Source organism: Euphorbia lathyris, chromosome 2 (assembly GCF_963576675.1).
Source record: "Euphorbia lathyris chromosome 2, ddEupLath1.1, whole genome shotgun sequence".
Lineage (NCBI taxonomy): Eukaryota > Viridiplantae > Streptophyta > Magnoliopsida > Malpighiales > Euphorbiaceae > Euphorbia > Euphorbia lathyris.
The window spans coordinates 31,513,857-31,585,945 of NC_088911.1; the positions used below are offsets into that span (position 1 = coordinate 31,513,857).

Below are 72,089 nucleotides of genomic sequence, written 5' to 3' on the forward strand. Positions count from 1 at the left end.
TGTTCATTGACGTAATAAGTTGGAGCTGGATCAAAAAGAATTAATGCGGTGCAATAGTTGTTGGACATCCTCTGGATGCAATAGCTATTTATGCTGATTAATAATGGGGTGCAATAGTTGTTGGACATACTCTGGATACAATAGCTATTTATGCTGCGAAATTTAAAATTTGACGATTTAAACTTTTATTAATAGGCAATGGAACTATGTGTTCTTAATTACGTCTTATTATTTACGAATTACAAGTCACATATGCTGCTTGGCATGATTCTTTAGTTTTCACTATTATCAGTCATGGTTGCATGTGCTATAATTTTCAACATGAATTTGGGCACATTTATTTGCTTAATTTGGACTGAGATGTTGTAGCAGCTCCCTTCAATCCAAAAATCCATATAAAAGTTTTTACATTATACATACCTTTATTATATCTAGACCTGTCTACAGATCCGGATACCCGCCCGGTCCGTCCAGACCCGTGTCTCTTGGACCAGATAGAAGAATGAAAATTGATCTTCGGCCCAGCCCAGTCCAGGCCCGTTAAAGCCGTCTATTTTTTGAACGGACTTGAAATTAATAAAAAAAATAATATAAAGAGACGAGTTATTTATTTTATTAGCGGTAAAATTAGCTTTATTGGTATATCATATTTTACAGTCTTTGGCAAATAACAATTTGCAAACCCTAATTTTTATACGCAATTTATTGCCAAATCTACAAACTTGTTTATACCTTTTAATGATGTATCCAAACTAATGCCTGAATCAAGAAGTTCATGAAGGTTGTATAAATTTTTTATTCTATTCATTGCAATTTTAACCTTTATTACAATGTATGTCGTTGAGGCTACCATTTGCAACAATTTATATATATCAACATTTGTTCACCTCTTCAGTCCGCTCCAGCTCACATTGCTGAGTTACGAGCAGTTGCTTTTGCTGTGGACATAGCTTGGGAAAGGGGCTGACTCAACATCTGGATCGAGTCTGATTCCAAATACGTGATTCAATTGTTGCAGGAAAAGTCAGATGCTGTCCCATGGCGCTGATGCGCCTCCGTAAAGAAGGCTCACTAAGGGATAAGTGTACCCCGTCGTTATCAAGTAATAAAATCTGGAAAGTCCAGGTATCGAATCCACAGGATTTATTCCTGCTCGAGCTACTTGGTCTCAGGTGTTATTTAGGCTTTGGGGGGTTTGAGTTTGTTTTGATTAAGTTAATCTACTCCCAGTTGAATTATTCTACTCCTAGCTAAGTTATACTAATTCGAACTAAGTTATTCTACTCTTAATTAAGTTATTCTACTCCTAATTAAGTTAAACTACTCCTAGGTGATCTTTCACTAATGCAATTCCCCGAAGGAACATGGTATGAACGATAATAATGAAGTTAGGTTATTAGGTCAATAGATTAAAAACCTAATCTAAGTCACTTATATTCAAGGCGATTAACCCTACTTACCCTCCTGAAGTCCCTAGTGCGTGATTCCCTTGTAAGGCCGAAACTAGGTCTAAGGCTCAGCAATTTGGGCTTAATCAACTAAGAGGTCGTCAATCTCCTAGGCTCTGACTAAGTCAGATTCAGCTCACAATATGTGCCTACTAGATTTTGGGGCTTTTGAATGAGTTAAACCAATTGAATAAAGCGTAAGACAAAGATTAAATAAATAAATCATAGAACAAAATAAGAGCTAAAATATTATTAAAGACGAAGAACATTGTCACGGGATACAATTAGCCTAGGATTCATAGACTGTATCAAAGGGTACAAACATAGTAAGATAAAAGGTGATAAGAAAATCCCTTTCAGGGAGCTGTCTACCCTGCAGCCGGCTTCCTAGGTTTTAAGGACGGACCTTGAATAATCCTCGGTGGATGGAGCTTCGGAAGTTCTTCAATGGAGGTTGAAGGAGATGGAGGAGGTGGAGAGGATTTTTCAAGGGGGAAAGCTAAGAAAATTACAATAATGAAAGATGTTTGATTTACAATTGGAAATTCCTATTTATAGACGTGGTTCGGACCCTCTTTCTGACCTAATTCGTATCCTTTTGCAGGTGGGAAGTCGTGGGGTCAATCGTATCATGTCTGTGTCTAAAATTATTCGATATAAATTGAGTATTAATTAATTACGATTTTAAATATACTATTATATTCAATTTAAGTTTTTAATGTTTTTAGGTGTAAATTAAAAATTTTGGTTAAGTTTTATAAAAAGATATAAATCAAAAGATCTTACTTAATATTGTGCAATTAATATATTAATCTTTGAATCATCATCACATGTAGTTAATCTTCCATTAACTATAAATATATTAATTTATTAATTTACGATTATGATAAAAAAAAATATAATAAACATAAAATAAATAAATAAATAATAATTAATAATAGAAAACATATTAGTGTGACACATCATTTACTACATGTCAAGACTTTAAGTTGTCGAAAATACATATGTCAATAATTTGCCTATCTAAATATTATTTGTCATTCATTCAAATTCATATATATATAATTATATATATACAATTTTAAAAGAAGAAAAAGAAGGATAGAAATTCATATAAGATACAAAAAGAGGGAGAGGTTTTGGGAGAAAACATTTACTTGGCTATCAACGGATCACACCGATTAACTTTCGGTGATCGTGAAGTTAATCAGCGACGACGTTTGTGATCAGCTGTTAGCGGATCACATCGAATGAATTTTCGGTGACCGACGATAACAATTCGGTAACCGTATTTTAGACTGAAATTAATTTATAATGTTTTAAGTATGATTTTGAGTAAGCTTGGTTACGGTAGTTTCGATAAATTTTAAAGATTTAGATTACAATTAATAATTTATCGTCTATGATAATCCATATAAATTTTAAATTAGTTATCCTTTAGATTTGTTAAGGCGAAATTCGATATTAATGGATTTATAGGAGCGTAACGAGTTTAAAGGTATAATCGGTCTAAATTAACTACGTCGGTCTAAAATAACTATACCGGTTTGAGTTGCACAATACTATTCCGGTGATAGCCGAAATTAATCCAATAAGAATATTTTGATTATTTTAAATTCTATCAATAAAATATTCTAAGCAACTTTAATAGCTAGAATTAAAATACGTTGAAATAGAAGGAACTAATACTGATATTTACCAAGAAGAGTCGAATATAAAATTTGTATCAAAATTTGAATATAAAATTAGTCCAAGTAATTTATCCTAATATAACGAGTCTAACTGAACATTCGGTCGGAATTAACGATGTTAGTTTAAATGGTCAAAATTCGAATATTTGTAGATTCAGAGAATTACAACCAAATCGAAGATAAAAATTAGTACGATAGACTTATGACAACAGAATGAGTCTAACGGTATATTCGGTCGAAAATAATGATACTAAGTTAGCGTTACGCGTTACAATTTCGGTAACAAACATAAATAGTCTGATATAAATGGTCTGATAAAATGTTTAATTTAAATTATTTATATAATATTTGAGTTATTTTGAATACTTTTGATTAAATTGTTTGAAATATATCGTTTATATACTTTTGATTTTGATTGTAGAATAATTATTTATGATTGTGATATTTTGAAAATTAGAAAATGAATTTGACAATCTTATCCGAACTATTTTTGGATTGAGAAAGCTGATTTGGTTGCTGTTGATATTACTGTGATATGGATCGAAATCCAGATATGATTTTTGATGTTTTAATGTTTTGAACGATAGACAAAAATGGTTTTGTCCATCTAGGATTGCCCGGGGTAGGAGTTGTAAGTTGTAAGACCATATCTAAGGGCGGTATGGCCAGAGTGCACGGCTGGTAGTCCTAACGTTAGGCAAGGCGAGATATGAATGAGATATCTCGATTATTGATATGATTGATGTTATGATAAGCTACACGGGTGGAATTCGAGGATGGACACGCAAATTTTGTATTACGTTTTCAATGCTTGATGATTTGAAATACAATGTTTTATGTTTGCTTGATTACGAGTTGGTTTACAAATTGGTTTGTTAAAGAAATTTATTTGACTATGAGTTGGTTTGATAAAAATGTTTATTTGATTACGAAATGGTTTGATAAAACGTTTATTTGTTCATGAGCTAGTTATTCGATTTGATTCGTTTTGATAAAACGTTTATTTGATTTGATTCGTTTTGATAAAATGAGTTATATATATAAAATTATGTAGTAATAAAGTGAAGCATACAGTTAAATCATTAATATGTCAATAAGTTAAATCGAGTTAATAAGTTAAGAGAACTACCTAAAATAGGTAGAACTACGTGGCTTTGATTCCCGATTTAAAGATTAAAAGCCGTTCGGGATACGTAGGAAGCTTGATAGAATTATCAAGTCCAAGCCAAATAATTAAATAAACTTTAGGTTGTCCAAATAATATTTTTATCTATTAGAAAATAAGTTTGACTTTTAGACTGCTAGAAGTTCGTTATCCTATTTTCCGTTCATACTCGATGCCGTTTTGGGTTGGGTGTGACAAATCGTGTCTGGCCCCTTAAAGGCCTGCTCGACGGGCTGGCAGTGCCAGCTCGCCGATCCGGCCCCAAAAAGGCCATTTCGACGAGCGGGATTGTCCAGAACGCCTTGTGCGACTGCTGGATGTCCTGAAATGCAACTTTCACCCGAACTCGTTCCTGTTTTAGCCTGCACATGCACGAAAACTCCAGATAACATTAGTCCTGAGGCCAAATTGACCCACCAATCGCTTATTTTGAGTAAACATTCCGTTTGGTGCGACTTTTGGCGGATCAATTAGCTATAAAAGATAATGGAAATTTAACGTACATGCCAATTTGGCCATAATTGCCTAAAATATCCAGAAAACGAGCCTAAACAACGAAAAGTAAATAGAACATCTCCAATTTCTAACTAACTCACACAAAAGCATATAAATGCGAGAATTGCTCGCTTATTCATGAAATAACGCTAAAACCCGTCCTAAAACCGTACCCAAAGATAGGGGTTTTTGACCCCTATCAAACCTCCTCGCACTTAAAACTTTACTTGTAAACATTGATTGAGGAAGATGAAATTATGATCGAGATGGACACATCGAACAAGGATAGGAGTTAGGGTGTTCCTTCGTCAAATGGTATAAGGACTACTCTCATCATTCAAAGAAAAATGTTTACTCTATAAGTATTGAGAGTTTATCAAGATCAACAACTACAGATGAGATTTCAGTGGCATATATTTGTTCATGACATGTGCAAAAATTCAAGTAACATACCTAAAGAAGATAAATCAAGCTAGACGATGGAATGAGTCCGTCTTAAAAAGGACATACAAAAGGAAAAAATGATTGGAAAGAAAGTGAAAATAAGAAAAAATTTGGCCTGTTAGGTTGAAAGCCGCAAGGGCGGCCTAACTAGAAAATAAATGGCAATAAGATAAAAGCCCGCTGAGTGAGAAAATTACAAAGGACAACTCAGGCAAAAATTAGGGCATGCTAAGTCGAAAACCCGTAAAGGGCGATTTAGGCAAAATTTAGAGCACACTCCACTTTGGGGGCATCAAAGTAAGACGACATTTGATTCTGATGAAAAAATCGGTTATTCGACGACAATGTGGGGGCACTCGAAGTGATATAGCCAATGAAGATTCAAGATTTGGGACAATGACATCATGTAAGAATGTGTGAAACAATGAAATCTTCCTTGTTTCATGATCATTAAAAAAAATCAAATAACTTTATGGTCAAAATCCCTTTTTGATAAGACCTTTTGAGCCACATCTCACAACGAAAAATCCCACATCACCGAGGCATGACATTCATTTTTCAACAACACACAATTTTTGTGCTTATACTTTACTCCATTCCTTACCAAATCTTTGCCCTGAAAATGGTCTTGTGCATTCATTAAATAATTATGATTCTGAGAACATTTGAAATGAATATTTCCAATTCTAGTTTCATGTTTGCTTTGAACAGCGAGTTATCGAGATAGTGCTCAAATTTTTGTGGTTCATACATTCATACACGTCATAATTACCAATGGGCTATGAAAAAGGACAATTCTCCGGAAACTTAAGCATGCACAACTGATGGATATTTTGGGGGGCAATGTAGGTGATCATTTTAGCAAAATTGCACTCCTTTTGAGTCAAGAAGCCAATAGAGGAAAAATCGGGGGCAAGTTACCTTTCGATGAACGTGAAGAATGAGAATAGTTTGAAAAATTTCATATCATAAAGGACTGTAATCTTCAATAACACAGAGATTGAGGGATTTCAAGATTAGAAGAGCTGATTATTCTTTATGGAAATGAGTTTTACTGATTCAACACGACTATCAGACAAGGTCATTGATCACATACGAAATTTTGGAAAAAAAATCTTCTTAAACCTCTTCAAGAAAAAATTTTGCATATTGAAAGCATGTTTATCGAATTCGAAGAAACAATTGTCTACTACAAGTGGAGGCACGAGCACATGAATTTTGGCCAGATAAAGCTGAGATCCCGAGAAAACAATCTAGATATTTCTTGGGTTTTATTGATATGAATGAGTCAAATGAATAATTACGTAAATATAAATTTAATATTAACCCTTTTTTTTATCTCATTATGAATATTTCGAAAAAAGAAAAAAAAACATCAAATTGCATAAAAGTATATTCTTCTCGAAGATTCCTCTAGTGACATTTTCATAAAACGTCGGCTCACAAAAGAAAGGAGAGAAAATTTCCAAGATATAATCTATCTGTCAAAAGAATCACCCCTATCTCTTAAAGGGACTAGAGCTCACTCATCAACTCGAACTCAGAGGGGCGGGCTAACTATCACGAAGAGTACAAGAAGCTGGCATTAGTTCCTTCACTCGAGACAGTTGAGTTCGTTTATGAAATTAGGAAAGTCAGGGTCCGAAGGAGAGGGCGAGCGCTTCAATCAAGAATCCATGTATTGTATTTTCAATCTTTTTTTTAATGTTCCTTCTTCTCCTCTGCTCTTGCCCTGGCCTAGGAGTAGGAGCTCGGGTCGGGCATGCCCTTGATTCTTGCCGCTCATGCCTTTTGCTTGCTTAGTTTAGCTAATCCGCTAATCGTGAATCCCTTGCTGGCTTTGTTCCAGTTCTTCTTTATTTTTTGTTGTTAAGCGAGGTAAATCCATAGGTTAATTAATCGCTTTCTATATTTTTGTAAATAAGAAATATGCGCCCCTCCTCTCTTCTCTGTTGAGTTAATCTCGTAGAGGGGGGATATAGTTCAATAGTATGGGCATTTCTCCTTAGTTGAGGGAGGGCGTGTTAAAGCCATCGCATAGGGGAGCTCCCACAAGGATTGATAAGTTGCATCAATCCGGCCTTCTGCTAATCTTCATTATTTATATTTAGAACAGAAACTTGTTTTTCTTTTGGATCCGATGAGGTCGGACCTCATAGGGCATTTCTATTCATGATATAAATTTTTGTTGCACTTTGAGTTATGTCTATTCAAGATATAGATTTTTGTTGCTTTTTGAGTCATTTCTACTCAAGATATAGATTTTTGTTGCTTTTTGAGTCCATTGAGATCAAGTCTCACGATTCATTTCTACTCAAGATATAGATTTTTGTTGCTTTTTGAGTCCATTGAGACCAAGTCTCACGATTCATTTTTATTTAATATATAGATTTTTCTTGCTTTTTGAGTCCATTGAGACCAAGTCTCACGATTCATTTTATTCAAGATAACAATAATAATAAAAAACCCTCTTTTGGATTTGATGAGGTCAAATCTCACGATTCATTTCTATCCAATGTATAAATTTGTGTTGCTCTTCGAGTCATCTCTATTCAAGATATAGATTTTAGATGCTTTTTTGAGTTCCTCGAGATCAAGTCTCGATATTCACTCCTATTAAAATATCCTCGTTTGAATTCATTAAGATCAAATATCAGGATTCACTTCTATTCAAGGTAAAATTTATCCTTTGTGAATTCCTCAGGACCAAGTCTCGGGATTCACTCTTATTCAAAGTAGAAAACTATTTTCAAACGTCATATTTGATAAGATCATGCATCTTTTGGGTTGGAGCCTATTCAATATAGGAATTTGTTTCTCATTCTAAAAATCTATTGAAATCATGTGTATTGTGGGATCAAATTCTATTCAAGATAGTAATCATTGTTGTTTGTGTTAATCATTTAAGATCTGATCTCACGATTAGTTTCTATTCAACATAATTGTTTGTTTCTCCAATCCTTCGAGATCAAGTCTCAAAAATTCACTTTTACTCATGATAGAGTTTACCCATTTGAATTCCATGATATCAGGTCTTTAGGATCATTCTCATTTGATGACCAATTCTTTCGAAGATTTTTTTTGTTGTGTTGAAATCTCATATTCATATCTCCTTTGAAATGAATGTTTCTTTTATAAAGACATCTATCAACGCTTGCGGGGAGCCGCTCTAAAAGCTCGTGGGGAGCCGTTAAATCTCATCTTAACTTGCGGGGAGCCGCTATAAAAGCTCGTGGGGAGCCGTTAAATCTCATCTTAACTTGCGGGGAGCCGCTCTAAAAGCTCGCGGGGAGCCGCTCTAAAAGCTCGCGGAGAGCCGTTAAATCTCATCTTAACTTGCGGAGAGCCGCTCTAAAAGCTCGCGTGGAGCCGTTAAATCTCATCAACACTTGCGGGGAGCCGCTATAAAAGCTCGTTTCTAAAAAAAGAAAAAACGGAGGATGCCCGTCACAGCTTTCAAAACGGAGGATGCCCGTCGCAGTCATTCAACAAAAAAAGAAAAACAACGGAGGATGCCCGTCACAGCATCCAAAACAACGGAGGATGCCCGTCACAGTCATTCAAAACGGAGGATGCCCATCACAGTCATTCAACAAAAAAAAAGAAAAAAAAACGGAGGATACCCGTCATAGTCATTCAAAACAACGGAGGATGCTCGTCACAGTCATTCAAAACAACGGAGGATGCCCGTCACTGTCATTCAACAAAAAAAAAACAAAAAACGGAGGATGCCCGTCATAGTCATTCAAAACAACGGAGGATGCCCGTCACAGTCATTCAAACCAACGGAGGATGCCCGTCACAGTCATTCAACAAAAAAAAAGAAAAAAACGGAGGATGCCCATCACAGTCATTCACAACAACAGAGGATGCCCGTCATAGTCATTCAAAACAACGGAGGATGCCCGTCATAGTCATTCAAAACAACGTAGGATGTCCGTCACTGTCATTCAATAAAAAAAACAAAAAACGGAGGATGCCCGTCATAGTCATTCAAAACAACGGAGGATGTCCGTCACAGTCATTCAAACCAACGGAGGATGCCCGTCACAGTCATTCAAAACAATGGAGGATGCCCGTCACTGTCATTCAACAAAAAAAAAACAAAAAATGGAGGATGTCCGTCATAGTCATTCAAAACAACGGAGGATACCCGTCACAGTCATTCAACAAAAAAAAAAGAAAAAAACGGAGGATGCCCGTCACAGTCATTCACAACAACGGAGGATGCCCGTCATAGTCATTCAAAACAACGGAGGATGCCCGTCACAGTCATTCAACAAAAAAAAAGAAAAAAACGGAGGATGCCCGTCACAGTCATTCACAACAACAGAGGATGCCCGTCATAGTCATTCAAAACAACGGAGGATGCCCGTCACAGTCATTCAAAACAACGTAGGATGCCCGTCACTGTCATTCAACAAAAAAAAAACAAAAAACGGAGGATGCCCGTCATAGTCATTCAAAACAACGGAGGATGTCCGTCACAGTCATTCAAACCAACGGAGGATGCCCGTCACAGTCATTCAAAACAATGGAGGATGCCCGTCACTGTCATTCAACAAAAAAAAACAAAAAATGGAGGATGTCCGTCATAGTCATTCAAAACAACGGAGGATGCCCGTCACAGTCATTCACAACAACGGAGGATGCCCGTCACAGTCATTCAAAACAACGGAGGATGCCCGTCACAGTCATTCAAACCAACAGAGGATGCCCGTCACAGTCATTCAACAAAAAAAAAAGAAAAAACGGAGGATGCCCGTCACAATCATTCACAACAACGGAGGATGCCCATCACAGTCATTCAACAAAAAATGGAGGATGCTCGTCATAGTCATTCAAAACAACGGAGGATGCCCGTCACAGTCATTCAAACCAACGAAGAGTGCCCGTCACAGTCATTCAAAACAACGGAGGATGCCCGTTAGAGTCATTCAACAAAAAAGAAAAAGAAAAACGGAGGATGTCCGTCATAGCCATTCAAAACAAAGGGGGATGCTCGTCACTGTCATCCAAACCATACTTTAGAATCATTCAATCAATACCCACGAAGTACCCTGAATTCTTTTTTAAATAAGAAGACAAAATGGATATCTAGGGCTACTTTGTATATTTTTATCTACATAAAACTATACAAAGGGGGGCAACTATAGATACCCATTTTGTCCGGGGTAAACTTTCATTTTTTAATAATTTTACCATTTTAACCAATTTATTTCATAAATATTGACATTGCATATATTTACTAGATATATCAATATTTTGCTATATTTAGTACTTATATTTTGTTATAGACTGTTCTTAATTACAGTTTTCAGAAAAAGAAAAAAATATATTAGTATAATTTGTAAAAATAGTTAGATATTTATAACATAAATTCAACCAATTGATTAGATATTAGTTATTAATTTAAAAGAATGTTATGTAGGAAATGATATTAATGTACAAATTAATGTTTACATTTAAACAAATAATTACAAATAATAATAACATTGTTAATTAGTAATGTTTGTGATAAGCATTTAATTAGTTTAATTTAAGTTATTAAGATAAACAAAAACTAGACAAGAAAACGAAAACAAAAAATGATTTTTTTTTATTAATAAATTAAAGATATACAAAAGGTTCAGGTGGTTTGGAATTCCAGCAAGCCCACCGAAGACCAAAATACAGGGATACAACAAACATAATGTAAAATACAAAAAAAATATAAAGAAGCAATTTCATGGTGGCCAAGGCAGTGGCCACATCGCACTGCTTGGCCACCAAGTAGTAGCTTTGTTGGCTCTCTATTGGAGAGCCACCGCAATTACCACCAGGTCTGTTGGCTCTCTATTTAGAGAGCCCAAAAAGCAGACAACAGGGGGATTTTTTTGGTTTTGACACTTCTCCAATGTAGACATCCCTCTCACTTCTGAATCTTTACCTCTTCACTTCTTCTTAAACTGCATAGGGGATTTTTTTTGGACACTTCACCGATGTAGACCCTCTTACTTTTCTTCACCCTCTTCACTTCTTCAAAAATAGAAAACATGAGCCAGCGGAAAAAAAAACAGTCCTATCTCCTTTTTCCTTCAGCTTTCCTATCATTGATTGATTCTTCATCTATGACTTCTTCATGCCATGTTATGGTTTTGAGGAGGTTTTGGTCTTTTGTTCTTCAGGCCATGTTATGGTTTTGAGGAGGAGAGACACAAGATTACCCAGTCATACATGAAGTTGGAACACCTTTCTTCTTCCCTCTTCTTAAATTTCCTTTCATCAAAGTTGTTACTTCTGTAAACTTCAAAACCCTGTCAAACAAAGGCATTTTCAACGTCAATAAGCAAGGCCAGTAATAACGAAGGAGAGAGTTCAACCAGATTTATCAAATAGAAACCAATATCAACAATAACCAGGCAGGGAATCCAACCGGATTCATCAAACAGAAAAAACATAGAAAGAAGAAAGAAGGGAACACAAGTGGTCCTTGAGTAAAAAAGGGTCACAGACAAAAGAAACAAGGAAGAGACTTCGTTTGTTCTCTTGTCTTCAGGTAAAATTTCTTCTTTTATATACAAATCTAAGTCTATGTAACATTAGTTCATCACCTATCACTAAGAAAACACATGGTAGAGGAGCTTTGGGGAGTGCCTATGCTATAGGGACAAACCGACTTTTCTATCATTTGTATTGTCGTCGTCAAATGAGAATTTTTGGGGAGTGCCTATGCTATAGGGACAAACCGACTTTTCTCACAAGGTCCTTAAATACTCTTGTATTATTGTTAAGAAACACGTTAATGAGAATTTTTGTGGAGTTCCTATGCTATAAGGACAAACTGACTTTTCTCAGAAGGTCTTTAAACGGGTGGAAGGATATGCTATATTCTTCCACCTCACTTAAAGACCCTCAACTTTGCATTCATAACACCAACAATACATTTTACAGATTCATGTCTTATCTAATATGAAATGAAAACTTTTTAGCTACTGATGTAATACCTATTTTACACTTAGACTCAAGTCAGATACGAGCCACAGAAAATTAGCATATTAATTAATAACTTCCATTTCAATAATATCATTCCACAAAAGCATACAGAAGTGTGCAAGCAATCTTCCACAGTCAAATTTCCAAGCCTAAAACTATCACAATGGTAAACACAAAGTTCTATTTGAACATCATCTTGCTGTCAATTTGCTTTCACAGACAAAACAAGGACTTAAATTTCCCAAATTTTATATACCTTAAAATAGACCAAGCGGAACTTCACCAAACTGAGGGTAGCACTAGAAATCGGTAGGCTATCCAGAGAACAGTACCAGCCCATTCAAAATCGCAATCGCAACCCCAATCCACCCCCTTTGGCTTTTTCTTTTCAAATCCACGATCCATTAGTTCTAACATTAACAAAAAGATTAAAAGAAACAAAATCAGGTAAAATACAAATGGAAATTAACAATGAAAAATCACTAATAATAAAACTGAATCTGAAAATATAACAAAATTTAAACAACATAGCTTGAATCGTATTTTAGAAAAAGAAAAAAGAGAAATCAGAAAAGACAAGAGGAAATAAAGAACAGGGATATAAAAATCGGACAGATAGGAACTTATACCTCTAGGAACCACGGTTGATTTTCGAGGAGTCTGCATGTTCAGATCGCGAGAGTACTAGGCACCGGTTTAAACGAGAGAGAGTAGAACGGCGACGACTAGGAAGGGTAGGCGTCGTTAGAATCACCATCGCCGTTCAAGAGGAACCCACTGTTAATCCGCGCCGTCGCCGTCCAAAGAGCAGATGCCATGGTAGGAGCTCTAGGTTTTTCGGCCCTGGATGAAGAAGAAAAGTGGCTGGAAAATAAGAAGCAGAGTTATAATTTGGGGGTTAGGCAGGTGGGCTTTGGATTGAATTAAACTTAGTCCACGAATTCGTTTTTTTTTTTTTTTTTTTTTGACAGAAGTCCACGAATTCGTTTAAGTTTATTACTTCATCCTTTTTTTTTAAATAATTTGTTTGGGGAAAACTAATAAAGGTTACAGCAGAAAATGAAATCTTTCTAATATAGCTCATTTAATGGTTAAATAAAAACTATACAAATGATAAAAAAGCTAAAAAAACAAATCAAATAAAGGTTTTAAATTTTAGAAACATATAAGGAATAATGTAAACTATTTAATTTATATGTTTATATTATATAAAATAATAAAGACGGGCTAGATAAATTAAAACGAAACGGTCCATTTCATACGTCTATGTCATAGGGGTATGGAATCGGTAAAAATGTAATTAATTTAAGTAAAATGGACCAATTCATACGTCTATGCTATAGGGGTATGAAAGCGGTCAATATCAAATTAATTGAAATGAAACGACTCAATTCATACGTCCATGCTATAGGGGTATGAAAGCGGTCAAAATCAAATTAATCGAAAGAAAACGACTCAATTCATACGTCTATGTTATAGGGGCATGAAAGCGATCAAAATCAAATTAATCGAAAGAAAACGGCTCAACCCATGCGTCTATGTTATAGAGATATGGAATCGATCAAAATAAAATTAATTTAAATAAAACGATCCAATTTATACGCCTATGCCATAGGGATATCAATTCGGTTAAATTAAATGGTTCAAACCTATACGCCTTTATTATAAAAAAATATATAAAATAAAGAGAAATGAATCAGATAAATCAAGTAAGTTTAATATAAAAATCACATCTTTTAGTACCAATTTTGAGCGGGGTAGGGTGATTACTTGAAGTTTTCTTCCCTACACGTAACCGACAAACGAACTTAAAATCTCTATTTCGCATACCTTCTTATCCATTAAAATTTACCCAATTTCGGTGTCCAATCACACCTTAATTTTGATTGGTGGCGACTCTAAAAAATAGTTTAAAAACGTAAAAAACTAATTAATTAACTCGATATTTAACGCCCGACGTCCGCGTCCGGAAAAATACCGGTTGCGACATTAATGATTGTTTTTTGCTGTGCAGATAACAAGACATTTGGGGGTTTCTTTTTTAGAGAATGAAGATTAACCTTATGTAATTCACATCGAATATGTTACTTTATTTATTTATTTTTGACTAGTTTTAGAAATTGAGTTAAACTCATATATACATATTATGATCAATAGTTTGCCTGTAATTAATTTCAAATCTTTGATATATAAAATTTGATGGTCATTGAGTATGTCTATTTCACTATTCAGGTAAAAACATGAATTGACTTCTAAGTCAATCTTAATATTACCCAGAAATTTCATTGAAATACCAAGCACAGAAGAAAACAAGTCACATTGAATTAAAAAATATCATATAAATAACAATAGGAAGATAAATAATGAATAAAGTGTTATCTGGAAAAAACATCCATTGACATAATTGATTAAGATATATGTTATCTAAAACACGTTACAACGACAGAAATCAATATGCAAACTATCATAACTATAACAAAGACGCCAATTTCCCATAATTTTTTTTTTTTTGATATTTTTGTTTAGTAGGCTGTCATTCAAGGGTCATATAGGTGATAAGAATGATAAATAACGTCATCGGAATATACGTAAGATCACAGCGTAACAATAGACTGATGTCATCTAAGGTTATTTCAAATGACAGAAGACAACCGTCATCTAAAGGAGCATCAGACGCTAGAGAGTCTCATGACAATTTTATATTCATCGGGATGACGGTTTTGAATCATCATGGAGGTTTATATGGATGACATGATCGTCAAAAGTCGCACAAAGGAGGAGTATGCCAATGACCTTAACACGGGTTTTTTTAGACCCTTAAATCTTATAACCTAAAATTCAGTCTTGAGAAATGCACATTCCATCTCTCAGAGGAGAATAGAGATTAACCTAGAAAAATAAGAATCAAACTAACATTTTTAAAATTTTGATAATGTAGGGTGAAAATTGATTTTTTTTTTAAATATTAAAATTAAATTTGGCTCATTTAATACGTTTTAGGCTAGATATGCACTTTAGGGCTGCACAAAACTAACCGGAAAACCGATTTCCGAAACTGAAACCAAACCGAAAAATAGGTTAATCGTACTAGTTTACGGTTTTATTTTAAGAGTAAACTTGTATTGTACCGTAGTTGTCCTAAAAGCTAAGATATGTTCGGTTAAAAATCTAAAAAAATAGATAAAAGGACTACAAGGTTAATATTAGCAAAAGATAGGGATCATAAGATGTGTTTTTCAAAATAAGGGGAATAAACAGTGTGTTAGGTAGAAACTAGGGGACTAATAAATTATTTACCCTTATTTTAAAAACCGATGGTTAACCAAAACCGAAAAGTAAACCGATTATGTATTAATACACATAAAACTAGTATAAATATATGTAGAAATTTAATTATCAATCTATAAATATATATATTTGTATTTAAGTTAAAAATATCAAAATAACTTAAAACTTATTTGTTTTGGTAATTTTGTTAATTAAATTTGAAGTTACATATTTTTATTTAATATTTAAATAATTATATATTTATTTTAAAGTGAATAATTATAGATGTAAAGTGATATTTGCTACGAAAAATCACTAATAATTAACCGACCAAAATATAGATTAACCAACCGGAATTTATATTAACCAAAATATGATTAACCGAATTAAATGGATTGGTTAACAGTTATGTGCACCCGTAATGCACTTTGCACTTTACCTAAAACGTTACTGCTAAATTTGTTTGTTATCCTTTAACCAAACAAGTCGGTTGTACTGAAACCCTCGAGGCTACTGTTATCAAAACGGTGTCGTACAACCTAATTGCATCGCGGAGAAGACACGCAGTCGTCTCATTACTCATAGTTTTCCTGGACTGGAACAAAAATAAACCTCAAAAGCAAAGGAATTGCATAGTTTCTATTTGGGTGCGGCGCTGTTATCGTGAATGTAGAATCGATGGCTGGCGGCAAGTTTAAGAAAGAGAAGCCAAAATCGGCGCGAGCACCGTCGAACCACTACCAAGGAGGAGTATCCTTTCACAAATCGAAGGGGCAACACATTCTGAAGAATCCTTTGCTGGTCGACGCCATAGTCCAGAAATCAGGAATCAAGAGCACTGATGTTATTCTCGAAATCGGTCCCGGTACCGGAAATCTCACCAAGAAGCTACTAGAAGCTGGCAAAATGGTTATTGCTGTTGAGCTTGACCCCCGCATGGTTCTCGAGCTTCAGCGCCGTTTTCAGGGCACCCCTCTATCCAGTCGGTTAAAGGTTTGATTTACTTTTAGGGTTCTTTATATTTCTGGTTAACTTTTCTCCATTTTTGTTTGTATTTATTACTTGTCCAGAAAGTGAACAATGCACTTTGTCTTTTGTTGTTTCCATATTATGGTTTCTTTTCTTTTTTGGTCTTCAATGCAATATAGAATTTGTTTCACCGTTCACTCAGCCTCCGTACATTCAATTTTCTCTGTGATTATTAGAAAAGCATTTCTTTTTCATGTTTCTTTATAATGGTGCTGTGTGTGATGTGTTTGTTTTCAATGTTTTTTAAGAGGCTAGGTTACGAACTCTAATTGCAAATATCTCCATGGCAAATAATTATGGAAAAATGCATACGAGGCCTATGATCATTTTGATTTTAGTGGATTGAACTCTTGATATCTATTATTTCATTTCAACATTTTTTTGATGTTCTATTTTTGGTCATTAAGCCCTATAGACAAAAACTTTGGCTAACAGAACATTTCATCTGCCTTTGAAATTTGCATTTTTAACAGTTCAGTGTTGTCAGTTTTGTTATAGTCGTGATGTGGCTATACAGAAATTGTAAAAATCTTATTTTGAACCATAAAAAGTAGAATTTTATACACAAATGAAATGAGTAAAGCTATTTTAATTGAATTAGATGTTGACAACTATCTAATTTGGCAAGCAGCAGCTTAATGTAACAAAAAAAAATTGATTAGGGGCCTAATATATTGAAATAAAAGATTAGAGGTTCAATTCATTAAAATCGGAATAATCAAGGGATTCGCGATGCTTTTCCAATGTTTGATCAGTTCATGTTTCTGTCATAGTGCAGATGATGCATCTGTATATTTGCACAAGGAAGTAAAGCTGATTTAGTATGTATAATGTTTGCTTTGACAGGTGATTCAAGGGGATGTGCTCAAGACTGATCTTCCCTACTTTGATATTTGTGTGGCAAACATTCCATATCAAATTTCCTCCCCCCTCACATTCAAATTACTGAATCATCAACCTGCATTTCGATGTGCGATCATAATGTTTCAGAAGGAATTCGCAATGAGGCTTGTTGCTCAACCGGGAGATACCTTGTATTGCCGTCTATCTGTGAATACACAGCTCTATGCCAGAGTCTTCCACCTTCTTAAAGTTGGGAAAAACAATTTCAGGCCTCCACCTAAAGTGGATTCCTCAGTAGTTCGAATCGAGCCCAGGAGACCACGTCCGCAAGTGAATCTTAAGGAATGGGATGGATTTATACGAATTTGTTTTATTCGAAAGAACAAGACTCTTGGCTCAATTTTCAGGATGAAAAATGTCTTATCGATGCTGGAAAAGAACTACAAGATGCTGCAAGCGCTTCAGGCTTCTCAAAAAGGTTCCTTAGCAGGCGTTGATAATGAAATGGACATTTCAGGATTGGGAGATGATAAAGACGACCAGAGCATGGATTTGGATGATAGAACAGATGATGAAATGGATATGGAAGATGTTGGTGCAGATTCTGAGGTATCCGAATTTAAACAAAAAGTTTTAGATGTCTTAAAAGAAAGGAGTTTTTGTGAGAAGAGATCCTCTAAACTGTCGCAAGAGGAGTTCTTATACCTTCTTTCTCGGTTCAACATGGCTGGCATACATTTCTCTTGATAGTCGAGTCTTATAGATGTTCACTTTATTAGTATTTAAAAAAAAAAATTATTATGGTGCTTGTTGTGTACCAAGTTTTTGCAGTTATGTTTTACCTGCGTTGTTGTGATTTTATGATAACATAATTGTGTTTGAACGTTTTTGGGGATGAAATAGATCTTAGACATGCTCCTGATTATTGTGATTACCATTTTTCTGCCGCAGTTACTTATATGATTCATTTTAATTCAGACAAAGAAAGCCTATACGAATAGGAGGATTATAACCAATATACAATTGTTTCAGATTACAGGTTAATTCTGTTTCAGATGATGCATAATAAGAAATTTGTGCAAGTAAATAGTAAATGTCACAGGCTGTCGATTTATGCCACGAGAACACGATATATAGAGACATCCCGCTTAACACTATTTATTGGTTACAGAAAATTGTGCAAGTAAATAGTAAATGTCACAGGCTGTTGACTTATGCCACGAGAACACGATATATAGAGACATCTTGCTGAACACTCTATCTATTGGATACGATTATAACAGAGTATGATACAATAACCTGAACCGTTGCATTGCAGATATATGATAAAGTTGCATTGCACCGTTGCATTGGAGATATATGATAAAGTTGCATTGCAGGTATATAATTAAACATGTTACTAGTGTAGGGGTTTTTCATTATTTATGGCAGTTCTTCGTATTTAACAACATATTTTATTTGATTTTGCAATTTAGAAATAAAGAGACTGTTGATTTCTGTTTATGGAAGTAATCACAGCTTTCTTTTACTGTGTTTTTAAGTATATACTGATGAAATTTCTCTCAAAAGATAATAAAATTGAGCAAGAGAATTTCATAAGAATATAGACTATTTTTGTAAAAAAAAGAAAGAGATAAAATTGATTTTTTTCTCAATAATTTTAGAAGCAGAATTGACTTTTGTTCCAATAGAAAAAAAAAATACATGTTGAATGTTCTTGTAATTTTGATCTTGGTGTCTTGGTTTGCTAATTTTTTTTATTTCAACTTACTAATCTTCTCATTTTTTTTATTCACATTAATTTTCTGATAAATAAAGTATTATCTTTTAATACAAAGCATTATCCATTTCATTTGCGTTTAAAATTTGCATTTTAACGGTTTGAAAGTAATTTTTTAATATGTATAATGTGTTTATAAAAAACTGTAAAAAATTTATTTCGAACTATAAAACATATAATTTCAGACATAAATAAAATAATAATATTCTAAATTTTATATTCACTGCTAACTAATTTGATAAACTATGATTTAATATGATAAAAAAACAAAAATTCTATACACCTTCGGTGGAGAACTTTTTTACTAGGAGATGCCATGATTAGACATGACAATTATCGTGATTGAGTCGTGTTCGTGTTGTGTCATTTCGGCTTCGTGTTAAAAAGAGTAAATCTAAACTCAATCCAAAAACTTTCGTGTCACAATCGTATTAACTTGTTCGGGTTAATGTCGATTTTATGTCGTGTTTTCGGGTTACACGTAATTATGTTATACATATATATTAATGATAATTTCTGAAAATATAAGACAATATACTATTTTTAAATACTTTATGCCATATTTGGGTGCTCCTTTTCGTGCTCATATTTGGCTTTTTAGTTCGAAATTGAGAGTTTTAGGTGTTTGGTTAGTGACATTCTTGTTTGCCTTTTACACTTGAAAAGCAGTATTAAGTGTTTGGTTAGTGACCTCCTGTTTGTTTTTTACACCTAAAAGCAGTCTTTATCTCTGCTTTTTGGAAAAGCAGCTTTTTCCAACAGCAAACCGTAACAGCAAACAGCAACTAGCAACTAGCAACAGCAAGCAGCAAACAACAAACATCGGTAAAACAAACGGACCCATAATGTGTTTATAACAATTAAAGAAGTTCAAATTATATTTGCAAGTAATAATTAAAATTTTATTATATTTATTAATAAAGTGACATATAAAAACATGAGAGAATATAACAATAATTTTAAATATTTGTATCATTTCGTGTCGTTTTAGTATATCAACCCTAACCCAACCTAAAAATTTGTATGTCAGTTTCATATCAACCAAAAAATGACACATTACCTAGTCGGCTAAACCCAAATAATAAATTGTGTCATGTGTGTACTTTTGACACCTCTACTTATGATGGAATTAAAAAAAAGAAAAAAACAAAAAACAAAAAAGTAGAAACTTAGATGGAAAAAAAGTAATTCTTTGACTTTGAGAGTGCAATTTTGTTAATTTTAGAAAAATACGGGATCATAAGATAACTTGGAAAAACAAACCCATCATTCATCTTCTTCTGAGTCGCCGTTGTGCTGCTCCTAGTCCTCTGCGCCCTTGTTCGTCTCTGTATTTGGTCAGTTTCTCTTTACTCTTAATATTAAGATTTTCCCTTTGTTAATTGCGACTTCAATTCTTTTCCTTTCCCTTTTTCTCTTCGATTAATGGTAGTACGTTAGATTTGAAGGTAATTATGACCATAACTCCACAACCTTTTAGCTTTATTTATGTTAAATACACAAGTTTATGTGGATCTCATGTTTGATAGATTGTTTGTCTGTTTATTTACTGAAAGACAGACAATGGGGCATTTAAGTATCCTCTCTCAATTTTAAGTTCACTTATTACCTATGTTGCACGGAAACTCTTCTTAGTTAGTCAGTAGCAATTCGGCTTTGATGTGGGTTTTTCAGTTTTCTTTCCATTTCTATTTCCTTCTCCGGCAATGTTTTGAAGACTATGTTTTAGAAATAAGGTTTCCTTTCCTTTTTTATAAGTTTGTGTTATTCCACATGTTCTTTGTGAATATCTTGTTTTTTTATCATTTCATAGAGAAGACTCAGTTATTTCATTTGCTCACTGTTGCAAATTACAATTTCATGATATTTACATGGCTGAACAAGAATGCATTTGAAAGGAAGGTAAACTAATTAACAACTTCTCTTTGAAATGCTTCAAGTGTTCAGCTTTCCTTGGTGGAGATGGAGGCTGAAGCTCCTGATGCAATTATAAAAGGGTCCCGTGTTAAAGCCACAATCAAACTCGGGTCAGAGACGTATTCCCTCGAAGCAAGCAAGGGCAGTACCATCTCCGAGGAATTGGTCTCTATGAAACAGAAAAGTATGGCTGTGCTGAAGGAGTTCATCACCAAACATAATGTTCCAAATGATGTCCCTGATGAACTCGTCGAACCCTCTTCCGAAGATGACGAAGAAGTTCCTGAGAATCCTATTGTTAAATCCAAGAAAACTAAACTTACTTGAGTTTCCTGTGTCTCAGATCTAGGAAACTGAAGCTTTAGGTACTTTATGATACATGGATTGCTACATATCAATTCTTGCTTTTTAAGTGTAGTTTTTTCTCCACTCCAATGTGTGATTATAGTTCAGCTATTTAGCTGCTGCAATTCCAAATTTGTTGTAGGTGCTTTTAGTTTGGACAAACTATGTATTTTATGAACAAGATATGTTATTGCTCAAGTCTCAACTTCTTTAACAGATGAATGCATCAAATTTTATCGCCATTAATGAGCAGTTTTAAGTTCAATTAAGCAAAAGAGACCGATAATTAAGGAAAACGAGGCTGGAGCCTGGAGTAATATGTTAATTAACAAAGGAAAATATACAACAGAAAAAGTCATAGCAACTAGAACAAATTACAGTAGGCACTCAAAGAAAATAACCAGTGCAATATACAACAAAACACACACATTCCATAGGAATAAACATTTGTGTCGAACTGTCATCGAAATCATCTAACGAAGCTCCTGTTGCTACTCAGCTCCGGTTGATACTCAGCTATTAAAAAGCTAAATCTCTTCTCTTAAACCTTCTCTTCATCATCTCAGCCCAACCAGCAAGAACATTGGAGGCTTCGTTCTTGCCAGAAAACTTTAACTTTTTGGCTAATTCCTCGAGTATAAAAGGCTTCCCCAATCTGGAGAAATCAGCTACAAATTTGCTATAATCAAGCTCAGGCGCTTTCATTCCTTTCTCTAGCATCTCCTCCAAGTATTTACAAGCTTCAGCTGACCTTCCCTGACTTATAAGCCCGTTGATGAAAACAGTGTAGGAGTTACCGTCAGGGCAAAAGCCCTTCCTGCTCATTTCGTCCCACACTGCTCGACCCATTTCGAAGTTCCTTATCTGAAAGTATGATTTCATGATCATGTTATAAGTGTGAATTGTAGGTTCAATTCCACTCTGAACCATCTTCATGTATATTTTCTCAGCATCATCTGGCCTATTCCGACTTGTCAGCAGCTTGATAAGGGCATTGTAGGTCCGCCCATCAGGAGGGCAACCCTCGTCTTTCATCTCCTTCAACAAGTTCGAAACCATGTCCATTCGCCTTTGATTACCAAACCCTGTAATCAAACATGTGTAAATTGCAGCGTCTGGCCTGCACCCTGAATCAACCATCTCATCAAAATATTCAACTGCCTCATTCATCTTTGATTGCTTGCACAGAGCCCGAATCAATTTTGTATAGCTCCAAACATCAGGTGACGGACCCTTGGACTTCATCACCATCAACAACTTGATTGCCTCAGACATCTTCTTACTCTTCAATAACCCTTCAAGCATAACATTATGTGCAACAACATCAGGCTTAAAACCCTTATCAATCATCTCATTCCAAATCCTTCCCGCCTCCATTAAATTCTTCACCCTGCACCAACCATTAAGCAAAACGGTATACGTCTGCATATTAGGCGTAAATCTATCTTCTAGCTTGTCAAAAAGGGCTTGTGCTTCCTTTCCAAGCTTGGCTCGTCCAAGACTGTCGAGTAAAGAATTGATAGTTTCAACCCCCACTTTATACTTGTGCTTCTTCATCAACTCAAATATCCCAACAGCCTTTTTCCTCTCCTTGGCAGCAGCAAAAGCTCTCATTGCAATTGAAAATGTATCCATTGTCAAAAGCCCTTTCTCTCCCATTTCTTCAAGCATTGAAACCATGGTCTCAAATTGTCTACTCTTTCCAAGTATACTCATCATCGAGTTGTATGTCCTTGAATCATGGACGAAACCCTGCTTTTGACCAGCCCAACAGAAGAACCGAAATGCTGGTTTTCGAGCATGACAAAATCTCTCCAAAACGTCTATGACCAGATCATGCGATAAATTGATCTCACATTCATCAAGAACAGCCTCCATGTTTCGATCCAGCGCGAACAATTCATCGATCACCTTGCATACCCTATCTACCTCCAAAGGATCCGCATTCGACCTAATTCTCGCACCTTCACTATCATTTTCACAGTCTACATTCTCAAAATTGTCATCGTTTTCAAAATCGGAATCTATTCCAGCTCCAGTGAAGCTTGAAAAACCCCTAAGACTAGGCAATGGAGAAGTCATAGAATTGTTAATGCTTCTTGAGTTCATACCTAGTGACAATTTTTCTTGTAGATGATAGAGTGGAGAGGAGTGTGGCAAAAAAAATGGAACTTGAAAATGAGAATTATAGAGACTACAATCATGAGAATGATAAAACAAACGAGACAAGGGCAAAGGGCTACCACTAGGAAAGCACATTTGCTCTCTTCGAGGTCGTTCTCCGCCCTCTCTTTGTCTCTCGCAGAGAGGGAAAAGCTTCTCGGTACAGTAGATTTGTCCATAGCCACTTGAATGCAGCTGCGATATTGTGCAGCGGCAGAAAAGGATGGAAACTTTGGCGGGATGTTTTCGAGGGAGAAACATTAGCCAGCCATTAAAGAAGATAGAAACAGAGGAAACGCAGTTCAATTGTAAAAGGAGAGATTGATTCGAGATCGGAGCGGCTGGTGTCTTGTGGTGACTGCTGTATTTCGATGTTTGGTACGCCAGCAGTGGATGTGCCCAGGCAACAAACGGGAAGGCTGTTGCAGTAGTTTGGGCCCTTGTGGTCGGCCCATTGGATTTTAGGGCCCCATAAAAAAGAGAAATTTACACCGAAATACAGATTTGAAAAATTATTTACAACTATATTAAATACTAATTTAAATAATATAAAAATCATCGTTTTTATGAATTAGAAGTTTAAAATATATTTTGTTTTTCTTTTCCTTTTTTAACAAAAAAAAAAGTTTAAAATATATTTTTTAGGATTTAAAATTTATAAATTGAGGTTTAAAATAATGACATATTTAAAATTAAGTTTTATAATATTATTATATGTAATTTTATAAATAATATGATTTTCATTAAATAGTCCAGGTTAAAATTGCTTTTTAAAAGCAATTTTTTTTTCCGAATTAGCTATGATAGAGTGCAAATTTAATCTATATCTGCTGGGAAATAATAGATTTAAAAAGAAATCATTCACTTATAAAATAATATAATTTTAAATTTAACATTTATGACACATTATAAATGATATTCCCGAATCATTTCGGGACTAAAACTTTATTGTTGTTGAAGATTATAAATGATATATTTAAGAGCCTATTGTCGAATAAGTTGTGTCAATTTAGACAACATGAATAAAATCACTTTTTCAATTATAAATCTTGTTATCTTCATTGCACATGCACTTCATTTTATCAGTAATAAATAAAAATATGTGTATATACGTAAAAACAATAAAAAAATATTTTGTACTATGTACATTAGAAAAAAAAAACTTAAAGATTTTCATCTAGTTTATATATTGTTGATTTCTAAATTTGTATATTTTGAAATTTCAAAATATACGAATTCATTTTTTATAAACTAATTTATACGTAACCGGAACACAATAAAAACAAAATAGTTTTATTTATTCTAATGATGTTTAAAATTTGTTCAACTTATAAATATTACACCTCAATTATATTATTCATAAAATTAGATATAAATGATTGATGGGTTATGTTATGCTTACTTTGTTTTTGACAAAGTAAGCCTTAATTTGTTTTTTCCACCATTGAATGATGATGAACTTTGACAAAGTAAGCTTATTCAATAGTAGAAAAAACAAAATAAAGCTTACTTTGTAAAAAACAAATAAGCATAGAAAACACCAATGATTGATTAGTTATATATTAGTTATAAATCATATTATTTTATTTTTAAAAAACAGGTCACTCTCTCTTTATATATTTTAACATATAATTTTGAAATATTATGATTTATATTGAGTTATCTTTTTCCATTTGATAATTGGGTCAATTTATTTAAGAAATATAAATTTAGTATTTTAAACAATAAAACTTTTTTATGGTATGCTTAATTTGATTATTTTTTTATATTAATTTTCTTATACTAATATGTTGTGAGGAAACATAATATATTTATTCTGTACGTACAAAATTTTAATTGGAAAATAATTTGTTTAACAAGACTCGAATCCAGCTTATCAAAAAAACAAGACTCGAATCCAAAATCAAAGAAAACATAACTAGTTATATATAACATATTCTGTAAAAAAAAAAAATTAAATAAAAAACGCACGATCTGATAGCCCCAAGTTCCCGCCAAAGACTGCCGATGTAATACTTCCCGGGAATTACTGCAAAATTCCCGCCATTTCTGATGTTATAGTTGAAGGGTAAATTGTGCCTTGCTCCACTTTCGCTGCTTCAGGTCTTCATTCTCCCTTGAGTCATTTTCTATCTCTTTTCACTTTTCGCTATCTTCACTCACTCCTCTCTTCTCGGCCAACTTCATCTTGCAGTAAGGAAGCTAAAGAGATGGCTCCGCCGCGTAAACAGAACGGAAGATCACCTATCGTCAATCCACAACGCCAAATCACCTGTTTCTTCACTAAAGCAAACTCTTCTTCACCATCCCCTGCTTCGACACTCTCCAAAGGTAAAACCCTCAAATCTAACCCTAACCCTAAATCTCTAAGCCCTAGCCCGCCTACTCCTCCTCTGGAATCCAAGGTCAGAAAACCGCTCCTAGTCATTGGCCAAACTCCATCGCCTTCTCCATCCCCATCAACACCTGCAACTACTGCGTCGTCGTATGGCAGAGAGGTGGTGGAGAAGCGGATTAGAGTTTACTGGCCGTTGGATAAGAGCTGGTACGACGGTTGCGTTAAATCTTTCAATGAGGATTCTGGAAAGCATTTGGTTCAGTATGATGATTTTGAAGAGGAGGTCTTGGATTTGGGAAAGGAGAAGATTGAGTGGGTTGAGGAAAGTGTGAAGAAATTTAAGCGTTTGCGTAGGGGTTCTTTAGCTTTCAAGAAGACTGTGATTGAGGATGAAGAGATGAAGGATGTTGCTTGTACTGAAGAGGACAGTGGTGGCGATGATGACGATTCTAGTGATAACGATTGGGAGAAGAATGTTCAAAAGGACATTAGTGAGGAGGAGGAGGAGGATATAGATTTGGTCGATGAGAAGGATGAGGATAATCCTGAGTGTGAGGAGAAAGAAAAGCAGTGTGGGAAGAAAAAATTGAGGAAAAGAAAGGCCTGTGAAGCTGGAAAGCTAGGTTCAGGGAAGAAGAGCAAGAGTTGTGGAGATGTGAATGAAGGACTGTCCAATATTCCTGTTTTAGAACCAAAAAAGAATGAAAGAAGTAAGTTTTCCATCTTTAACTGTTATTTTATTTTTGTCGGTTTTGAGCTGCTGAAAAGCATTCTATTTATACAAGTGAAGTTTATGGCAAGATATGTGTTTAATAGAATGACTGCAGTAATGAAACAGATTCTGTTGTATGGCATATTTTTCACTTCTTGCATTAGCATCTAAATTTAATGAACTAATTTCTCTTTCTATTTTCCTTTCTCTTTTATTTTCTTTCCTTTTCATTCTTTTAATTTTTTTTTAGTCCTTATTAATAAGGTAGTTTATGTTTGTCAATGGCTACTATCTAAACATAAATACAATTTGCATTGTTCTATCATATGTTTGTGTTGATAAAACTATCAAATTAAGAATTGTGAATGATATTGTTATGTATAATTCATGTTGAGTTGGTGCATGATTTACTGCAGATGAGTTGACTAATGGCCTTGGTACTGCCTTAATGGGTGATTGTTCAGAAAGGTTCTGTGCACGCACAGCCGAGAAGCTGTGGTTTCTTGGAGAGTGAGTTCTTTTTCACAACTCAACTTAATAGTCTTTCTTTTTTTAGGAGGTAGCTGGATCTTGTTTCTAGTAGCCATTCTGTTGATAGTATAGTATGCACATTGTGAAGAAGCTAAATATATGTATATGCATTTTAAAAAATCTATGTAGCATTACATAAACTCACTTAGGCCCTGAAACAGAGAACAGAGGGATGCAAAAAGGAGACGCCCTGGAGATGAGGGTTATGATTCAAGAACTCTATACCTGCCTTCAGATTTTGTAAAGAGTTTATCAGGTGGCCAGGTAAGACACTCATGCAATGATTGGTTAGAAGCATCTTTCTTCTTATGTTTAAACTCTTATTGCTTCTCGTCCGGTGCAGAGGCAATGGTGGGAGTTCAAATCAAAGCATATGGATAAGGTTTTGTTTTTCAAGGTGTGCAACCTAAGCCAAATGAAACTATTTGATATGTTGCTTAGTGCCTTAAATCATGTATTATTTCAACTCTGCGGTGCAGATGGGAAAGTTTTATGAGCTTTTTGAAATGGATGCTCATGTGGGAGCCAAGGAATTAGATTTGCAATATATGAAGGTAAGAATTGAAGTATGATGAATATAGATACGTGAATCCTGTAGCTGCTAGTCCTAATTTTTTCCTGACTTCGTCAAGAGAGAAGGAAAACTCAACGAAGTCACTTTTCTCTTGCTTCTGGCTACATAGCTTGGACATCTTGGTGGATATGAAGTTCCATTTTTTTTTTTGCCCACAAGGCAGTATTTGATCTCTCTTTTGATATTTTAGGGAGAGCAACCTCATTGTGGTTTTCCAGAGAAGAACTTTTCAATGAATGTGGAGAAACTTGCTAGAAAGGTTGGGGAATATATGATTTTTGTCTTAATTTACTTGCATTCAATAGTTCATTGTTCTTATTTTTCTTTCATATGCACATATAGTGAGTCCTTTAATGGAATTTCCATGAAAATTTTATTGACAGAACAGGGTTATCGAGTTCTCGTTATAGAGCAGACAGAAACTCCTGAACAATTGGAGCTTCGTAATCGTCACAAAAAAAGTAGTGATAAAGACAAGGTGAGTTGATGTTTCATGAGAACTCTAAAATGACTTTCCCTTTTTTCATCAGTATTGTTCTTCAGAAATGGCAACTGAAGTGATGCTAATTGTCTCTCTGAATATAATGAGACAAATCTTAAGTTAATATTAGATTTAAAGAGGTGACAAGATGCTGATCTTCTGCTATCTCTATATATAATTCTGATGAGTTAGCGAGACTTTTACATCTGGAAATTTGACAACCTTTTCTGTGTCTAGGTTGTGAAACGTGAAATATGTGCAGTGGTTACAAAAGGAACCCTAACTGAGGGAGAATTACTCACAGCAAATCCCGATGCTTCTTATCTAATGTCGTTGACTGAAAACTGTCAAAATTCTGGCCGAAGTTTTGGTATCTGTGTAGTTGATGCTGCAACCAGTCGAATCATTCTTGGGCAGGTGATTCAGTTTTTCCAATTAATAAATGAGTAATCACATATTGCATAAGCATGAGCATGAGATTGACTTATTATTCTTGCATCGTTAATACCATTTTATTTTATCATGTTCACTCTTTGCCAGTTTGCGGACGATGCAGAGTGTAGCTCTTTGTGTTCTCTATTGTCTGAGATGAGGCCCGTAGAAATTATAAAACCTGCAAACACTCTCAGCTCTGAAGCTGAGAGAGTATTGCTGAGGCATACTAGGAGTCCTTTAGTCAATGAGTTACTTCCCCTCTCAGAATTTTGGGATGCCGAGAAAACTGTTTGTGAACTCAAGACTTCCTACAAGCATATGAATAATCAATCAACTTCTGGATCTTCAAACAAGATGGACGCTTATGGGACAAATTCTCATGTTGAAGAAGGTTCAAGCTGCATGCCAGAAATTTTGTCAGAGCTTGTAAATAAGGGTGAAAATGGTAGCCTAGCACTTTCAGCTCTTGGAGGTGCTCTCTATTATCTGAAACAGGCTTTTCTGGATGAGACAATACTTAGAGTTGCCCAGTTTGAATCACTTCCGTGCTCTAATTTCTTTGATTTTGAGCAAAAACCATATATGATTCTCGATGCCTCTGCCATGGAAAATCTTGAGATCTTTGAGAATAGCAGAAACGGTGGTTCATCAGGGTAACAATTTTTTTAAGCTTGTAATTTTGTTAGTTGCAATTTTTCCTGTTTCTGGTCCAAGATATGATATATATTTTTTTTTTTTGGGTTATAAAGGACTCTATATGCACAGTTGAATCATTGTGTGACCTCATTTGGGAAGAGGTTACTGAAAACATGGCTAGCACGGCCTTTATACCATCTGAAATCTATTAAGGACCGCCAGGATGCTGTGGCAGGTTTACGAGTAAGTTTCTCTTATATTTTTGTTTTTCTAGTTCCTAAAGTGCTTTCAAAGGTCTTCTTTTTTATTTATTGTATGCTACATTTCGCTCTGAATTTTGCAGAGAAATTTGGATTTTGTATTTTTGTGTAACCACTCAGATTGCTTTCAAAATCAATACTTTTCTATATAAATTTTTTGTAATGATTAGTTCTATGAGAATGAATTCTTTGTGAATGAGTTCAGAATATCTACAGAAAATGGTGAATTCCAAATACACTTGCTTAGATTTGTTTGAACCAATTATTTTTTCCTCCTAAACAAGTCTTCATTATCATTAATAGAATTTGTACTGAAAACTGAACTCGAATTGTAGCTTACTTTCAATTTTTATTCTTACATGTAGAGTTTGACTGAAAATCATTAGCTGTGGTGATGGGTGCTTCAGCAAGAAGTTTAGCTTATGATTTATGATATTTCTTTTCAGTAAAGTGCCTATCATCAGTCTTATGTCTCTTTTTGTTCATTTACAAAATCAATGGGCTGCAAAGGGATGCAATGGTGAGGGGTAGGGGAAGACCTAAGCAAACTTGGAAGAGGGTGATTGAGAGCGATATGAGTTTATTAGGGATTGAGGAAAATATGGTAGTAGAGGGAGAGAATTTATGTCGCTGACACGGCTTGATTTCACGGTTTCGTATGATGGTTCATGTTAGCCGACCCCGAATCATTTCGGGACTAAGGCTTTGTTGTTGTTGTTTACAAAATCAATGGGCTATATTTATTGGGATCCATAGTTGGTTGAGTCAAACATCTCCAAATATTAAAAGAAATGCATGCAGTTATCTTTCTCCTATCTAGAAAGGTATGTACTTGTTCATATTGCACTTGGTGTGCAATTAGAGGTGGGTGCATGGCATGAAATTACATCTATTATGTGTTTCTCTCTCCTATCTGCATTGTTCTTGTTCATTCATATTGACACAGTTTTTGCTCTAGGGGATAAATCAACATATAGCACTGGAATTTCGAAAAACACTGTCTAGGCTTCCCGACATGGAGCGGTTGCTTGCACGCATATTTGCAATCAGGTATATCTTTTAAAGGAATAAGAGAAAATACTGTATTGATTGCCATATGACATTTTTATATATATTTAGCTTTGTTTTTGTTGAGTGCAGTGAAGCTAATGGAAGAAATTCAAATAAAGTGATTTTATACGAGGATGCAGCAAAGAAGCAGCTCCAGGAATTTATATCAGCTCTACGTGGCTGTGAAGTAATGGTCCAAGCATGTTCCTCACTTGCAGTCGTTTTGGAAAACGTCGAGTCTCAACAACTACATCATTTGTTAACACCTGGTATTACTTGTCTTACGTTCTTTACTAATTTGCAAAATGTTGTTTGGTATCTCAATTTCATTTCTATGTACAGGTGAAAGCCTACCAGACATCCATTCAATTCTTAAACATTTTAAGGATGCTTTTGACTGGGTGGAAGCCAATAGTTCTGGACGTGTAATACCTCATGAAGGAGTTGATATGGATTATGACTCTGCCTGTAAAAAGGTTAAGGAGATTGAGTCCAATTTGACAAAACACTTGAAGGAACAACGGAAGTTACTTGGAGACACATCGGTACAAAGTGTTAAGCATTTATGTTTACTTTGTTCAGTAGGCTTCACTTTAGTAAATAACCATATGCTCTTTCATCTGTTTCAGTTAAGTTATGTGACAGTTGGAAAAGATGCATATCTGTTGGAAGTTCCAGAAGATTTGCAAGGTAGCATTACCCGTGATTATGAATTGCGTTCATCGAAAAAGGTAACTAAGAAATATATGATGCATGGCTGGGCATACTTATTTTCTTATGCTAATAAAAAGGCCGAGTGTGCCACCATGCCGGCTCGACTTATCGCACTAATTTTATATTCTTATTTCTAGTAATGATTGTTCTGTTTACTTTTTTTCCTAATACGTGATGATATACATATGAAGATGTAGCTTTAAATAGAGTTGAGTTTGGAAAATGATCCAGGTAGCTGATATCAACTGGCTTGAATTTGTGCTTTTGTTAAGTTGACCATGTTATAAAATCACTATGTGCATTTAAACTTCCTTGGAAATTTAGTGAATAGGTCTGTATCATGTCTTAAGTGAATAGGTCTGGTATCATGTCTTTCTATTTCTGGTTTATTAGTGAATTAGTGAACAAGGAGATGATCATTGAATATCAATGCGTGAATGCATGTTGAAATAGGCCATGGACTGTGAGCATTTGTTTATGAGCAACAGCATGGCATTGTTTCTTGTTTAGGGTTCTTAACATTTGGTAGTAAACTGGTATATGGAAAAAGCAACTTGTGAATAGGTCTGTATCATGTCTTAAGTGAATAGGTCTGGTATCATGTCTTTCTATTTCTGGTTTATTAGTGAATTAGTGAACAAGGAGATGATCATTGAATATCAATGCGTGAATGCATGTTGAAATAGGCCATGGACTGCGAGCATTTGTTTATGAGCAACAGCATGGCATTGTTTCTTGTTTAGGGTTCTTAACATTTGGTAGTAAACTGGTATATGGAAAAAGCAACTTGGGCTTTATGATACATCTGTGTGTATGTTTCTATCCATGATCCTTAAAGTTCCATTAAAAAGAAAGTATTGCAGATATAATGAGTGATTTACTGAAAATTGCTTCTGCATGGCTCTGTCACTGAATTGGTGCGCATTTTACATTTCTACCTTCTTCCTGGCGTGTTCAGGGGTATAAAAGGTATTGGACTCCAAGTATCAAGAAGTTCTTGGGCGAGCTCTCTCAAGCTGAATCTGAGAAGGAATCAGCGTTGAAGAGCATTTTGCAGACATTGATTGTTAGTTTCTGCAATCATAATGATAAGTGGAGAAAACTGGTCTCAGCAACTGCAGGTTTAGACATTTACTTCATCTGTGTCCAATAGTTCTCTCTGTTGCACACTCTCACATGCATGCATGCGAACATAATACTTCAATATGAAGTAGAATAAAATAATTATTTTATTTAACTTTTATAGAATCATGCTACTTTGATGTAATATTATGTAACTTTTTTTTTGGGTTGGCTTTTATGTTGTAGAACTGGATGTTTTGATCAGTCTGGCTATAGCTAGTGAGTTTTATGAAGGAAGATCATGCGGTCCAGCCATTCAAGGATTGTCTTCAACTCAAGTGCCATACTTATCTGCTAAAAATTTAGGCCACCCTGTTCTTAGTAGCGATTCATTAGGCAAGGGTGCATTTGTTCCCAATGACATTAATATTGGCGGTAGTAGTGGTTCCAGCTTTCTCCTTCTCACTGGTCCTAACATGGGTGGGAAGTCTACTCTTCTCCGGCAAGTTTGTTTAGCTGTAATTCTGGCCCAGGTAAATCTTGCTTAGGATAGAATATACTGCCTTGTTTTTCCACACTTTAACATAAGTTCTTCTGCAGATAGGGGCTGATGTGCCTGCGGAGAGCTTTGAATTGTCACCTGTTGACCGGATCTTTGTCCGAATGGGTGCTAGAGATCATATAATGGCAGGACAAAGTACTTTTCTAACAGAGCTTTCAGAAACTGCATTGATGCTGGTGAGATCTTAATTTAATTTTTGCTTAATTTCTTGTGAAAAATGATGCATCTGGGCATATTGTTCTGCTTCATTGACAATTTTACATTAGCATAGTTGATGTTTCACGGTGTATCTCTGATGCTGCTTTTACTCTTATGGGCATTGAAAAATTTATGGCACCTTTCTTCATAGAGTACATGATCCTTTGTTGAGTCTTATTGCAAGGGTAAGCCAACAAGTGTAGTTCTGGTTTTCTGGCAATTTATGTATCGGTTTTTGGATTTTGACAGTCATCTGCCACTCGCAATTCATTGGTAGCACTGGATGAACTGGGACGAGGCACCTCAACATCTGATGGACAGGCTATAGCGTATGTGCTAGTAACTCCGTATAATATTGTATTTGCCTCTTTTTGAGTTGTTAGCTTCCATCTTCTCTATATACTTATGTGGCTTTAGCTAATATCTTCTCCTTTATGGCATAATTTTTCAGGGAATCAGTCCTTGAACATTTTGTCCACAAGGTGCAGTGTAGGGGAATGTTTTCAACCCACTATCATCGATTAGCAATAGACTATAACCAGGATCCCAAAGTATGTTTTTTCTCTTTTCCAATTATATCTACTTCAACCAAAAGCTAATGCTTTCTGAACATGGACTATATGCATAAATAACATATTTGGTTTTTGTGACCAGAATTATGATAAACAAGTGAATGAGTTCACAGATATATGGATTTGACTGTCTTGTTTTACAATTTTCCCTTCCCACAATGAATGTTGGAGGTTTCTCTTCTATCATTATTCTCAGAGTTCTTAAACATGTTGACTTTACAGGTGTCTCTGTGCCATATGGCATGTCAAGTAGGAAGTAGGGTTGGAGAAGTGGAAGAAGTCACATTTCTTTATAGGTTGACACCTGGTGCATGCCCGAAAAGCTATGGTGTCAATGTAGCAAGACTGGCTGGTAATGTTCTTTTCATTCTTCATTGCATCTTATATATAGGAAGTAATTGACAAGTAATTTATAGCAGCCTAAAAGTTTACCTGTTAGATTTGGATACATTAGCTCCCAATTCTTTTCTTTTCAAATTTGCACCTTTCATTCTTCAATAGTGTATTATCCAAGTAAGCATGCTAAATGAGTTTAGGTTGAAAATATAGCCAGACATAATTTTGCTGTTATTGATGGAGAATGGTTGTGTGAATTATTCTCAATTTTTTTATAGATGCATATTCATATTAAGCACTTGCACATAATACATATTAACCTTTTTGGTGAATTCTATCCTTGTTTTGTTTTTCTCTTACTTTGTGTTAATCACCATTGGATCATTTATCACATATGTTATCTAATAGTGATAACACAGTAATGGGGATATTTGTTGTAAAAGAAAAGGAATTACCTAATTTAATTATTTTTGCTCCATCTGTAAATTTATGCAACTGGAAACTATTAAGTGCTCTTACAAGGGTAAATTATTACAGGGCTTCCTGAATCCATACTTCAGAAAGCTGCAGCGAAGTCCAGAGAATTTGAATCTATATATGGTAAAAAAAGAAAATCTAAAGGAAAAAGTAGGGGTAATGAGATGGCAGCATTCATAAAAAATATGATTGTTGTCGCAAGAAGTTCGAGTGGTTATGGATCCGTGGATAGCAGTATCAGTTCACTGACTAAACTTCAGCAAAGAGCAAGCTTACTTCTGCAGCAGACTTGAGTAATCTCATCTTCTGCTTCCTATTGACACCGGCATTTCTGACATCCACGGCCCTTTTTGTAAGTAGCTGACTTCGAAACTCGCCTTTTAAGCGTTGCAGCATCGCTGATTTTTTTCATCTCCGAGCATTGGTTTAAAACCATAATTATATGTAGCTACCAGTAGCAATGCGATTGGTTTGGACTTCACAATTAACCTTAGGATTGACAAGGAAAATTACTGAAAAAAGTTGTCTAGTAGGAATTTTATACATTTGCGAGAGGAAATAGTGCAAGGTGTAGTTTTGTCTCAATCAGAAGAGAGTGAGATATGGTGGTCATGTCATCATGTATTGTTGAAATGTCAAAGAGGTGGGTTTAACCGACATGGACATATAGTGAAAAGGTTGTTGGCACCCATTTTAATTATGTAATTTTTCTGATCTTAATTCGATAGTGATTTCGTATTAGTTTGTGGGGTGGTTCATCGTACGAATCAGTGTTTGAAACTTTTTAGTTTTAGTTATTGGGTAGCTAGCTAGTGGGGTTTTCTTAATTTCTGAAGTATTAAATTATTGATGTGATAGATTTCTTAAAGTTAGGTAAAAGAATCTTTCTTTTCTCAAATTTTGCCCATACAAATGGGAAGAATAATATTAACAGGGTAAGCATTAAAAGAATGCTCGGATACAAATTCAAATAATAGAGAGTTTGAATTCAATTTTTATATTAAATGCTGCTGATTCTCTGCCTCCAAGTTTGACGTGTCATCTTCATCCCCTTCATACATATCCTGAAATATATCACAATAAACAAAATTATTAGTGCATAGATAATTTAGAGTAGATATTACTATTAGTCTTAGAGTTTAACTTGAGAGGATACAAATTCGGCAAAAAAAAAAAAAAATATGAAACAATGCTGACCTGATAATGTCTGCGAATGCTTTTCCGAATGGCTGAAATAGTCCCAACCACTACAAACATAGGAAGAAGAATCCCACTGGCCCTTAAGACAAGTATCTGAAGGCCACACAAAAAAAACAAGATGTATAAGATTGTGACACAAAATCTAATTGAGTTTATAATAGAAAATTGGTGGTTGAAGAACACCACCAAACAGCTAGTTTGAAAGTGCTTACAGTTAGAAGCGTAAAAGGGTAATCTTCTGTTCCACCGGTGATTGTAGCCAACGTATGTTTCAAAAGCAATACAACTGTTAACTGCCAAATAGAATATTAAACATTTAATTAACAATACCATCATTAAAAAAGTTATCAGTTTCCACCAACTAAAATGTTTATTGAGTAGTATTTTTTTACATCATTGTTGACGATTATAATTTATACTATATTATCTTTTTTTTGTAAAAAAATATATAAAGTAATGAATGCGTAACACAATTAAAAACTTAGCCATTTTCGCCCCCACATAACTAGTGCTAAGTTTCAAATTGTCCACTAGTAGGACGGTTCCAACGGTTTAATCCAATTAGAGCTTTAATAATGTTATTTAAAAGAAAATTCCCATATTGGTTGGTCCACCAAAGTAGACTTACCCATCTTGATCCGAAAGAATACAGTAAACAGTTGCCTCCCCTATTAAATTAAAAACAAAGCTCTAGCTATGTTTGTCCTATTCAAATTAAACTTCATTTCTAAGCATATAAATAATAAATAAACCCACATTTCACGAATTGTCCTTCTCTGATGGTGTAATGCAAATTGAAATTTTAAAATAAGTAAAACTCACAGTTAAAGCCAGTGATCGGAAGTACGTGGCACTCCTCTCGGCAGTTGTTGAACACTCGGCATGTACTTCAACTCCGGCCACCATGTCTTCCGTTTCAAGATCATGTTCTCTTCTCGGAATTTCCAAGCTTTCTCTGTCAAAATCATCCATAATCCATCTCAAAATAAAATATTGTAGAAGCAAAATGAGTTGTAAAGCACATATTAATAGTTTTAATTGGGGAATAATTAAAAAGTGGCAAATATTCTAAAACAGCTGGTGGATAATTCCACGTGTCATTATTACCCAGGATTGGCATATGTACCTGATTGTCATTACATCAATTAACTCCGACTTTTTTGAAGTTGCCGTATATCCTGGTTCATAATTCTGCAAATAACAACACAATACAAATTAATACTACTAATATATCTTCCCCATGAATTTATTACTGGAGTATTTGAAATTGTTAATACTACTAAATTAAAAGACGTATATAGCTCATTCAGAACACATCACTTATTGAAAATCAATCTTTTCGAACAACTACTATTTCCTCCATCTTGTCATAATATTCAACTTGATTATATATAAATTACATTAAAATAACAATTGTGTTAAAAGGGTAAAATCAAACGGGTTCTTTCGTGTTGTCGTGTCAAAATGACTACTGAACTGAATTTTTGTTTTTGCTTTTAGGGAAAACGGAATATCTCATATCAGAGATTACGGAAACAGAGACGCCAAAATTGAAACTCCGTACAAATTAAAAAAAAAAAAGAAAGATGGAAATATGAAAGAGACAAAGGGAAATATGAATTTGATGTTTCAGAATTTGAAAATATCCAGGGATGAGAAGAAACTGAATTGAAAGAATTGGGTGAAAAAATTAAAAAGCAAATTCAATTGAATACCTTGAGACAAATTTCACAAGTCGTGTTTCCTTTTTCGTTGCACCATCTCTGTATACAATCTCTGTGCGCAAACTGAGGGATGAAGAAAACTCCATAAGAAATTTGATTTTAGAAAAAGAAAAAGAAAAAACAGAGGATGAAGGATGAAAAATACCTTGACAGTTCCAGAACAAGCACAAGGAGATTCTAAGGGCTTGCAGGTTTCGAATTCAGCTTCATGGCAGATTCTACAGTGAGATACTGCGCAATTTGATTGCAATTCATCTACATAAAGAACTACGTCTCCCATTTTGTCTTTCTATTTTGGGGCTTCTTTTCTTTTTTAAATTTGAAAATTCTCTCTGTTTTTTTTATTATTCCCAATACAGTTTATGTCTTCTATCTCTGTTTTCTCCTCTCCACTTTAAAGAAGGCCAATTGTCGATGAAATTCCCAATTTACCCTTTTATAATTGAACTGGATAGATAAGATACAGCTTAATTTTGGTAAAACCACCTTCAGATCCTTGATTATTCCATTTTTAGTGGGTTTAGTATCTGATCTTTTATATAAATATATTAGATTCTTAATCTAATTCCGTTAAAACAAATCTGCAGTAAAACTACACATAAAAAAAAAAAACTGTTTTTCGAATTATTAAAAACGTAACTTTTTAACTGAAATTATATTAATGTTTTGAAATAAAAAAAAAAATGGAGATACTTTTTGCTGTTAATTAATCATGTGTCTAAATCCATTAATTAGCAGGTAGTTAACGGATTACATCAGATTGTAATTAGCAATTAGGTTTAGGTCTTGTTTCTCAATTTAACAAAATTCTTAGGAGTCTATTTGTAAGAGCTGTTGTCCTTAAAAAATGTTATTGTCATTTCGATAATTGACTCAACATTGTTATGAAAACAAAAACGTTACAGCTTAAAAAAAATAAAATAAAATTGAATACATTTTAAAAATAAGATTAACATTTTTTGTTATGAAAAAAGAAAAAGTATTAATTCAGTTAGAATTGTGTCATGAGAAAAGAAAAGAAATATCCTTCTTTTTTAAGGAAAATTCTAGAAATGAGAATGATCCTTATTTTTGGAGGGACATTTGACTAAATCAAGAGACACGGTTTTATTTATTTATTAAAAGATAAAAAGGATATGGAATCTGAAAAATGAAGTGTTTGACCTGCAAAATGTGGAAGGATGACTTGCAATTCAGCGTTAAGCAAGCTGTAATATACATACACAATTATTGATTCCATTTTTTGTTATTCGTTGCTTCGTATCCTTTTTTATTTATATTTTATCCTACACTTTTCGTTATTTAAGTTCTCAAAATCATCTAATTAGATTACAATCCAATATTTATATTTAATATATTTTTTTATATAAAAATGCATACATTTTATAGATAAAAAAACATAAATACAACAATAAGATCTTACATAAATACAGACTATGTCTTATACAAAATCTATAAAGGTAAAAAAACGACTATAAAGAGCAAATAAAACAAACAATAGATGAAATATATACTTCTCCAAACTCCAAATTTGCAGAAAAACACATGTAATCTCATCTTCAACATTTAAACTTTTGTGAATCTTCAGATCAAAGTATTTTCTTTTGCAATCACGTAGATGTAGTGATTTACGTATAAGATCTACCATTTATGTTCTTGCTAAAACAGAAAAATTTACAAAAATAATAATAATAAACAACAGATACAATTCAAGCGGAATAAAAGATTTGGTGAAATATATGCAATCCAACTATAATTTATTGAATAAATAAAAATAAAAATAAAACAATAAAACGGCGCAAGGAGGAAACTTCCTCCTCAAATAGAAGACTGCAATTCGAAAAAGAAAAAAAATCCAATTAACAGAAAAATCAACTAATGAAATTGGTGAAAAATCGATGAAAATTATATTTGTATTTAATATTAATTAATCTTCAAAACAGGTAATCCACTGGCGGCTTTTTCTTTATTATTTGCTTTTTCCTACAGTTTGTTTGGTTCCATGTTTATAATTATGTCAGTTTGTTTATTGTTTTTTTTAACTCAATTGTTTATTATAAATAGTTTATTAATTTTGAGTTTGTAAATAGTTTATGAATCAGTCTATTTTTAAAATAAAAATATATTATTAAGTCTGTAAGTTTTGATTTATATAAAATAACAAGTTATTTTTTTATCACTAATTATTTTTTATATATGTTTAAATAAGTTTTACATAATTATTTTATTTTTTTTTGCATGAAAGATTGGGACGCGATTAAGTGGCTAGACATCCCAATTAGGTTGGCACCCCTAACACACCAAATCAACCCGAAATATTATTAATAAAAAAAGAAAAATTACAAAGGGAGGAAAAGAAAAATAAAACAGGTTCAAAACAGAAAAATTAAGGAAAACGAACATGCGCAACATTACAAAGGTCGTCAAAAACAGACGATTGACAAAAATGAGGAGCCGAGTGCCACCAGGTAAGAGCATAAGCTGTTTTGCCAAAATGAGCAAGTTGATCCGCCGCCTGATTGCTTTCTCGATAGATATGAGTGATTCTGCAATTCATATTCGAAAATCTAGATAAACACTGAAGCCAGTCTTGTCTAATTATCCAGAGAGCCATGGTAGACTTTCTGTTTAGCAAATCAACCGCATATGCAGAATTCGATTCAATCCAAAGATTGTGCCACCCCCGTTCCCAGACAGATTCTACTACGAAAATAATGACAGTCATCTCGGCAATGTGTATAGGAACTAGAGAGGTTAATACCATAGCAGCCAACAACAAAACCTCGTGAATTTTTTAAAATCCCACCAGCTCCGGCGATACCAGGCGTACTGTCCGCCGCGCCATCGGTATTAACCTTTATCCAACCCGACGGCGGCGAACACCAACGAACAATGATAGGATCCGGCGGAGGCCTAGCACGGCTCGGCAAATTGACAAACCATTTTGGTTCCTGAATGAGTGAAGCCGATTCTGAAGGAATTGGATTGAAGGGAGACCATTTTAAAAAATAGTCATATTTCTGATGTACCAAATATACCAAACAGCAGTTATAGAAGCCAAATTTCACCATTTTCTCATAGAAATATACAAATGGACAACTCTAAAACATAATTATTTTATTATATTAATACAAACATAAAAAAATATTAATAATAAAAGTATATTATTATTTAGTTATTTTTTAATTAAAAATAGATAATCAACTTATGATAACTTTAGTATTTCAATTTTAAATAATAAATATATTTCATATAAAATTATTTTACACGGTATTTATAATTTATGTATATTCTTTTCAATTTATAATTAATGATCGATTAAATGAAATATAAATTAAATAATCATGAATCAAATTTGTAAAACTAAAATTTATGAAATAATTCATACTTAATTTTGATACATATTATTTTTTAGTAAAAAATAGTGAAATGTTAATTTTTTTTAATGTAACATGTAAAATTAGTTCTTTTAATATATTAATTTATCAAACATCATGAAACACTGATCTAATTTATCTTAGATAGATAAACTTATCATTTTATATATAATTATTTATTATAAGTATTTTAAAAAAAGAATAAGTATTTTTAATATATTATTGATTATATATAAATAAATTTATTAATACATAATTACAAAAACCATATAAAATATTATATGAAAGATAGTTCATTATTATTCAAATTAAAATATTAAATAATAATATAATTTTATTACTAATATTACTTTTCATATTTATATTAATATAATAAAATAATTATATAAAATGTAGTTAAAGTATTCTTAAAAAAAGTTAAAGAATTAATGATTGAATGGTAAACTTGTTATTTATATAAAATTTGTGGATGAAGTAATTAGTTTTGTTCCAACTTAAGGAGTTTGTAGTGTGTATTTTAAAGTAGAGTGACTAACTGACTAGTGTAATATGTATAAATTTAGAGACTAATAAGGGACCGTTTGTTTTTGGGATTCCAGGAAAGGGTAGGGGAATGAAGTTTCATTCCTTTTGTTGGTGTTTGTTTTATCAATTCAATCATTCCTTTTACCCTCTTTTAGTTTTGGGTTTACCCCTAATTCCTCTAATCTCATTTTTCTAGCATTTAACATATATAACTATATGGAACATAAATATGAGATACTACAATTTTGACACGAAACACGATAATTGTCAGGTCTAACATGAAGACTTGCTTGATTCAGCTGTTAGCCAATAGCGGTTGTTGTTGTTGTTGCTATTATTTATTTGTTATTAGCTGATTAATATTAGGAGGCGTCTGGTTCACAAGGGGTAAGAAAAAAGGAATCAAGGGAAACTAAAGGAAAGGAAAGAAATAAGCATTAATTTTCCTATGTGTTTGGACATGTTTAGGAAAAGGAATAGGGTAAAGGGAATCCAATTCCCTACATGGCTTGGGGTAATGGCTTAACCTAAAGCGGGGTAAACCCATAATCTAAAATGGGTAAAGGGAATGAGTTTTTTTTTAAACAAACAAGAACAAAGGGAATGAAACCCTTCCATTCTCATTTCCATTCCTAAAGACTCCGAACCAAACGCCCCCTTAGTATTTATTAAAATTATGATTAATTGTTGTTGTTAGTATGTAAAATGTCTAATATGGACATGTTTTAAATTAATAAAAAAAATTGTAATGCACAAATTAAAAAAAAAATTAAATAACTAAATAAAAATAAAAATAATAATTTACTGAACGTAGTGAAACATTGTTCTTTTGGCAATAGATATGAATATTGTTGAAGAAACATGTGTTTTGTAGAAATAAAAATGATAACTTTACCAATATCAAATAAATAACAACTGTTAATAAAAAGTTCCAAAGTACTATGGTTTCTATATATAAAAAAAAGCTAAACATTGTTGTTGTATAAAACCTAATCAAACACTTCATTTCTTGCGGTTTGAGTTAAACGTTAAACACTACTCTGAAAAACTAAAACAAACGCCCCTAAAATCACGTACATGCCACATGACGATAAAAAAATAGATTTTTTTATTGTCACATGACCGTGTTAAACAATTGAATTAAGTAAATAAAAAATATGATATTATTATTATATTATATGAAAGAGTCGGTCATAATATGACTGTCGCATCACTATTCCAATAATATTTTTGGAATCAGTAAAGTGATTTTATTCAGTAAGGTTCCATTTGGTACGTTGTAATAGACATCGTAATGGAATGACCATTACAATGAAGGTTCATTACTATGTTTGGTTAGTCATATCATTTTGGTCGCTGTGGAATCACCATTACATCATTCAATTTTTCTTCACAAATTTATGTAATGGGCATTACAAACAAAATAGACATGAATCCTCATTACAATTAGCCCTTGTTTATTGACGGCGAAATATGAAAAAAATAAAAACCGAAAAAATACAAAAATGTGAAAAAACCGAGAATGAGAAAAAATGCAAAAAACAAAAAAAAAACATGAAAACGAGAAAAAACACGAAAAAATGTGAAAAAACCGAAACGAGAAAAAATACAAAAAATTGCAAAAACATGAAAACGAGAAAAAATATGAAAAACACGAAAATGGTAAAACGAGAAAAAATGCAAAAACATAAAAACGAGAAAAAATATAAAAAACACGAAAATAGTAAAACGAGAAAAAACACGAGAAGTTGTGAAATGAAAAAACGGAAAAAAAAACAAAAAGAGAAAAACAATAAAAAAAGAAAAAAAAGAAATTGAAGAAAACATGAAAATCCGAAAAATGTTAAAAAAAACATGAAAATTGTATTTAACTAATATAAATATACGAATTGTAATGATAATGGAATTTTATTAAAATTTACTAACCAAATATGATAATGTAATTATGATTCTATTCTATTACATTACACATTTGATTACATTACAACTTTGATCATTACATTTCATTACAACGTACTAAACGGACCATAAATTTATTAAAACACAGTTGAAATTCAGTGATACTCTTTCAAACTGATTTGAAACTTTTAGTTACCATTAGTACAATATTACCCTTAAAAAGTGGCAATGATGGAATCTAATAAATAACCACAGAAAGAAAGAAGTATGAAGGCAATATTGTTTATTATTTAATTTTATTAACAATCAATTCAGTTCATTTTTAGTAACAATCAGTTCAGTATAGTACAATATAATATAATTCAGTTTAGTTCAGCATTCAGTAATTTATCATTATTTATTATAATTATTATTATTTGTATATAATTTATTATTATTGTTTATAATATATATAATTTATTATAATAATAATAATAGTTATTATTATATTATTTATTATAATTATAATTATTTATATATAATTTATTAATTATCCCGACTACATTTTAATTGTTTTTAATTATTTTCGTTAACTTCATCATCATCATCGTCATCTTCATTCTCTGCTCCCACTTTATTCCCCGCTCCCACTAGACGTGATTGAATGAAAATTTGTATTTGTATTTGAATAGAAATTTGTATTAATATGGAAATTTATATTTGTATTTAATTTCATAGGCTTTAAATTGTATGTAAATTTGTGTTTGTATGTAATTTGTATTTTTAGTTAAAATTAGACTCATTTTTATTTAATTTCATAGGTTTTTATTGAGCCAACTTTTATTTGATAATCAATTTAGTTTTAATCTTGGGATAAGGTACCGAAATAAGCCTATGGTTTTTGGAAAAGTATCAATTTAGGCTGCACGTACAAAATAACACCAACATAGGCTTAACGTTTAAAAAATGATATCAATTTAGGCATCGAGAACGGATTGGACACATCATTCCTATTACTTCGTTAAGTTTTGATTTCTCCCTCCACGTACAATTGACAGAACTTAACGGAGTAATATCAATGCTGTGTCTCGTTCCGTTACCGAGGCCTAAATTGGTACATTTTTTAAATGTTAAGCCTATATTTGTGCTATTTGGTACGTGAAGCCTAAGACCTATTTTGATACATATTATCTTTTTTATCTTTAATAATATATTTATTTATTATTGTTATTATTATTATTATTATTAGAACCATTATTGTTATTTTAAGCTTATTAATGTCTAATATTATCCTTAAAACTATTTTAAAGTCTAATATCATCATTATTGTTAAGTTCAGTAGCATTCAGTTAAATTCAGTAGCATTTAGTCCAGTTCAATTCAATTCAGTTCAGTTCAGTAACATTCAGTTCAGTTCAGTTTTTTTTAAGTGATAAAGAACATAGCCTAACTTTTGTCGAAATAAATAAAATAATAATAGAGAATAAGATGAAAAAAATATTCTTAACACGGATAACTAGAAGCAATTTTACCTCTAATATTTAAAATTGTACAATTTTATCTCCTAACGTTAACAATTAAGATTAGGGGCGGAACTAGGGGGGTTGGGGTGGGCTCGAGCCTCGGCAGACCGCCGGAGAATTGAGAATTTTTTTTTTAGTAATAGTGTCTGATAATATTTTGGAGTGAATTATATTGATTCTATATAGCATCATTTCAATGTTTAAAGGTAAATGAGATGGTTAAAGATGCTTACTTTTATTTGAGAGGTCATATGCTCAACTCTCTTCGATTTCTTTTTTTTTTAAAAGTTTTTATTTATTTTAATTTTATTTTTTAATAATTATAAAAACATGTTACAATTATTAATTAATTTAAATAGACTCTTTATTTTTATTCTGATAACACTTTTAAATTCATTTTTAATATGTCTTTACTATTAAAAAAAAGTAAACATATTTAATATTCATTTTTATTATGTCTTTACCATTAAAAAAGTAAACATGTTTAATTTTCTAGTAGTTCAATGCTAGTTTCTAGAAAATGGTAACATTTTTACAGTTTGAACGCGTTGGAGGCTAAATTTTTTTTGTCCTGCCCGTATGCGATATAATATTTTTAACATTATAAAAATTTATTATTAAATATTTAAACTCCGGCTTAGTTTGAGTTCTGATTCCGCCACTGGTTAAGATCAATTTTATTCCTAACATTGACATATTAGGTCAATTTAATAAATACTAAATCAAACTGACGCATATCTAATGCATGTGTGCGTCATTTTATGACTCACCAGTAACAAATCACCAATATATGTATTCACATGAAAAATATATGAAACGCATGTATGCCTATTAAAAAAATTAAATATTTTATTAAATTTTTTTAGAACCAACCGATAAATATAAAACAGAATATTTGTATTTTTTTTAATAATATGTAAAATTTGACCACATTTATCTATGTTAGATGTAAAAATATTTTTGGTTATCAATGTTAGGGTAATGTAAGGAGTGGTTTCATGAAAACTATATATATATATATAATCTGGGTAAAATCAAAAAAATATAAAACCTGCGTAGCATTTTCTGTCCCGCTGTGTAGAATTCAAAATATAAGATAACTTTTAGATGGAAGAGGGTTTGAATTCTAAAATTAACGGCTATTAACCTGAAGTTTGAAATAGCGGGTCCCACAACGTCGATGCAATTTTTTTCTTTGTTCTGTTTTGGAGTGAAAACTGCAAAAGCGCTCATTGAAAAACATCAGTATTTCTGCACCAGTGAATGAGTGGTCCCAAACCCCAATTTGTTTAAAGATCGATGGTTTCGTTAATTATCTTTTTAAGATAGAAACAAAAGCGTTTATTTTTCTATATTTTATTTTTATTTCAATAAATTAGCAATTAGATGCCGACATATGTGCTTATCCTCTTATGGCCTCAATTGATCTTATCACATTATCCTAAAAACATGTATATTCAAAATAAAAATATTATTAATTTTTTTTTTGATAGAATATTATTAATTTTTTTAGAAAGAAAATAAAATAATTGGAATGTGATACTTAAATTAGATTAGATGTTCATACTATGATTATTGAGTAATTTATATCTGTGGTCGACTTTTTTTTCCTTATGGAATATAAGAAAGTTTACTAAACAGCTTTAACTCATCAAACTTATAATAACAGTTGTTTGGTGAAAAGAGGTTTGAAATAGCTTATTAGATCGAAAAAAAATTAATTTTTAAAAAGTTTGATTTTATGAACATTTTCAGTTAGTTTATTGCTTCATCTATTTTGTATAACATTTTTACTTTTAATTACTATGATTTTTAAAATCGAGCCGACCAGTTGAACCAAAAACCGGTCAGATTTCTGATCCAGTTATAATATTTTGGGATCATTGCTAATGACTCCATACAAACCGGATGAAACCGGCGAATGGGGATCAATCCGGTGAACCGGTCTCAACCGGGTTCAATTAAAAAAATTAGATTTTAACTTACATTTATTAAATATTTAATAAAAAATAGTAAAAAATTCCTAAAAGAAACTATGAAGAAGTTCAAACTTGAGGTTCCTTGATGGTTTCCTCATCCACTTGTCTATTTATAATTTCACTTTGTGCTTTATTTTCTCCTATTTTCAAATGTGAGATTGATTCTTCTTTATTCTTCATCTTCTACTTTATGTTTCCTTATTCCATAAACGTCCCACATGAAAAACTTGGAAGTAAATAAAATGAGAGTGATTATAAATAAACTCTTCTTAAGCTATTATTGTGTAATTGATTTGTTTATTTTTTTTCATTATTTTTCTTATTTCATTTAATAATATAGTTCAATTATTTTTATAAATTAAATTTGGCTTCTTGGTTTTGCTATTGGGTTTACTAATGACATAATTACTATTATAAATATAATAAAATATAGAGAGATTGTTTTATTTTATCATACTACTTTGGTTAAGTATATTTATTAATTATATATATATTATTTATTTATAATGTTGTCCATTCAACCAATCCGAGTTAACCGGTTGAATCTATTGACCTTTGACCTTTTTGTCAATCCGGTTTGATGTCCGGTACGGTTTTTAAAACATTGGTAATTACTACCATTTAACCTCAAATAAAGGTTTTACCATATCTTTATTTATCATTTTATACAAACATCTATTAACAATCAGCTAAGTTTTACCAAACAAATTTAAACAATCAGCTAGTCAAATCAGCTAACCAAAAAGGTAATCTACTAACAGTTAATGTAATCAGTTATTTACCAAACATGACCCATGCATTTTTGGTAAAGAGAGATTTGAAGTAAAATTAGAGGGTTTGAACACTAATGTAAAGGGTCGTCTTAAAGATTTTGGGGGTCATTTGTAAAACATAAAAACACAATTCTGGATTTTCAAGTTGATTTGATTAAATTACAACAGTGACTATGTGGATCATTCCGAGCACATTTTTAGTGATAACCTTTTAATTTTCAAGATGAATTTATCAAGAAATCATCTTTGAGACTGAATTAACACTTGAATATTTTTTATCTGTTTTTCACATCGAGATTCATTTTTTTTTTTTTTACTTTAGGAGACATAATTGAAAAACTCAAAAAGCAATGTTTAACTGTAAATAAAGGTCTAAAGGTAATAAAAATATACAAAATTGTATATATATATAGAATTAAACCAAAATTAAGTAAATATTGAATAACTAATTTATAGTAATAATAAGTGAATCATATTCAACCAATTATTATATTCAATAAACTTATATTTCTTTCAAAAAAAAAATAAAATTTCAGAAAAGAAAGTACAATAAAATTTCATAAACTTGTATGCCTTTGCCATAAGAAAATATATACAATTTATTTCTTTTGCAATTAGGTGTGCGTTAAAAAAGAAGGGAAAAAATTATATAGAAATTCATCTTTTAAAAACTATTTACAACCATGTCTAGTCATAATTCTGGATTATGTCAAACTAGTAAAATCAGTATTTTTTAATATATTTTAAGGATTAGAATTGATAAATTAGAAGGCTAAATATATTTTCTAGGGTTTATAATTTATGAATTGGAGTCTAGATTTCTTAAATTATGGTATAAAATCATAATACATAGATAATAATGACATATTAAAAATTAAGTTTGGTGATACGACTAAGTTGTAATTTTATACTTAATTATGATATTCATGTATTTCACCCAAAAAAAAAAATTGGGGGTCCTTCCAAATTGGGGGCTTGTGCAGTTGGACACCTTGAACACTCTTTACTATGGGTCTGGTAAGCATGGTATGAGTCTTGTAGGTATGAGTCTGTCTATGTATAGGTTGTAGCTGTCTAGGTAGTATTCTTAATGTGTATATATATGTATTCTTCTTGAATGAAATATATTCATATAATTTTAGTATATATGATATTCCATGTGTTTCCACTGTATTCACATGGTTTGTAACATGGTATCAGAGCTTAGTTTGACTTCATTTTCTGCCCTTATGCGCGGAGTTTGTATTTTGGGGCTGTTTTCTTCGGCATTAATGTATGCCTTGTTAGCAGATTGTTTGGACCTAGGGTTCCAAGTTTCGGTTCATCTCACCGAATTGTCGACGTTCCCTCTTCCACCGCATGTCCTTTTGTTTCCAAGTTGTTTATTCGGTTAGTTTTCCGGTGAATCTCCTTTTGTACAGTGACGTTGCTTGTGTTGCTTCAACTGAGTTTTGCTTGTCCTTTACCAACGAAGCTTGATGTTGTTGTCGTCTCTCCTGTCCGATTTGTTATTCTAGGTTACGTCTCCCGGATTATGTTTTATATTCCAAAGTATTTTGAGTTGTATTGTCTTTTAAACTTTGTATTCTGTATCTGTAGCAAGCTAAACATGATTAAAACCAATGCTCCAGTTTGAAGAAGACTGTAATAATGTAAGCATGGTATGAATCTTGTAGGTACGAGTCTATCTAGGTATGGACTGTAGCTGTCTAGGTAGTATGCTTAATGTGTATATATATATGTATTCTCTTTGGATGAAATGTAACGACCCGGTCCGGTCCGGAGTGGGTGGCGCCGGGGTAGAAGGTTTGAGCAAGGAGCGGCCCTAAGGGATGATGATGGGGGCAGGAATGAAACTGAATCCCACATCGGAAATGGAGAGGGAGTGATTGAGGCTTATTAGTAAGATGTGAATCTAATACATACAGACACGTTTTAAAGTCGTGAGGCCCAAGGTGTTGGATTTAGGGCCAGAGCGGATAATAACTACATGGTATTGGACCAGGGTGTTACAATTGGTATCAGAGCCGACTCTCCACGTACGATGTGTGGTTTGGGGACGAACCAGGCGGAAGCTGGTGGGCATGTAATGATCCGGTCCGGATGGGTGGCACTGGGGTAGAAGGCCTGAGCAAGGAGCGGCCCTAAAGGATGACGATAGGGGCATGAATGAATTGAATCCCACATCGGAAATGGAGAACGAGTGATTGGGGCTTATTAATAAAATGTGAATTCAATACATGCAAATGCGTCTTAAAGCCGTGAGGCCCAAAGTGTTGGATTTTGAACCAGAGCGGACAATATCTATATGGTATTGAACCAGAGTGTTACATGAAATATTTTCATATAGTTTTAGTCTATATGATATCTCATATATTTCTAATGTATTCACATTAGCGAGTCATCGAATTCGTAAACAAATCTAAAGAATGGTAAAGAAAAATAATCCGTATTTATATGAGTTACAGGAAACTAATAATATAATCAGAGGAAGTTAATGGTATTCCAATACCACATTCGGTTAACAATTCTAAATTTTTGTTAATTATGATTGTCTTGCTTTCCCTATACAAGCTTAATTATTAGCATATAGTATAATATCATATGAAGAACAAAATGGATTGTTTTAATATCTGATCCCAATTATTGAGCATTATTGATTATATAAATATCCAATAATCCATACCATTATCATCTCATAAACTTTAATAATATAATAATAATCAATTATATTATACTTTTAAAAGTAACTTGTTTGCACACTGCCTAGCGCCTCCATCTATTTTGGATTATTTCAATCTAAGCAATTTTTCAGGAATTAATATTTTTATGGAGCAAAATGTTATTACTTAAGCTAAAAGCTAAAGTGAGGTTCACCACAAGCTTTACTATACATGACATATTTTAGATTTGGCAGATGAAATGAAATTTTCAATGATTGTGAAATCACACAACTGATCATACTCACCATTTTATAAATCAATTATCCATGATCATTGGAATCAGCGGTGAATACATGATTGCTTCATTGGAGGCAATTTTTTTTTTGTCTAAAACCATCTGGTATCCGGATGATAGCGTGATTTATTCCAATTGAGCCGGTAGATTAGATTTCTCCTGGAAGAAATTCTTTCATCAAATATTTTAATCACAACTGTAATTTAATTTCTCAATTCTGACACTGGTTATGACAAAATTATTAGAAGCATCCGGTTTTTCATGTCCAATGAATGACTTTTTATATATGTTTTGAGATTACAATACACGTGTCCAAATGTGAATTGGAAGTACTTCAAAGACCGAATGGATGTTGGTTATGATCATAGATTGTGTTATCCTCCAAAAGATTAGGAGGTCTAATTAAAGCAGCACTCGGATGCGGTGGAGCTTTCAATTGCAACACAAGTTATATTGTTTTATGCATAAATAATTGGGCATCTCAAATTCTGTGGATTCACCAAAAGTGTAGGCACTTAGGAGGCTAACACTTCCTAATTGTTAGGTACGAGGATACTCACTTCCTGATGTTCAATTTTAATCCTTTTTACATCAATTAATGAAACACAAAACGTGTATTCATCTCAAATATATTATATGGCTTTCCAAAACTATTTACACGTTTCAGAATTATAGGCTTTACTATGGTAAGTCAACATAGGTGTAACTAATTGAAAATATCTCTTTTAATTTGAGTAGTTAAAAATCTCACTTCGCCTAATTTAAATTTTTCGAGTTCGTATAAATTATCAAAAAGCAACAATACCTCTTCTCCCATGGGCTTTAAATTGTTTCATTTTTCTTTTACATATGACATGACAATTATGTTTGTGTCATATGATAGCCAAAAAAAAATATCCATTTTTTTATGTTTTTTTTGTTATCGCGTGGCTATCGTATTGATGTAGATAAAATCAAAATGGAAGGTTTTAATCTTAAACCAATAAAAAATACAATTTTTCTAGCTAAACTAGAAAGATGAGTTATGCCAAATGGATAGAAATCTAAGCTCTCAAGGAGGCTATTAGTTTAATTCATCAAAAGTTAGGTTTCATTACAAAAAGAGGAGTATATATATACTCATTTTCTAATCCAAGCAAAAATACTAAAATGCCTCGATAAGGCTACAAGCAAGTAATAAACCTAGGGGTAAGATATGAATAAGTATCTAGAAGGTTAGGGAGGTAAATAAGGTGAACGACAAACTGGTAAATAGTAGAGTGACAAGACAGTAAATATCAAGTGGCATCTGTTGTCTCCCATAGCATCAACTTGGCAGAGAAGGCAGCATAAGTGACTCCACACGTCGTGTCATATGACTCACACAACGTGCAAGTCCTTTGTTGGATCTTAAAGTTCTTCGTTCTTCCTCACCATGAAGAGCTGCAGGGCACGTCGAGTGGCACGTTGTGTAGAGGATGACTCAGTGTGCCATGTTGATCCTGATCCCTTCACCCTCTCAGCTTCATTGGTGGCACGCCGTGTGGCATATGGCTAGACGTGCCACACGGATTCTGCCCCATCCGTAGCTTCAACTCTTGTGGAGGCACAACACGCTACCTCAGTTCTTTCCTTATGGCATGTGAACTTCGCTTCATCCCTTTTCCCGGGCAACCCGTTGCCCTTGACTTCTCTCAATACGGATCTCGTGAGGGAGATGTCCTCATCACATATCATATATAAAAGTCTATCTTTTTCAACGTGGTTGTTACGATTTTTTTTTGTCTAAATTGGTCATAGTAAATTATTGAAAAAAAAAGTTCAATAATTTTACTGAAAGAAATGAAATTCAATGAGCTTTTTGAAACAAACTTGAAACTTCAACTTTAGATTATCAATTATACCATTTATGAAGTTAGGGATAAAATTGTTTTTTCGGTAGCAATGTTAAAATACTTTATTCCTTAAAACTATTTAGGAATAAAGTCCAATTTTCCCTTATCATTTTTTGGGAAGTATATCCTAACATGTGAAACGATAAAATTTTATTCTAGTATTTTCAAGCAATATCAATTTTATCCCTACTTGATAGTAATTGAGCAGATCGTTTTACTGTTATTTAACTGTCAAATCATCTAAACATTAATTATGTCTAAAATGTTCACTGTATTATTAACACAGTTACAAATAATCTGGAAAAATACTATTCACCAAGTCTGCTACATATAAATTAATCGCAAAAACCACCTAACATGTTTACTATGTTATTAATACTATATAAATAACTTGCCAAAATGCATGAAACTATTTCAAAATTAATAAACTTATTTGGAAGGTTCAATATAGTAGTCAAATAACAATTAAACCAATCTGTTCAAATTTTCCATCAGATAGACATAATATTGATCTTGGTTGGAATTTTAGGGGGTAAATATGCACTTTTCTCAAAATAATATGGACAACTCTGTGGCTTATGCCAACTATTTTGTATAATATCAAATTGGTTATGTAGATTACCCTCATATTAAAATGATCAATCTAGCAAATGAAGTATAAATTAGATTTAATAAATCAGAAGCTTTTTAAACTTGGCTCGAAAATTGATTGGTTCTTTAAACTTAAAAAGTATCACGCTAGCTTTCTGAACTTATTAAAGGGGACATGATTAACCCCTTAAATTCACATGATAGAATAAGATGAGATATGATATGATTAAGTAAGTTTAGGAGCTAATAAATTACTTCAAACAAGTGGTAATAAAATACTTTATAAGTTTAGAAGTTGAATCAAATTTTTAAGTTTATGAAATATAAGTGGCAGTGGGAGGAATCTTTGCTTCAAAGTCCATGCCAATAACCATCTTTCTTTCTCTCTTTCGATATCTCACATTGGCCCAAACAAAATGGTTTCCTTCTTTTTATGGGCCCATGAAATTTGTACAAAATCAAAAATTTCTCAATTGTTTTTTTGAATATAAAGAGTTTTATGTTGAATTAAAATCTATAAATTGAGCTTTACATGTTCAGTATTACTGTGAATTATGAGTGATTGTATATTAGTTTATTGAGTGATATAATTTAGTTTATGGGATAAGATGTATATAATGAGGATAAGCTTAATTATATGTAAATATTTGGTTAAGAAACTCGGTTAAAATATTCGTATTCTATAATTATGATAGACATATTAGAATTGCAACAATTAAATTTTATATAAAGGGTAAACAATTTATCAATGTTTATGTTTTTATATTATATATTATACTAGTCAGTGTCTTTGTTTTTATAAATAATTTATGTAATTTTTCAGTTTTTGTTTCTGTAACTCTTGAGTCCTTCTATAATAATCAATGGTCAAATTAGACTAAATAAAATTTTAAATAATAAAATTACCATTCACCCTATTTTTTTTAATGATACAACATTTATTTTCGTTATTTTTTCTTTCCGACATAAACTTAATCTCTCCAACGTATGGTAATTAATTTATTAATTTTTGCATATTACTATTTATACAACATTTTTTTTGTTGACAGGAAGGGATGAAACCCCAGAAAAACCAGCAGCAGCAAAAACAAAAAACCAGGAAAAAAACTCAGCTTAGCCGACCCAGATCGACACCGCTCATATCAGCAAGAAGGAAATCCTAGAGGCCTGCAGGCGGCCCATCACACTCGTGAAGACCAAGAGGAAACGACCCTAAGAAATTCGCCAACCAATCCGCTGCTCTATTACCCTCCCAGAGAGTATGAACAACTTTGACCTCCCATTGCGCTTTTAGAAACTCACGACACTCCTCAATGATCCAGAAATGCCTATGATTAACACGACCATTCGACATAACCAACCGGACCACCGTCAACGCATCCGTTTCAACCACAACTCGACGAAATCCCAGTTTCCAAGCCAATTTCATGCCATAGTACAAACCCCAAAGCTCCACTAACTCCGCCATGCACATCCCGATATTACCGTAAAAGACCCCCAGCCAGTTCCCGGAGGAATTTCTAATTAGGCCTCCACAAGTGGACCATCCCAAATTGCCCTTACACGCCCCGTCACAGTTGATTTTAACCCAGCCATCAGCCGGAGCCGTCCACCCCACCCTACAATCACTCATTGCCTCATCTCGACTCGTAGTAAGTCCAACCCGAGCACTTCTGACCATTTCCTGAGCTTGAGATAAAATAAAGTCGGGCTTGTCACTAACCTCCTGGGCAATTGGGTTGAACAATCACTCATTCCTCCAACGCCAAATCCACCAGCACCCTACCGCGAAAATCGATGGCCACTCAATCCCTCCCCAACGTTTTTGAATACGGAGGTTACCAGTTGATATTGTGTAGATTCTGCAGCACCGTAAAGCGTCCCTAGGAGGCACCGTTAGGATCGGTCAGGGGCACTCCGATGCCTAAGTCAGTAAACTTCTTGAGAGAATAAACTGTAATGACAAAGCAAAGCTTAAGAAGAGTGTGTAAGTGTACCTCTGTTGTCATGTTATGTGGGCATTTATACAAGTTTGAGTGATAACTGTAATAACCTTCTCTTTAATGTCTCCTTAATGAGGAGTAATGCTCTTCGAATGTAGTTTAACTCCATCTTCTAACTTCCAAGTTCTAGCAGGTTCTGAGCTATCATTAATGCTAGTTGAATGATGGTGGGTTACACCATATAATACTCTGCTTCTTCTAGAGGGGGATTGCCATATGAGGCGAATCCCCTTTTTGCCCCTCTTGGGAGGATCCTTGTAAGTAGCCCTGGCACGACACCGTATCTCCAACTAAGGTGGATTATAAGTGGAGTTCTACGAGACAACGTCGTATTCCTGTTATGTGCTATGTGGCGGATTGTAAGAAGGAGTGCTCAAGACGACACCGTATCTTTATCTGTACGCCATATATCTTGGAGGCGAGCCTTTTCTCCCTTTAAGCCCTCTTCACTAGGGAATATTTCTAGTTTAGTCCTTCATGTTTCATGGCGGATGTTATCAGAAGCCTCCCCTAAATGGTCTTTTAAGTTCTTTAGGACTTCTCAGCTTCCTCGCATGCTATTAGCATTTATTGTACCTGACAGGCACCTTTATCTAGGCCAATGACGTTTTTACAGGTGGCAGTTCTCGACACGGATTTCAAAATTATTTAATCATTTCACTAAATAGAAAAGGCTTTCCTTTCAACTTCTTTCATCTTCATCTTTGGCTCTCCACGATTTTCTCCAATTACCTGCAGAAGTTTGATCTCTCTCTCTACCTTTCGATTTTTCATGTAAGTTTATCTTTCTACTGTAATCTTTCCATTCTTTCCTGAGTTTTTGTTTATTGAATGCTTCTTTCATCTTCTACTTCTGCTTCCGAGAGAACTTTGAGTTTGAACTTAAACTTTTCCTTGGCGCCTTCTTCATTTCGTATTCCTATTGCGACTATGAAGGCCCAAAACCTTACCTCTAGAGAGGAAACAAGTTCTTCTACTCCTAAAAAGAAAGGGGCAAAATCCCCTAAAATGGAGGTGACCTCTTCTAGTTTTAGCTTTACCCTCATGATAACTCTTCAATATCTATATCCTTGGCTCCGAGCAGCTTCTTGTTTGGTTCCTACACCTTATCAGAGACATGCGTCCCCTCCTAGGGGTTATTTCGCGGTCTATGAGAGCCACATTGAAAGGGGCTTTAGTTATCCGGTTCCCAAGATGGTTGGGGACATGATTGAATTTTTCTATATCCCTATTTGCCAACTGCATCTAAACGGTTGGTTAGACTTAATATTAGATACTTACTTGGCGGCAAATCTGGGCTTAATTCTGAGCCCTCGCATTTTCTGAACTCTTCACACCATGTCCAAGCGTGGGGTGGAAAGTCACATTACCTTTTCCAAAATGAAAGGGTATTCGCCCTTTCATAGTAAGATGTCGAACGTTCACCATTGGGAACAAAGATTTTTCTTTGTGAAGATAGTGGAAGGCGTACCTCTTGGGTTCCCTGCCGGATGGAACTACAAACCAAAAGAGAGGGCAAATCAGAAGTTTTACCTTACCCAGGAGGAGAAGGATACTCTACGGATTCTTCGGTCCCTCAAGCACGACTTTTGGACGTACGACCAAGCTTTGACCATTATGAAGTCTGGCGAACCCCTGACGACGATACGGGACGAAGAGATCCGCTACAATAATTTATACGCTTTTGAAGGTATCTTCTGCCTTTTTGATTCGCCTTATTAACCTGTTTTTATCCTTCGTCCCTTCTTGCAGGGGGAGAATTAATGCCAAGGATGTTATTGCAGAGAGGCGGAAACTTCAGGCAGTTCTGGTTGCCCAAGAGAGGGCGAATGCTGCACTTAGCAAGAAGGACAGGAAGCGTCCTGCGACTCCTGGTGCCCAAACCCCTCCTTCTTCGAAAAAGGCGAGGGCGGATGGCCCTCCTCATGAGCAAGTTTCACAAGCCGGTGAATCAGATCAACAAATGATTCCGGTAAAGACTTCTAAGGTCTCCTTATTCTCCTCTTCTTTTTCTCAGGTATGCCTTTATTTTTGATGTGTTTTCGTAAAAATATTAGGATTTACCTTTGTCTTAGCTTTGCTTTTCGTTCGAGTTTTCAGTCTTCAAAGCCCGATCTTGGGGGTTACTGGTTATCCAAGCATGGTCCTGGGTTAGTCTTGGCTTCAGAGCATATAATGCATGACATTAAGGAAGCTATCGGCAAGCTTCCTATTGTTTTGGAGACGAGGGCCAAGTACAAGACCCTAACCCACCTTAAGATGATGAAGCGGCGATCTTTAGTGGTATGTGACATTTTTGCCTCTGGTACCTTTCATACTTTCCCTCCTTAACTCATTCCCTCTTTTTCACTATCTGTTTTAGATCATCGATCATTGCAATGCTGTGGAGGCGGACATCGCTATGAACGCGGTGAAGGAAGCCCGTCTCAAGGAGTTTGAAGGTGAAGTCTCCCTTGCCAATTCCAATGCTCAGGCGGCAAGTGCTTTAGCGGATGGCCTAAAGGAGAAGCTTGCTGATTTGGAGAAGAAGCTAAAGGAGAAGACCTTAGAAGCTGCCAACTTGTCTGAGGAGTTAAAGTTGGAGCAAGAGAGGCAAGAGAAGGATTGGGATCGATTAGAGGGAGCTTACGGACTTCGTGCCTACTATTATGGCGAACGTATCCTGACGGCTCTTCTGAAAGATTTCCCAGATGCTGGCATCGATGACCCCCAAGTGGAAGTTCCCTCCGAGAATGAAGCAGTTTACTATGCTTCTTTAGAGGATGTTAGGGCAGTCATTTTTAAAGAAGCTTTTGCCCCTCATGCCATACCAAAGAAGAGTGGAGAGATCATTGACCTGGAGGACGTCGTTCAGGACATGGAGGATGCTTTGGACGATGGCGATGTTGCGCCTGGTGAGGATCTCCCTAAGGCGGATGAGCAAACAAGAGGCCAACATGATCTTGCTCCTGAGCCTACGCCAAAGCCTGTTGAGGCTAACCCAAGCTCCTCTCCTCTTTATGATAATATTAAGGACCTCACTGCTTAGGGTTTTTTTGATGTAAAAATGCTACAATATCTTTTTGCACATTTAATATTTCTTTTGCTTCTCTTCAAGAAGTTTTTTCCTTTGGATGCATGCCTTTTTACTTTCAAGCATCCACTTAATTATATGCTTTTTGGGAGAGACATAAGTGTCTGGACTCATTCTCTAAACTGCTTCTTTAAGTATTTCAGACTTGTTTCTTCATATCACTCTTTCAAGTACTTAAACATTTCCACCATATTCTGGGGTAGGTGGCTAGCCGTCCCCCGGTAAGCTTGCGATAAGCTTTTAAGGATTTCATTTGCGCAAGATAAATCCGCCCATTAATAGGACATCTAAATGACCACTTTACAAAAAGTGTCTATCCGTTGCAGGACATTTATAATTTTGGATCCGCCCTATGAAGAGACTTTTAAAAGATTCTTTCACGGGGAAGAGAATATTGTTGAAACACCTTTCTACATAATTTTGATTTGACAAAATTATTTAAAGTTAATCCATGATTAAAGGGCAATTAAATTTAAGTGCTTTGATTTAATTGTACTAATATGTTTGTTCGATGTTGAGTATAAGTATAAACGAAAACAGAAATAAAAAGTAAGACAGGACGAAGTCAGCATGAGAACACAACACAAGCTGAGTGGAGTGCAACTCAGCATTATAGAAGAAGAGTCATCTTCAGAAGTAACAAGAAAGATGAAGCTGACTGAAGAAGCTGAGTGGAACACAACTCAGTATCAAAGAAGAGAAGTCTTCCTCTAAACTAAAGCTTGCAGACGAAGCTGACCACGGAAGCTGAGTAAGAATATGACTCAGAAGCAAAGAACAAAAGCAACGTCAATAAAGTCAAGCTGAGTATTCGTCAGGACAACGCGATTGATCCATTTGCTAAAAGACAAGATCCAACAACTGTCTGCACCAATAACAGAAGCTTTGGAATTACGCATGGAGACAGTTTCGAGATGCATGGGTCAACTGGCCATTAGCTAAAAGACGAACTGGCGCTAGAAGACGAACCTGCCGGAAGAAGACAAGCCTAACGCCTGCTAATTTCAGACGACAGGATTGGCCTACGTATTCTGAATGCTGACCAAGCGTGTGACGCAATAGATCCGTTTGAATCCAACGGATACTTCCGGATTGAAATGATTAGATCTTCAGAATCAACTATAAAAGGACAAGTACAATTCTTGGATCCTTTGCCAAAAATACAAGAGAAAAAGAGCATACATACAAAGCACCTTCAAACAAGAAAAAAGATCTTACACCAAATTTCTATCTATGTGTAAAAGCTAGATTGAATTTGTATTCATCTAAGGTGTTCTTCATCTAGAAAGAACAGATTTGTATCAATTGTAAAAGATTGAGAGAGTGGTGCTGAGTACTCGGTTTTAGTACTCAGCGGTAGAGAAAATTCTGAGTGTTCGGTTATAGCGCTCAGTAGGAGTTGAGTAGAGGAATAGAGGAAGGTACTCTTGCATATTCAACTGCCTTGTAAACGGTTTGTGCTCTACCTTTAAAGAGCTTAGTATTGGATTGAAAAAGCCCGGAGGGATTCTGGGGACTGGACGTATGCAGAGAGGCCGAACCAGGATAAGTCTGCTGAGTAGTTTCTAACTCTCTTTCAATATATATATATATATATATATATATATATATATATATATGTATGTGTTGCTTGATTAAATTGCTCAGGATATAAATTGTAAAAGCTGACACTGAGTAATCTTGGTGCTGAGTTGGAAGCTGACCTCAAGTGTTAATTCACAACTCACAAGTAAAATAGTTCTAGTCAGCATCTAACTAAAGCTGTCTTACATCTCTCGGCCGTGCTGGCCTAAACTAAGTTAAGTAACTTAAAGAATTGATTAAGTCAGCATAATTAAACGAAAAAGTTACATTAGTTCCTAACCCCCCCCCCCTTGGAACTAATCACACGGGACCAACAAATATGCCCTGATATGGAGGGACTTTGCAAAAACCTCCTCACGGGAGGAACAATGGAGAATACAAATGGAGAATTTGCCCCGTTGCGAAGGGAGAATTTGCCTAAAAAAGTCTCTTTATTACAATGGAGAATCTATGCCTTCCCTCTTAGATAGAAGACATTTATGTATTATGTGCTAGAAAGAAACGTACGAGCAAAAAATCAATTTCAATAACAATTTATTTATTGAGCAAGAAATGGCTTGCCTTTATTACAATGATGAATAGCCTCTCTTATGAGCCTCATTAAAACCTTATAACAAGAAAAAACCCATTGGGAAAAAATCTTATTCTAAGGAAAAAGAGTACTCAAGGCCCTTTTCCTTCTACTTCTGAAAGTATTTGCGGAGATTTTGGATGTTCCAAGTTCTTGGTATCTCTGTCCCGTCCATGTCACGCCTAGCTTGCCTTTTCCATCTGCAGACTGGATTTTATCCGCCTTCTTCAGGACTAAATCCCCTTTATTTAGCTCCATTAGGCGAGCATTTTTGTTGTGGTAGGAGGCGATTCGCTGTTTATAGGCGGCGATTCTAGTAGAAGCTCTATCCCTCTTTGTTTTAAGATCATCCAGGCTTTGTCTAAGCCTCTCTTCATTCTGTTGCTCCAAATTAAAGGAGATTCGCCCACTAGGATTCTTGATTTCAATGGGGGAGAACTGCCTCGACTCCATAAGTGAGGGAGAACGGAGTTTCTCCGGTTGCCACCCTGGGGGTTGTACGGTATGCCCATAAGACTGACATCAACTCATCCGCCCATCATTTCTTCTTTTCTCCTAATCTTTTCTTAATCCCCTTGACAAGCGTACGATTTCTAACCTCGGTCATCCCGTTTGATTGCGGATAATAAACGGAGGTGAAGTTGTTGGTGATTCCCTAATCTGAGCAGTATTTCTTGAATTCTTCACAATTGAACTGCGTCCCATTATCTGTGACAATTGTATGAGGTATGCCAAATCTTCCAATAATGTTGTCATGGAGGAAATCTATCATTCGCCTGGCAGTGATAATTGAAACAGGTTCGGCCTCCGCCCATTTGGTGAAATGATCTACCGCTACTATCACGAACTTGTATTGTCTCTTAGTAGGCGGGAAGGGTCCTACTATATCAATGCCCCAGGTGGCGAATGGCCAGCCTTCTACGATTGGTCTTTGAAGCGCCTTGTGTACATGTGTCTCATTTGCGTGAATTTGACAATTGTGGCATTCTTTCACCATCTTCTTAGCATCCTTCTCAGCTGTTGGCCAATAATATCCCGCTAACCTTGTTTTTCTAAAGATCGTAGCATGTGCCTCGTGTGCTCCACATATTCCTTCGTGCAATTCCCAGAGAACATCTTGTCCCTCTTCTGTAGTTATACATTTTAACCAAGGTTGGCAAAAGGATTTTTTGTATAACTGATCCTCCATAATAGTATGATGATCGGCCTTCTTGACAGCCTTCCTGGCTTGATTCTTGTCTTCAAGCAAAATTCCTTCCTCCAGGTATTTCACTATGGCGGTTCTCGAATCATTCTGATCCAACTGGATGATCGCCACTTCTTCTTTATCAAATGCCGGTCTCGTTTTGATTGAAAACGGACATGTGAGGTCTTGCCATTGTCTTTTGGTGGAGGCTGCTTTGTCTAGGTGATCCGCCTCCGTATTTGATTCTCGCGAGATGTGTACTATTTCCACTTCACGTCTTTGCCCTCCAGTATAGATAGGATCCGCTTTGCTTCTTCCACATATTTTTATCAAGGTTTCATCTTTGACATGGAAATTCTTCGTTACCTGGTTCACCATCAGCTTTGAATCGTTGTATATCACTATATGCTCTGGTACAATTTCCTTCAACAGTTGTAATCCGAGGATTAGGGCTTCGTACTCTGCCGCGTTGTTTGTTGTGGTGAAATCTAATTTGGCTGCATAGCAAATTCGAACATACTCTGGCCCCTTTATTACTACTCCTGCTCCCTCTTCTGAAGAGGCTCCATTTGTATGCATTGTCCATTCCTCTTTTCTGACTGTTGGCGAGTTTGTGAATTCTTCTGTGAATTCGTTAACAAAGTCTGCCAAGACCTGGATTTTCAACGCTACCCTTCCCTCGTACCGAATGTCAAACTCGCCTAGCCGTATGGACCACTCCATCAACCTGCCGGATGTTTATGACCGCTGCAACACCTTCCTCATTGGTATACTCGTTCGCACTATGATGGTGTGTGATTGAAAATACGGACGCAGGCGGATGGAAGTGACTACTACTGCCAATGCCATTTTGTCTATTTTTAAATATATTGTCTCAGTATCTTTCAACACCTTACTCACATAATATATAGGATATTGCTGTCCTTCTTCCTCCCTAATTATGACCGCACATATTGCTTTTTCAGTAACTGAGACGTATAAATAAAGGTCCTCACCTTTAGTTGGTCTACTCATCAGCGGTGGTTTAGACAAGAACTCTTTTATTCCTTCGAAGGCTTGTTGGCAATCATCATTCCAGTCGAAAGATTTTTGCTTCTTAATCACTTCATAGAAGGGGAGGCATCGTCTAGCGGAGCAAGATATAAATCTTCCTAGAGCAATGATCCGCCCGTTCAGGCGCTGCACCTCTCGAAGGTTCTTTGGTGGCTTCATTTCCAACACCGCCTTTACTTTTTCAGGGTTGGCCGTGACTCCTTGGCGATTAATGATATAGCCTAGAAATTTTCCAGATGTGGCACCAACGTACATTTTTCTGGGTTAAGCTTAATATTATGAATTTTTAATACATCGAGTACCTCTTTGATGTCCGCCGCATGTTCCTTCATGGTTTTGCTTTTGATGATCATGTCATCAACATATATGGAGAAGTTATCACCCTTCTTATCCTCGAAGATCTTGTTCATCATGCGCTGATACGTGGCCCCTGCATTTTTTAAGCCAAAAGGCATCAATTTAAAACAATACGTCGCCTGATGTGTGATAAATGATGTATTGATTCTGTTCTCAGGATGCATAGGTATCTGGTGATAGCTGGATTTCACATCTGTGAAAGAGTAGACCTCGTGCCCTGCCGTTCCATCCACCAAAATGTCAATACATGGTAAAGGATAATTGTCCTTCAGGCACGCCTTGTTTAAGTCCGTGAAGTCGACACACATTCTGTATGCTTCGACAGCTTTCTTAACTAGAACCACATTCTCTAGCCATTCAGTATAAATGACTTCTTCTATCGCATCCGCCTTTTTGAGTTTTACGATCTCCTCCTCTATCGCCTTCTATCTCTCTGGCCCATGATTTCTTCTTTTTTGTGTGACCGGTGTAACTTCATCCATTGTATTGAGTTTGTGAGTAATGAGATACGGGGTTACTCCTTTTAGTATTTCACTATCACCGGCAAAAACCTCATGGCATTCAACAAGTGTTTGCATATGTTTATTAACTCGGCTTTAGTTCCAAGGGGGGGTTAGGAACTAATATAACTTTTTCGCGTTTTAATTAAGCTGACTGGAAGTAATTTTGAGAGTTTATTAACTCGGCTTTTGGTCAGCTTGGTGAGATATGTTTGAAGACAGCTTTAGTCAGATGTTGACTAAAGTTGTTTTCTTGTGAGTTGAGAATTGACACTCTTGGAGGTCAGCTTCTAACTCAGCACCACTTATTTTCTCAAGGTCAGCTTAGACAATTTATATGCTGAGTAAATATAGCAAACAACACATACAATATAAGAGAGAGTTCAGAGATTACTCAGTATCACTTATCCTGGTTCGGCCTCTCTGCCTACGTCCAGTCCCCAGAGTCCTCCAGGCTTTTTGAATCCAATACTGAGCTCTTTAACGGTAGAGCACAAACCAATTACAAGGTAGTTGAATATGCAAGAGTACCTTCCTCTATTCGTCTACTCAACTCCTACTAAGTGCTACAACCCAGCACCTAGATTTCTCTACCACTGAATGCTTACAACCAAGCACTCAACTTAACACTCTCAATATTCCTATTGATCACAAACTTGTTCTTTTTATGCTAAAGAACACTTTAGATGATTATACAACAATCAATCTAGCATTTAATGAGAGAATGAAAAGTTGGTGTAAGATCTTTTTGTATTTGAGTGCTTTCAAGATTTTCTCTCTTTGTATTTTTCTCTTGATGCTTCAGTGATAAACCAAGGTTCTTCATTGTCCTTTTATAGAAGGAAATTGCAGATTTGGATCTTGAATTGTTGTTACCGTTAACACCAAAACGGCTCTTTTGGGGAACAATTTCTGGCCAGCTTCAGACTGCTCCGCCATTCCCTTTCTCTGTTTTCTTCAGGCGTCAGATTTGTCTTCTTGCGTCTGGCTTGTCTGTTTGTGCCAGTTGTCTTTTACCAATAATCCAATGACCTATGACTCTTGGAATTAGTATTTTATGTGTCTTCAAGATTCCAATTATTGGTGCAGAAGATTTGCAGACTTTGTCCTTTAGTGAACGGATCCTTCATGCTGTCCTGACAGTCATTCAGCTTTCTTCGTAATCTTCGGATGTTCAACTTCTAAGCTGAGTTCATTCTTGGTCAGCTCCGCTCTGTGTAACCGCTTCTGAAGAAATCTTTAACTTTAGTCAGCTTCGTTTTGCTTCTAAGTTCTACTCCACTCCGCTTACCTTCTGTCATGCTGAGTTCCGTTCTACTCAGCTTTGCTTGTGCTGACTTTTGTCCTGTCTTTACTTTATATATATTTTTGCACTCAATATTGAACAAACACATTAGTACAATTAAATCAAAGCATTTAAATTTAATTGCCTCTTAATCATGGATGATTTTGTCAAATCAAAATCTTGTGGAAAAGTGTTTCAACAAACTCCCCCATTTTGATGTTGGCAAAATACATAATCATGGAACTCAGTTATAAGTTGCCCCATGATTGATTTTTGAAATGACTCCTCCGTAAGGGTTGCACACATTGTCTTAACTTAATTCTAAACCTTCCAATGTTTAATAAGTTTTAAGACATTTGTGTATGCTGACTTAGTTTTAGATTTGAGCTTGTTTGGATTTAAGTCAGTATTTCAAAAATATTAGAAGTATGTTGTCTCTCAGTTTATTGCATAAGTTGGTGTTAATGCATACTGAGTGTATTTAACTTCTTGATTTGTTTGTTCAAATTTTATTAGTCAGGTCAGGAAGAAAATTAATACTTATCATATATTGACCTTCCAAAACACATATATTCAAAGACAGGATATAAAGCGAAGTCCTAGATATTGACTAAGCTAGTTCTACTTCTTCTTTTTCTGAGCCGGGTGGTCAGCTTGAGCAATTCCTTTGCCTTTCTCTTTACTCCCAGAAGCATTACCTGCAGGCTGAGTTCTTTCTTGACTTGTCTCCCCCGTTTTGCCATCATCGGACTTGTAGAGGAAGGTGTCATTTCGAGCTGCAGAGGAGAGATAATGGGAGTACCGCTGAAGCCTCTTAGTGCTTTCACCCAAACCATCAATTACTGGTACACTATCGTCCTGGACATGCCTAGGAACCCGAAGGGAGCTGCTGATCATGCTAAGGAGGCATTCATGGGATTTGCTGAGCCAGGTGAGCGAGCTTGTGATCTGACCAAAAGATTGATGGTACAACTTTAGCAGGGCTGAATCATAGAACATACGCTGAGCATTGTTGATGCGCATTGCCTTCATGATAGCTTGTAAAAAGCTCATGAGGTCACTGTTGGAGACTGGATCAACATCCATCTGTGCTCTGTCTATGTTGAGGAGTCTGACTGCTTCACTTAGTTGGTCAATAGTACACTGAGAGGAGGAGGATACTAAGTCACGTGTACTGGTCAGCTCAGCATTAAGCTTGGAGAAGCATTGTTGGAGTTCGGCAGAGGTGACAAGCTCAGCATTGTCGGGTGGACTTGATTTGGTCAGCTTAGCATTCAGCTTGGTAAAGCAATCATGCAGCTCAGCATAGGTAGCATACTCAGTATGGGCAGTGGCACTAGATTTGGTCAGTTCCGCATTTAACTTAACAAAATATTCTTGCAGTTCAGTTGAAGTTGCATACCCTGGATTGACTGTCGACAGTTTTTGAACTTGCCCTTCAAGTGAATTCATATGGGTTGCCATTTCGGTCAGTTTTGCTATTTGCCCTTGATTCGGTTGCTGAATTTGAATCGTAGTGATAATGCTAACCAGATCTTTTAGTCCACGAAGTTCATTCAGAAGCTGAGTAATACCTGACAGGTGGGAGGACTCAGCTTGAGTAGATTGGTGACCATTAGCTTGAGTAGTATTGAAATCTTGAAGCAAGGACTGAGCAGAAGCAATGACACGGCGTCCGGACTCAGTAGCATTCAAGTATGCAAATTTATCAGCATTAGGCTCAGAGGCTGGTATTGAGCTTGATGGTGGTGGAGGAGGTGGTTCTTTGCCAGATTGAGTACCTTGATTGGTAACTGGACTTTGATGGATTTCTGGAGCTGAGTCATCAATATGTTGGGTTGAAGGTGGAGTTTGATTAGACAAGTTAATCTGCTCAGCTTGAAAAGGTGAAGTGGAAATAGGAAGTGTGTCACCTTGAGCAACTTGGATTGGATCTATAGGGTTTTTGGCTTGTTCCTCATCCTGAGTAACAGAGGCTTGTTTTTTTACAGGATTTTCTGGTGGTGACTCAGTCTCATTCGAGAAATATTTGAACTGGATGTTGGAGAGGTCATCCTCAATTTCTTCTGTGGGAAAAGCATCCATAAGATCAATTTGCTTTTGCGCCTTCTTCTTAAGTCTTCGTCGTGTCGTAGCTTTTGGTGATGAAGGGTCAGCTTGAATTTCTTCGCTGGACTCAGTAGCAACTGTCTCTTCTTCTACAAGTTGCTCAACCTGACCCACAAAAGCATCACTTTATTTTTCTCCCTGCTCAGCATCATCCTGAGATTTCTCAACATTGGCATATTCTTCCTGCTCAGTATGAACTTCTTCCTCAGCATGAGTTTCATCTGCAGCTTGTTGCTCAGTTCCTTTCTCAGCTGCTTCGTCTAGGTCAGTTCCATGACCTGTAGAGATAGCCTCATCCAGTGGTGCAGTTTCAACTAGTTGTAAGGTGTTAACCTTCTTTCTTTTCATCAGAGGGGATTCAGGGGTTTCCTCTTCATCCTCAGGCTCTTCTTGCCTTTTTCTTTTCTCTGCTAACTTAGCTTGCTTTTTAGCCTTGTCAGCTTTAGCTTTTTCTTTTGATAATAGCCTTACTTTCTTTGGGACAGCATGAATGTCTTTTGAGCAGGTTTCTATAGCCTTCCTCTTCTTCTTCCTCTCAGGCTGAGCTGTCTTAGGTGACTCAGCATGAGCCTCAACATCTCTTGCAGGCTCAGTTTCGAGCTCAATTTCTGGTTGCTCAGCTTCTTCATCTTCTTCAGCATCTCCAGCTCCTTCATATCCCTTTAAAGGTTGATTGTACAACAGTCCATCCAGTAGAACTGCAGTGATTTCACTCCCCAATGAACTTGTTTCATTCACCGTCTCTATTTGCTTATCCTCAATAATTTTTGTAATGAGAGAGCCTAAGCGGAGTTTTTTACCACTTCGTTGAAAAGCTCCAACTAGGAAGACAGGAAGATTGAGCGGAGTGTAGGTCAACATGTGCCAGATGAAGCACTATTCGAAGTTTGATGCGGATAAAGCTGAGTTGAGTTTGGGGAAGATGAAGTTGGTCAGCATGTAATGGACCATCTTCTGTTCTTTTCCCATACAGGTGCTGGGTATCTCGCCCTTATGATCCTTAGGTTTACAGAACCCCTTGATCTTCTCAGTTGTGTCTTTTGGCACTTTCTCCTTTGTCGTTCTGAACTGAATTCCTTCGTCTGGTAAATCTAGTAAGGTGGATAGATAGGCAGGGGTTACGATGATTTTCTGACCTTTAACTGAGGTCTCCAAATAGTCAGAGTCATCTGCATCAACATGTAGATTCGAGTAGAATTCTCGTACTAACCTAGGATAGGTCGTTCCTGAAAGGGAGAAGAGACCTTTCCACTTGTTCTTTTCGATCCATTCACAGAATGGTTTCTCAGATGAGACAAAGCTTGGAGAAAACCATCGGCATTTTAGAACCTCCAGATTGTTGACCTTTTTGTGAACTTTGATCATGGTTCTTTTCACTGGTTGTGAGGAGCCGGCGAGGTCAGCTTGATTGGGTGTGCCAGAGGTTTGTGTGGGGTTAGGGATTTGATTCTTTCCGGAAGCCATTGTTACAGATGAAGGTTTGAGGTTTTTAGGGAGAGAGAAGGATTTGATTTCAGAGAATCGTAGGCGTAAGGATTCGTGAGTGGGGATTCTTCCACTTTTTATACCTATTTTCGGCGGCCCTATTCAATTAACTAGCCGTTTTGCCTAGGGACGTTCAACCGATAAGTATTCTATTATTTATGACATCTTCGGCGCATGGGATTTGTCATTAATGTGCGTCTTTCTAAGGTGCCAGAGGTTACACGTGTAGGTTCATTTTACGCGAGTGGGTTTCCTTTTTGATTTTTCTAGAATTCGAAGCATTCGTGATGTTGAGTGCCCATGTTTTGTCTATCTCTAAATAACTCAGCATACGTTTGAGCACTTAGTATGTGCTTCTACTCAGCATAAGATGAAGACTAAATATGTCTATCTACTCAGCATAGGATATTTACTCAACATTTGTATCTACTCAGTATAACCACTCAATGTTTATGTCTATTTAGCATGAGGTTATTTTTCTATTTTTAAACTTAATAGAGAGTAGACATTTATTGTTAATTTACTTAGCATGGCATTTGCACACATTCAAATTTCCACTCAGTATAGCAATCATTCAATCACACAGAATTATTTAGAGTGGATTTGACATACCAATGGCTTCCCTCAGTATATTGAATTGTTCTCGTGCTAAGGGCTTAGTGAAGATATCCGCAAGCTGATCATTTGTTGGCACATAGGTCAGCTTGATCTCATCTTTTAGTACATGGTCTCTGATGAAGTGATGCCTTATGCTAACATGCTTCATCCTACTGTGTTGGACTGGATTCTTAGATAGATCAATGGCACTTTTGTTGTCGCATTTGATCTCTATTGTCTTTGTTTTGACTCCGTAATCCTCAAGCTGTTGCTTTATCCATAGGACTTGTGCAACACAGCTTCCAGCAGCCACATACTCAGCTTCAGTTGTAGACAGAGCTACGGATGATTGCTTCTTGCTGAACCAAGATACTAGACAGCTTCCAAGGAAATGACATCCTCCCGAAGTACTCTTCCGTTCTAGCTTATCTCGTCCATAGTCAGCATCAGTATATCCAATGAGTGTGAAGTCATTTGAGGTTGGATACCATAGACCTGCATCAACTGAGCTTTGCAAGTATCTAAAAATTCTTTTCACAGCCGTTAGATGAGATTCCCTGGGGTCAGCTTGATATCTAGCACAATAGCATACTGAGTATTGAATATCCGGTCTACTAGCAGTGAGATAGAGTAAAGAACCTATCATACCTCGATAGAGTTTACTATCAACTGACTTACTCTTCTCATCCTTGCATAGGACAGTATCAGTTCCCATGGGGGTTGATATTGGTTTGCAATCTACCATGCTGAATTTCTTCAACATTTCCTTGGTGTACTTAGACTGACTTATAAAGATGCCATTCTTACCTTGCTTGATTTGAAGTCCAAGGAAGAAGTTGAGTTCACCCATCATTGACATTTCAAACTCAGTTTGCATCTGTTGACTAAACTCTTTGCACAAAGACTCGTCAGTGGCACCAAATATTATATCATCTACGTATATTTGTGCAAGTAGGGTATGTTTACCCTTTTTCTTAATAAACAAGGTTGTGTCAGCTTTTCCTCTAACATAGTTCCTGGTCAGCAGGAAATTGGTCAACCTCTCATACCAAGCTCTTGGAGCTTGTTTCAGCCCATACAAGGCCTTTTTGAGTTTATAAACGTGGTTTGGAAATTTTGAATCTTCAAACCCAGGAGGTTGATTAACATATACCTTTTCGTTTATAAAGCCATTAAGAAATGCACTTTTCACATCCATTTGGTATAGTTTAAAATTCATGAAGCTAGCGTAGGCACACAATATGCGTATAGCTTCTAGTCTAGCAACATGTGCAAATGTTTCTCCATAGTCTATACCTTCTTGCTGACTGTAGCCTTGGGCTACAAGTCGAGCTTTGTTTCTAATCACATTTCCATGCTCATCTAGTTTATTTCTAAAGACCCACTTGGTTCCTATGGGCTTTTGATTCCTAGGTCTAGGTACTAGATCCCATACCTCATTTCTGGTGAATTGATCAAGTTCTTCTTGCATGGCATTTATCCAATATTCATCTTGCTCAGCATCAGCAAAATTCTTTGGCTCAAGCATTGAGACGAAGGCAACATTGCTAAGGTATTTTCTAAGCTGATCTCTGGTCATCAACTTGTTGTTGGCAGCATCAAGAATGGCATGTTCTGTATGACCTCTTGGGATCTTTATTTCCTTGGGCAATGTTGAGTCGTTTGGAAGAGGTGTTTCTACAATCTCTACAGGAATAGATTGGTCAGAAAATGATATTTCAATTTCTTGCTTACCTTGGGTCAGCTCCTGTATAGATGACACAGAGGCTTCTGGTTAAGCAGCGGAAGCTGAGCCTGGTTCATCTTCTTCAGGCTGAGCTGACTTACCTGTAGGGTCAGTTTCATCGAACTCAACATGTACAGACTCTTCTACAACCTGAGTTCTTTTATTAAATACTCTATATGCTTTACTGTTTGTTGAGTACCCTAAAAAGATCGCCTCGTCAGCTTTAGCATCAAATTTAGCAAGGTTGTCTTTTGTATTGAGTATAAAGCATTTACACCCAAAGGCACGAAAGTATCCAATGTTGGGCTTTCGACCTTTCCAAAGTTCATATGGGGTTTTCTTAAGTATAGGTCTAACTAGAGCCCTATTCAGTATGTAACATGCCGTGTGAACAGCTTCACCCCAGAAGTACTTTGGAAGCCTATTTTCACTCAGCATTGTCCTAGTTATTTCGACAATAGTTCTATTTTTCCTTTCAACAACCACATTTTGTTGAGGTGTTCTAGGAGCGGAGAAATTGTGGTCAATACCACTGATTTCACAAAATTCATCAAACTGTTGGTTTTTGAATTCTCCACCATTGTCGCTTCTAATGTGAGCTACTCTTAGGTCTTTGTCATTTTCAAGCTTTTTAATCAGTGTGGTAAACATCTCAAAAGTTTCATCCTTGCAGCTCAGCAAGATGATCCAAGTGTACCGAGAGAAATCATCTACAATAACCAAGGAAAATTTCTTACCTCCCAAGCTGAGTGGCTGGATAGGTCCGAAAAGATCCAAGTATAGTAATTCCAATGGTCTTTTGGTTGAGACAATATTTTTGCTATGAAATGACTTTTTAGTTTGTTTGCCTTGCTGACAAGCTTTACACAGTTGATCTTTTTCAAACTTTAATTTGGGTAATCACTCAACTAATTGCTTTCTAGCTAATTTGGCAAGAAGGTCCATGCTGACATGCCCAAGTCTTCTATGCCATAGCCAGGAGTTGTCCTCTTTAGACACTAAGCATATGTTTTTAGAAAACTGTTTTTCTAAGTTTAACATGTATACATTTTCTACACGAGGGGCAGTTAAAATTAATTCATTTGTATTTCCCTCGAGTATTTGACACTTAGTATCATCAAATACAACCTTTCTGCCGCTCTTGCAAAGCTGAGCTACACTCAGCAGATTGTATTTGAGACCTTTAACTAAGGAGACAGACTCAATAGTTGGGTTACCTCCGATAGTACCTGAGCCGACTATCTTACCCTTCTTGTTGTCTCTAAAGCTTACACTTCCACCTCGTTTAAGCTCTAGTGTGATGAACTGAGTTTCATCACCTGTCATATGCCTTGAGCATGCGCTGTCTATATACCATAGTTTTGACTTCTCCACGCATGTCAAGCTGACCTGCAGTTTAAACTATTCATTCTTGGGTACCCAATTCCTTTTGGGTCCTTTCTTGTTAGTATAAACAGGTGCAAAATCATATTTTTAACTTGTGACGGCATACTTTTATGGTGTGGCTTGGCTTCCCACAAAAATCACAAAAAGGTACCCTTTGTGGGTTGAACTGAGTATGGTCAACATTATTGTGTTGGGCATGCCAACATACTTTTGTGGTATGCCCTTTTCTTCCGCAGAAGTCACATTGGATAATCCGCTTGTTATGCCAACAC

General features: G+C 35.0%; 4 protein-coding genes and 1 long non-coding RNA gene across 7 annotated transcripts; 2 read left to right on the forward strand and 3 right to left on the reverse strand.

Moving 5' to 3' along the window:
- Window positions 1-10,821: 10,821 nt before the first annotated feature.
- On the reverse strand, window positions 10,822-13,104 carry LOC136217656 (uncharacterized). Its single transcript, XR_010683521.1, has 3 exons — window positions 12,848-13,104; window positions 12,475-12,628; window positions 10,822-11,539 (listed from the first exon to the last, which is right to left on the reverse strand). It is a non-coding gene; the product is annotated as an uncharacterized lncRNA (long non-coding RNA).
- Window positions 13,105-15,998: 2,894 nt separating this feature from the next.
- On the forward strand, window positions 15,999-18,291 carry LOC136217655 (ribosomal RNA small subunit methyltransferase). Its single transcript, XM_066004270.1, has 2 exons — window positions 15,999-16,478; window positions 17,361-18,291. Exons 1-2 carry the CDS (start codon window positions 16,164-16,166, stop codon window positions 18,102-18,104), a joined length of 1,059 nt encoding a protein of 352 aa, XP_065860342.1. The 5' UTR covers window positions 15,999-16,163; the 3' UTR covers window positions 18,105-18,291.
- A 3,394-nt stretch (window positions 18,292-21,685) lies between these two features.
- LOC136217657 (pentatricopeptide repeat-containing protein At3g62470, mitochondrial-like) lies at window positions 21,686-23,961 on the reverse strand. 2 transcript variants are annotated; one of them, XM_066004271.1, is made up of 2 exons: window positions 23,643-23,961; window positions 21,686-23,525 (listed from the first exon to the last, which is right to left on the reverse strand). In XM_066004271.1, exons 1-2 carry the CDS (start codon window positions 23,821-23,823, stop codon window positions 21,919-21,921), a joined length of 1,788 nt encoding a protein of 595 aa, XP_065860343.1. In that variant the 5' UTR covers window positions 23,824-23,961; the 3' UTR covers window positions 21,686-21,918. The 2 variants fall into 2 exon arrangements, with proteins under 2 accessions (XP_065860343.1, XP_065860344.1); XM_066004272.1 differs by having other exon boundaries at window positions 21,686-23,456; window positions 23,654-23,951.
- Window positions 23,962-25,529: 1,568 nt separating this feature from the next.
- Window positions 25,530-37,409, forward strand: LOC136217658 (DNA mismatch repair protein MSH6). Of its 2 annotated transcripts, none has more exons than XM_066004273.1 (22): window positions 25,530-25,665; window positions 25,757-26,610; window positions 27,029-27,122; window positions 27,305-27,407; window positions 27,487-27,540; window positions 27,623-27,697; window positions 27,908-27,976; window positions 28,106-28,195; window positions 28,436-28,615; window positions 28,739-29,286; window positions 29,383-29,512; window positions 30,488-30,579; window positions 30,670-30,848; window positions 30,922-31,124; window positions 31,209-31,310; window positions 32,252-32,414; window positions 32,602-32,888; window positions 32,956-33,093; window positions 33,365-33,444; window positions 33,567-33,666; window positions 33,910-34,039; window positions 34,561-35,232. In XM_066004273.1, the coding sequence occupies exons 2-22, from the start codon at window positions 25,773-25,775 to the stop codon at window positions 34,791-34,793; spliced, it is 3,888 nt and encodes a 1,295-aa protein (XP_065860345.1). In that variant the 5' UTR covers window positions 25,530-25,665; window positions 25,757-25,772; the 3' UTR covers window positions 34,794-35,232. The 2 variants fall into 2 exon arrangements, 1 of the variants encoding a protein (XP_065860345.1); XR_010683522.1 differs by adding an exon at window positions 37,201-37,409 and having other exon boundaries at window positions 25,540-26,610; window positions 34,561-34,852.
- On the reverse strand, window positions 35,370-37,798 carry LOC136217660 (uncharacterized). Its single transcript, XM_066004274.1, has 7 exons — window positions 37,570-37,798; window positions 37,416-37,487; window positions 36,827-36,891; window positions 36,523-36,655; window positions 35,913-35,993; window positions 35,698-35,793; window positions 35,370-35,564 (listed from the first exon to the last, which is right to left on the reverse strand). Exons 1-7 carry the CDS (start codon window positions 37,702-37,704, stop codon window positions 35,496-35,498), a joined length of 651 nt encoding a protein of 216 aa, XP_065860346.1. The 5' UTR covers window positions 37,705-37,798; the 3' UTR covers window positions 35,370-35,495.
- Window positions 37,799-72,089: the final 34,291 nt, after the last annotated feature.

Excerpts from the sequence above, each read along its gene's own strand:
- LOC136217657 (XM_066004271.1), bottom strand. The coding sequence starts at position 23,823 with ATGTTTCTCCCTCGAAAACATCCCGCCAAAGTTTCCATCCTTTTCTGC. Across the intron at positions 23,526-23,642 it reads GCAAATGTGCTTTCCTAGTG|AAAAATTGTCACTAGGTATG; the intron begins GTAGCCCTTTGC and ends ATCATCTACAAG.
- LOC136217655 (XM_066004270.1), top strand. The coding sequence starts at position 16,164 with ATGGCTGGCGGCAAGTTTAAGAAAGAGAAGCCAAAATCGGCGCGAGCA. Across the intron at positions 16,479-17,360 it reads CTCTATCCAGTCGGTTAAAG|GTGATTCAAGGGGATGTGCT; the intron begins GTTTGATTTACT and ends TTGCTTTGACAG.
- LOC136217658 (XM_066004273.1), top strand. The coding sequence starts at position 25,773 with ATGGCTCCGCCGCGTAAACAGAACGGAAGATCACCTATCGTCAATCCA. Across the intron at positions 27,408-27,486 it reads AGAGTTTATCAGGTGGCCAG|AGGCAATGGTGGGAGTTCAA; the intron begins GTAAGACACTCA and ends CGTCCGGTGCAG. Across the intron at positions 31,125-31,208 it reads AGTTACTTGGAGACACATCG|TTAAGTTATGTGACAGTTGG; the intron begins GTACAAAGTGTT and ends CATCTGTTTCAG.
- LOC136217660 (XM_066004274.1), bottom strand. The coding sequence starts at position 37,704 with ATGGGAGACGTAGTTCTTTATGTAGATGAATTGCAATCAAATTGCGCA. Across the intron at positions 37,488-37,569 it reads CTTGTTCTGGAACTGTCAAG|TTTGCGCACAGAGATTGTAT; the intron begins GTATTTTTCATC and ends TTCATCCCTCAG. Across the intron at positions 35,994-36,522 it reads TCCGATCACTGGCTTTAACT|TTAACAGTTGTATTGCTTTT; the intron begins GTGAGTTTTACT and ends TCTATTTGGCAG.